Source organism: Sardina pilchardus, chromosome 2, assembly GCF_963854185.1.
Source record: "Sardina pilchardus chromosome 2, fSarPil1.1, whole genome shotgun sequence".
Classification (NCBI taxonomy): Eukaryota; Metazoa; Chordata; class Actinopteri; order Clupeiformes; family Clupeidae; genus Sardina; species Sardina pilchardus.
Window position 1 is genome coordinate 22260224 of NC_084995.1, and position 71405 is coordinate 22331628.

Sequence of the window (71405 nt, forward strand, 5' to 3'; positions counted from 1 at the left end):
CAATGGCTGCCCCAGTGACCCAAGTCCTGCAGTGGAACTCAGAACTGGTAAGACTCCATGATATCCATGATGTGTTCATTGCTATAAAGTAAAATGTGAACAAAAGATGAACCCTCAGATAGACGTAAGTAGATGTTTACACTATTTTACAGCAATAATGATTTATTTTTCCAAAACGGGACCAAGTTATCTCTCTGTCTACCCCCTCAGCACTGTGTCCACCCACGAACCTGACGGGCACCACTTCCTGTGAGACCAACGTCCTGTCCCTCATGTGGGACCCCAGTCCCGTCAGCGGTGCCAGCTACTTCCTGTTCGCCCAGGAAGTGAACGGCACAAACGCCATCTACTTGGCCTCGGGCACCTCCGCGTCCATCCCGGGCTGGAGCTGCGGTCAGCTCTACATGCTCCGCATCGCGGCATCTCACGGCCAGTGCAACAGCAGCCTCAGTGCACCGCACCACATGTACACGGGTGAGTGGACATGTCTGACCAGTGCTGACACTAGACCTGGCCTGGGCCCCGATCTCGCCTTTACACAGGAGTCTCACAGTGAACCGAATCATCCATTTTACTTCATAACCTCAACATATGAAACACTAGAGGTGCATGCTGTATATGATGCTTATAGTAATTTCCTGTGTATTAGCCGCATTGTGTATAAGCCGCAGGACAGTGTTTTCTTCAAGTTAAAAGAAACAAAACCATATAAATACTATATTAACTGCCCTCATGTATAGCCTCATAGCTGAAGACATTTTGCAAAATCAATGTATAAGCCGCGGCTAATAGTTGGGAAATGACGGTATGTTTCTGTTTATGTTTGTTATGGTTCTTAGCAGACACTTTTGTCCAAAGCCAATATTATTTCGGTCAGGGTCTAAGGGATTAAGTGTACATACTTTTAAGATGGCCAAAGTCTCTTAAAATGGCAAAAGTGAGATGAAAGTATATAAAGCTTTTGGTGCAACAGTGTGAATTTTTCTCTCTCAACGCACGTGAATAGATATCTCTGTCATACAGTGTTATGATGACACGCTTGCTTTGCATCAGGCAGAAGCTTGGATGTGCTAAACACTAACTCGCTGTCTCTCCAGCTCCATGCCAACCCACGGACCTGGCTGCCCGGGTGGACTGCGGTTCCAACAAAGCCCACCTGTCGTGGGAGCACGTGGGCAGCGCCGCATCGTACGCCGCCGAGGTGACCGGCGAACACGGCCACGTGGCCTCCTGCAGCTCCGGCAACTCGTCCTGCGCCGTCAAGCTGCACTGCGGCCGCAGCTACAGCGCCACGGTGACCGCCGTGACGGACAGCTGCAACAGCACGCAGAGCGACCCCATTCAGTTTGACTCGGGTACGTCCGCACACAGAGCAGGGAAACAAACTAGGAAATGGTCAAGCAAGATCAAACATGCACACAATCATGTCAGAGCTGCCCGTCACTGGGCAGTGGGCACTGTTTTGATGTTTGTATTGGAAAGTGATGTTCAAAGTCAACACACGGTGGGGTTTACTCTTCTGCTGAAGAAGAGGGTTGAACCACGTCAACAGAGCTGTGCTTGTTTGTACTTGTTTGCTTTTCCTATTGAGGATGGTGGATGGAAAGGTAGTGAAGACAAAGACAAAGAGTTCATATCTGTCTCCTCTCTTCTCTTTCTTCTCCTTTTCCACCTCTCCATCCTCCTGCCTCCTGCCTCCCCCTCTTCCTCTCCTCCAGCCCCGTGTCTCCCTCAGAACGTCACGGCGGAGCTGGACTGCGCGGCTAACCAGCTGGCCGTCCAGTGGCTGGAGATGCCCGGCTCGGACCTCTACACGGCGCAGGCCATCGGCTCTGACGGCTACCGGGCCTCCTGCAACACCAGCTCCACCTCCTGCACCATCCACAACCTGCAGTGCGGTCAGACCTACGGCATCGCCGTCACCACCTCCGCCGTCCACTGCAACATCAGCCACGAGACCGACTACCAGATTCAGTCAGGTAGGCATCCGACTACCACATTCAAGTCAAGTAGGCAGAGAGTGAGACTGGCATATCCGGTTGCACATCAGACCAGCTGCTGGTTGCTGGCCCCAGCTGTGGTGCAACTGGCTGGGGCACCTGCACCACACGCCTGATTCCCGCCCTGTGGTCCTTTCCGGATCCCATCCCCACTCTCTCTCCCATTCACTTCCTGTCACTCTCCACTGTCACTATCAATAAATGCATAAAACGGCATAAAACTAGCAAATGCATAAAACTAGCTGCTTAAAATCATCGGCCTAAAGTCACTTTTTTTCTAATGCCCATTTGTGTTGGAAGGAGACGTGAATGAAAAGATGCAATAGACAATATTTGTTTTTTCTTGCATCTTGTTTTTGAAAATGCATGCTACTTGAACAAGACAAGGATAGTATTAGAAGGCAGCTAAACCTATATAGCGTAATGTATATCTATGGTATGTAGTTTCTGATTATACAACTCGGTTGTTTCATGTTCTATGTGTATCCTGGATTTTTTTTGTTGTGTTCTTATGAATCCCCCCCCCCCCCCCCCCCCCCTCTGCCTCCCTACAGCCCCCTGTAAGCCCCTGGGGAGTTCGGTGGAGCTGGACTGCGGCTCGAACGTGGCCACGGTGAGCTGGCAGAACAGCAGCGCGGTGGAGACCTATAACGTCACGGCGGAGGACGGCCAGGGAGGCCGCTGGGTCTGCAGCTCCGAGCTGACCAGCTGCTCCTTTGACCAGCTCAGCTGTGGCACCCGCTACAACTTCAGCGTGGTGGGGCTCTCGGGCGAGTGTGTGAGCGAGGCCAGCGACGTCATGTCACTGCTGACAGGTACAGAACAACGGGACACATATGGCCACGTTAAGTTCCATGAGAGCTTTTCATGTTCTTATTGACTTTTCATCAACTGATGATCTCTTACCTGTTGTAATGTAATAGATTTTACAATAAGTAAACAGAAAAACCTGTAACAACACGCATAATGCACAAATAGCTTTAGATATTTTTTCATCTCACCTCAAAGTCAGAAGCTATTGTCATGACTATTGTCAAGACTTTCTTTCAACTACACAGAATAAGCATCCTGAGTAAAAATCATTGAAATGACCTGTAAGTGTTCTCGTCTGTGCTTTGTGTCCTCTCCTCTCCTCTCCTGTCCAGCGCCCTGTGTGCCCATGCCCATGACCCCCGTCGTGGACTGCAACACCAGCGTGGTGTCCGTGTCGTGGGTCGGTGCCCGGGGCGCCAGCGGCTACGTGGCACTGGTGGAGAGCGTCAGCAGCGGGCACAGACGCTTCTGCAACGGCACGGCCACCCAGTGCTCCTTCAGCGACCTGCCCTGCGGAGAGCAGTACAACGTCACCGTCCAGGCCGTGCACGAGGAGTGCGCCAGCGCCGTTAGTGCACCTGTGGACTTCAGCACAGGTGAGGTGTGGGTGGTAGGCGCAGTAGATGGATGAGATGGGGAGATCTTGGGGACAGGCAGGGATGTCTCCGAAGAGTATAATTCATCATTATACCTATTTCTATAGCTCATTCATCATGGCATACTACTTCATTTGTATAAGATGATAAGCTTTAATAATAATTTAGTGCACTGTTTTTATTGAACTTACAGCATCAGGCCCAGTAGTGCATACAGTATAAAGTCCTATATACAGTACATGTATATATCATGCAACAGGGAAGGAAAGTGGGTAACACTTTACTTGACGGGTTCGTTCATAACACATTCCTAACAGCTGTTATGAACTGTACATGAAGCATTCATGACTGTTTCATGAAGCATGACTCAACATTCATACCAACCCTTTCATGAATGTCGAAGACAAAACGTCAAAAACTTGTCAAAATAAAAGTCCAACAATCGCAAAGGAGCATTGCTGTCTTCTATGTTTTAGCCAACCTGATCATGTCACATCTCAGTCAACGGGGAAGTCCAGTGTCCAGGAGAATTTAGTTTGTCTGTTTGTTTATTTTATGATAGTAACCTCTGAAGAATGCAAAATTGTCTATAAATATATATAAAGATATATAAAACAGGAATGTCCAACCATTCAGAGGTCCACAAATGGTCAGTAGCCTAGTTCACTTCCCAGTATGATGAATACTTCACAACTTGTATAGTAAAGTGACATTTGAAGTAGACTTCATAAAATATTCATGAGATGTTTACAAACGCTGGAGAGGATTCATAATACCCTGTATATGGATTACTAGATTGTTGGACTTTTATTTTGACAAGTTTTCGTCGTTTTGTCTTCCACATTCATGAAAGTGTTGGTATGAATGTTGATTCACGTTTCATGAATCAGTCATGAATGCTTCATGTGCAGTTCATGACAGCTGTTATGAATGTGTTATGAATGAACCCGTCAAGTAAAGTGTTACCAAAGTGAAACAGTCGTGTTTTTGGCCGTGTTCATAGATTAGTGTCACTAGTATCTAGAGAAGCTCTCTGTGTTCTTCTACCTCTCACGGCTCCTGTCCCCCTCCCTGAACCCTGCAGTGCCCTGTCCTCACTCCAACCTGAACGCCTCCCTGGACTGCGCCAGCAACTCGGCCCTGGTCTCCTGGACGCCGGGCAGCGGCTCGGTCTCCTACAACGCCACGGCCGAGTGCCCCCACGCCTCCCCCCAGAGCGTGGCCTGCTCCAGCGCCGGCGGCTCCTCCTGCAACATCACCGGCCTGCAGTGCGGCCATCGCTACGCCGTCAGTCTCCGAGGAGAGGGGGGCAGCTGCCCGACCCCTGCTGGAGAGTCCATCTATGTCTACTCAGGTATGGTCAGGTAGACCTCAGGTAGGGAGGGAGGTGGAGGTTTGGTTTGACATGGTCATGCATGCTTGAACTAGTACAGAGATGTTGAACAATATTAGGGGTTTGAGTGTGCAGTGTGTAGAGGTTTTTTACTAAAGTTGTATTAAAGATAGAAGTTTGACAAGAGGCTTTTTTTTCGATTGCTGTTGAGAACTGGTGCAAAACATGTCTGTCTGTCTTGTCATGTTTGTTTTGATCTTTGACCTTTGACCTTTGTCATCCAACTTCCTTCCAGCTCCCTGTGCCCCCACCGATGTGACCGTGACATCAGCCTGTGAGTCAGACTCTGCGTCCGTGTCGTGGGCAGCCGCGGACGGAGCGGTCCGGTACCTGGTGTACGCGGACACGGCTGACGGACAACGGCTCACCTGTGGCACCAACAGCACGTCCTGCGACATCACTGGCCTGCGGTGCGGGCAGGAGTACGAAGTGTCCGTCACGGCCATGGATGACTACTGCAGTGGCACCAAGAGCTCCAGCCAGATGCTGAAGACAGGTGAGTGGACCATAGGGAATGGACAGAGACTGGCATCAGAGGGTGCAGGAAGGGGACAGGAATCTATATGGTAGCTGCTAATGCAAACAGGAGCCGATATATAAACAAGATTTGAGAAATAGAATTGAATTATTTAATAGATAAGGGATATACATACACTAGAAAATAGAAAAATAAACAAACAAGCTTTAAAGAACATAACAATATTAAAGATAAAATCGCACGTTTACGGCCCCAGCCGTGGCGCGACTGGCTGGGGCACCTGCACCGCACACCGGCGACCCGGGTTCGATTCCCGCCCCGTGGTCCTTTCCGGATCCCACCCCAGTTCTCTCTCCCTCTCGCTTCCTGTCATACTCTCTACTGTCCTGTCCAATTAAAGGCATAAAAAAGGCCCATAAAAATAATCTTTAAAAAAAAAAAAAAAAATCGCACGTTACTGTATATTTGTCACAATACCATACATAGCATAAAAGCTGTGTCCTCTAGTAGCCCGTGGAACACGGTAGACGTACTGTATGGCTTTGTTATCAGCAAGGGTGACTTTAACTCTTTGTGTGCCGGTGTCCCCGTAGCCCCCTGCGTCCCTCAGGTCGTGACCTCTCAGCTGGACTGCCAGGCCAGAGGGCTGAGCGTGAGCTGGAACGTGAGCGCCGGGGCGACGGGGTACTGTGCCTGGGCACAGGAGGGCACAGGAGTGCCCCTGATGTGCGAGGGCAGCGATGCCAACAGCAGCTCCTGCTTCATCCCCCACCTGCCTTGCGGAAACATGTACAATCTCAGTGTGGTCGCCCTAGGAGACACCTGCAACAGCTCCAGCAGTGCAGCCCAGGAGGTGGCAGCAGGTAGGGGGGCAAAGCAGCAGGGAGACGGCCTTCTAGTCATGTACTAGTTTGCTTTGCAATGGTATTATACCTAGAAAGTATAGCGTTCATTTTTATAGTGATAACTATTATACTATTATATGTTACACATATTATACTATTATACTGTTCACTTTGGTTGATTTTTATTGTGAACGTTTCAAAAAGTAAGAAAAACACGTTTATATAGGCGGTCTAATCTGCAGAAGACAAGAAGCGTCTTCTAATCTAAACCATAGTGCAAATGTTGACCTCACTTCCTGTTTCCCTGTGCTCCTCAGCCCCGTGTCCTCCATCGTCCATCTCAGCCTCGCTGGACTGTGACGCCCAAGCGGCGCTAGTCTCCTGGGATCCACAGGGGGTGCTGGGCGTCTCCTACAGTGTGAACGCGACGGGCAGCGGGGGCGTGGTGTCCACCTGCAGCAGCACCGGCTCCAACTGCTCCCTGAGTGGCCTGCCGTGTGGACCGGAGTACAACGTCACCGTCACCGCCTCCGCTCACGGCTGCACCAGCGCCCCCAGCGCTCCTTACCCCCTAACGCAAGGTCAGAGGCCACACACACACACACACACACACACACACACACACATTAATAGCCCACTACAGTTTATGCATCACCATTTCATAACATCTATAATCCAACTATTTTATAGTGAGTAATTGATTGCCGGTAATGCACCGGATATAATTCATTCATTCATACGTTCATTCAGTGCCCTGAGTGGACAGTTAAGGTGATGAAGCCCAATAACTGTTGCACTTTAATAAACTTGTCTGTAGCCCCTCTGACCTCCTCTGAGAGGATTTGTCCTGTGGGTTTAAGCACAGCTGCACCAGCTGTGGGTCTGCCCTGCATCTCTGAGGCCCATGGCCATCTTCTGTTTCTCCACAGCCTCTTGCACTGCCACTCTGATGCAGGTGGACATTCTGTGCCAGTCGGACTCGGCGCTGGTGTCGTGGGCCGGGTCGGTGGCGGGCGAGTACACGGCCACAGCGGAGGACGGCCAGGGCCGCAGGCTGAACTGCACCTCCACTAACACCTCCTGTGAGGTCAGCGGCCTGCGCTGCGGTCAGCTCTACACGTTCAGTGTGGCAGCGACAGGGTCGCAGTGCCAGAGCCCGCCCAGCAACACAATGCAGAAACACTCAGGTGAGGCACAGGACGGATCGAGGCACCGGCACTGCTGGAGAGATGTTCCAGAATGTTCTAAAATGTTCCGTAGACTGAATAATCTGAGCGAACGGTCGGGAAACATTGCACATACTCATGTATTCAGCTTAAATGTATCAGTAATATAATAGTTTTCTGGGGTTTTTTGGGGGGTTCTTGAGTTTAATCACGGTCAGTAGCATTTTTATAGAACTCAAAAATAGTCTGATTTTAGTAAAATAGTTTGACTTTAGTATTGTCCCATGTCTATTGATAAATGGCTCTTTAAGTTGAATAGACTGGTGGCTTTTGTTTCCTTGTTCTTGAGCTCTAAAATAATAGGAAACGTTGTTCCTACTGTGCTTCTCTCCTGATTCCTGGCCTTTTGTCCACAGCTCCATGTCTGCCTGAGAGTGTGCAGTCCTCCCTCCACTGTGGGAACGGCTCGGCCTCCGTGTCCTGGAGCCCGAGCGCTGGAGCCGTGTTCTACATGGCCACCCTGGAGCGGCTGGACGGGCAGCAGTCCCTCTGCAACACCTCCGGCTCCAGCTGCGACTTCAGCAGCCTGCCCTGCGGACAGACGTACACGGTGACGGTGGCTGCCGAGGGACAATCCTGCAACAGCTCTCAGAGCACAGGTCTACCTATCAGGACAGGTGTGTGAAATGGATGGAAAAGAGTTTTATTTTTGATGAGCAGGTGATTGGTAGAGATGGACCAGGTGTTGGTATTGTTATTGGTTGAGTTGTGGTGTTGGGAATGCCATAAAAACAATTCTGAGAGTTGTATTCTGTTCTGTTTTGGCAGCACCATGTGTACCTCAGAATGTCACAGCCAATGTCAGTTGCAGCAGTAACATAGCAACAATAACATGGGACAGTAGCTATGGCGCAGTGGCTTATACTGTGGTTGCAAATGGTAACGGTCACTCTGCTACCTGTAACTCAACTTCAACAACCTGTGACCTTTCAACTCTGAACTGTGGGCAGAATTACAACATCACAGTGTCTGCTGAGCATAGCAACTGCAGCAGTGGCAACAGCCCACCTGTGGAAATCCACACAGGTAAGACAACATCTAAAAGACCACATGAGCAACTGATAACAGGTATCAGACTGTTAGCTGCACAGGTGCTTTAGCAAGTTCCCAATGTCTGCATCATGGAGTGCAGAATTATATGACAAAAGAATATTAAACATCAGTACATGGTTACACATAACTATACAGTAACTAAATATTAATCGTTTCAAAGAAATAAGTAATTTAATTTCCGAAAGGTTTTGGTTTAGGTAATTTGTTATTTGTTTTTTGGTTATTCATGCTAATTTCTTCTTTTCCCCAGTGCCATGTGTACCCACTGATGTTTTAGCATCAGTCCACTGCATGTCCAACTCTACTATGACGGTGCAATGGACTGAGAGTGCTGGAGGGGACAGCTACACGGCCTTGCTCGAGGACAGTAACGGCCAGTCCACCAGCTGCCAGTCCCTGGGCTCTCAGTGCAACGTGTCCGGCCTCCACTGTGGGCAGATCTACCACGTGTCTGTGACTGCGTCAGATGACCAGTGCAGCAGTGCTGCCAGCACAGACACGCCTGTTCACTCAGGTTAGCACGCAATAGATAGCGTGCTGATTAGCACTCACTAAACGCAGTCATGTTCACTGCATTCTCTAGTTAAAATTCGTCAGCAAAATCACACCAGGTTCAAAACAGAGATACGATACTCTGGGTTAAGTTTAGCTTAGTCTCATTTTGTCTAAATGAGTTTAGGTCTGTGAGGCAATGCCCATTGTCTATGGTCCTATATAAATTGATTGATTTATGTTGACTTTAGTTGAGTTGAGATGAATGGAATGAAATTAAATGAGATACTGTAGATACCACAGGAAATATTTGGTTCTTGTTTGTAAAAGTCTTGCAGGTGCTTGAAACTCCCTTTCACCCTCTATCTCTCTCAGAGCCCTGCGCTCCCACGGGCATCGAGGCCATCCTGGACTGCCAGCTGGGCAATGCCACTCTATCCTGGCAGAACAGCGCTGGAGCCGTGTCCTACACTGCCGTGGCAGAGACGGCGTCGCTCGGACACAACGTCACGTGTGACACAAACGGCACCAACTGTGAGCTGGACGAGCTGGTCTGTGGGGCGGAGTACAGCGTGTCAGTGGTCGCCCACGGAGGCACCTGCCACACTTCCGCACAGATGTCTGGATACCTCATCACAGGTCAGTTACTGACTGGACAAAAAGATAGTAAACACAAATATCAACTCTAGTGGAGATTATGTTAGACAAAATGACACATTATTTTTTTCAGAACTGTAGAATAGATTTCATTCACAACATACAATGTGATATTATAGTCTTTGTGGTTAATCACTGGTGCCCTTGGAGCTCCAAGCATAGAGGATCAGTGCTGCTACATGTGGTGTTATTTTTAGTCCTGGGTGTTATCAGTCATTGCTGGGATTTTGTTATTTTGTTCGGGTTTTTATTTTTTTTGTGTTCTTTTATGCATCGTTTGTGAATAGTTCATCTTGAGTGAACTGTTATGCAGTGTACCAAAGATGGTTGCATATGGATGTCCTGCACCACTACTGAGTGCTATCTGTGATGAACTTCTCCATGTGTGTTCTCTTGCTAACCCAGAGCCCTGCACTCCTCTGAACCTGAGAGTGGACTACAGCCAGTCGGTCACCCAGCTCCGCTGGAACTCCACCCGGGGAGCCGTCGACTTCACCGCCGAGGCCGTCACTCGCCAGGGCCTGAACGCCAGCTGCAGCACCAACGGCACCAGCTGTGCCCTCTCCGGCATGGCCTGTGGCCAGGTCTACAACGTCACCGTCACGGCGCACAACCAGGTGTGCCAGGACACGTCGGCGGTGTACCAGCTGATGACAGGTGAGTGATAGGTGGGAGGTGTTGCTGTCGTCAGGTTCGATCTGTTCACTGGTGCAGGTGTGGTGTTGCCTGGGAGCCCACACAGAGGTGCCACTGAGAACATGAACAGTACAAACATGTTCTAACAGAGCGTGTGATTGTGTGTTTTACTGTGAGCAATCTACACATCTACAGAGACTCAGTGGTGCAGTCTAGTTAGCTGCAGTGGATATACACTGTGATAGTAGTTTGCTGTAGTGGGTATACTGTGATTAGTTTCAAATGTTAATACGTATCCTTGCCTGTTTTTAGTGGGTACACTAAGATGGTGATGCTTCTTAAGTGGGTATCCTGCGTAGTCCTGCGTAGCACGTAGACTACACCACTACAGAGACTGTATACTGTAGATTATGGGTGAAAGTATTGGGCTAAAAATAGGTCTTGTGGTGTTAATGTGTGAGTGAATATTGTTGTAATTTCTTTGTTGTTGTTGTTCGGAATAGAGCCCTGTGGCCCACAGAACGTCCAGTCCAGCATTGACTGCGACACGAACACCGGCACAGTGTCCTGGGAGCAGAGCCTGGGAGCAACGGGATACGCTGTCCTCCTGCAAGGGCCGAACGGCCACTCGGACTCCTGTGAGACCGCCACTACATCCTGTAGCATGGCGGGCCTGGCGTGTGGCACGGTGTATTCTGTGGGCGTCATGGCCACTGGACCAGAATTCAACAGCTCAATGAGCAGTGGACCCAGCATCATGACAGGTACATATGGACAGACATCAGGGGCACATGCTTCTAATTAAGTAAGTTAGCGACTTTGTTGGTTGCAATGCAATTTCTCTTTGCCAACCAACTAAGTTGCTAACAGGTGAGCAGCTATGGTTTTGGGACGCACCCCAGTTGGGGAGAGTGACTAAGAGCTGTTGTAGCGTGCTGTCATCGCATATCATATACTGTATGTCTATCTGTAAGCTGTACACAGATAGAAATGGATGTACTGTACCATAGCATAGGCAAATGGCGCAAGACAGCAGGAGACAGTGGGCACGCCACCAACAACATTACAGTCCAGTTTTTCCTCCTCCTCCTCAGCTCCCTGTCTGCCGGTTAACGTGACGGTCAGTGTGGACTGCGATCAGGACTCGGCCGCGGTGCGCTGGAGTGGGAGCGCGGGCTCGGACAACTACACGGTCAGCGCGCTGAGCGCCGACGGACAGCAGGCCTCCTGCTTCAGCGAGCAGGAGCAGTGTAACGTCACCGGGCTGCAGTGTGGTCAGACCTACAGCCTTTCCATCACCGTCGCCAACGAGGCCTGTGCCCTCACCGACGACACGGGAGTCACCCTCCAGACCCGTGAGTGGGCGGCAGCAATGCCACAGATTTAAGGATTCATGGTTTTTGGTCATATGCGCCAAATAAATGAATTTATAATACAGTAATTTAGGCTTATTTTGCATGAGTGATTCACCAAATCTACCCTTGGGTACAATAAAAAAAAAAAGTTACCTTATTTCCTAATTTCTGTAACTTGCTTTTGATGTAGAATTACTATGGAGCCTCATTACAGTGATCATCCATGGTTCTCCACATATACATAAGCCATGCATGCAGAGGCTCAGTGTTCATCTATCACCCTTGGTAACCGTTGACCTCTGACCCCTGTGCAGGCCCCTGCCCTCCGACGTCCGTGTCCGTGGACCAGTCGTGCGGCTCCCTCAGCGCCACTCTGTCCTGGGCGGAGCAGGACGGCGTGCAGCGCTACACGGGCGCCGCCACCCAGGGCACCGACGGGCACGTGGAGACGTGCAGCTCCAATAGCTCCAGCTGTGTGTTCCCCAGCCTGGCCTGCGGGGGGCGCTACACCTTCACCGCCACTGCCCACGGCCAGCAGTGCCCCAGTAACGCCAGCAGTGCGGTGGACATCCAGACTGGTGAGACTGGCACTCTGTTTGGATGTTATAAACATTGGGCTGCTTATCTGGTCTTTATTGTTCTTCATCATATTTTTCTATTGATAGCATGTTCATTTCTTACATCTTGATGCACTTCAAAAGGAAGTATTCCTATGTATGAGAAATCAAGATTGTATACATATATTTCTACCTACAGTATATATACGTATGATATTTCGTATGTCCTCCATGTCAGTTTTGTAGGTACTGGAACGGGTTAATTATAACCTGCCTGTAATCCAAAACCATCCACAAATCAGATTGACTGATTGATCATCTGTTACTGATTTAGTGGTTTTCATCTTTCAGAGCCATGCCAGCCTGTGAATGTAATGGCCCATGTGGCCTGCAACAACGACACCGTGACACTGGACTGGGACGATGCCCCGGGGGCCGTGTCTTACGTCATCGCTATCTCTGGGCACCTGGGATATGTGGTGGACTTCAACAGCACCGAGTCCCAACTGGAGGCCGTCCTCCCCTGCGGGCAGTCCTACAACGTCAGGGTCACCCCTCGGGACGACCGCTGTGACGGGCCACAGAGTGCCACCCTGCAGTTCAAGACCGGTACAGCTCATATGTGCAGCTAATGAAATCGCAATTTTGAAATAATGCAATGAACTCATTGTAAAGGCTGCAATTAATCATCATTAATCATTAATTATCAGTACACTTCTTCAGTTCCCATTGTGTTAATTAAAAGAACATTGTGTGTTATGTGCAGAATTAATGAATTCATACTCTAAACAAATGAAGTCCATTTTGAATTTGGATGATTTTAGACAGTTAGAACGTTTTTAAACCACCAAGCTAAATGTACATCCACCATACGTATACGGCTTTAATAGTGCTGAAAATGTGCTTCAGTGCTATAGACTTGTAAACAGTGTGTTTAGAGATGCTCAAACACTCTCGCACTGACCACTGGTCTCCTCTTCAGGACACTTGTGAACAGTGTGTTTAAAGGTGCCCAGATACTCTCGCTCTAACCCTTGGTCTCCTCTACAGGCCCTTGTGTCCCAGCTCACGTTGACGCTTACGTCCAGTGCGAGGATCACACCGGCTCTGTCAGCTGGTCTCCCAGCGACGGGGCGCAGATGTACTCCGCCTTGGCAACGAGTATCAGCGGTGACACCCACCCGTGTGAGACGAATGACACGTCGTGCACCTGGAACGACCTTCAGTGTGGCGAGCGCTACATCGTCACGGTGACGGCTAGTGATGCCAACTGCTCCAGTCTACCCAGCAACAGCTCTACCATACACATGGGTAAGGGCGAAATGAAGTCCTCTTCATTTTTACTGCCATTTTTTTCTGAAGATATTTCCCTGCTGAACTGTTTTTGTATTGTGTACTGTGATCACAACTGCACAAATATGGTTGTGCATCCATGGTGTACCGGTATTCTGTTTTGGTAATCCAGCTGCATCGTATGTTTTTTACTCTCTCAGCACCATGCATCCCTCAGTCTCTCAGTTCCGTGTTTGCCTGTGGCTCTAAACTGGCGTCTCTGTACTGGGACGCCAGCGCTGGGGCCCAGTCGTACTCGGTGAAGGCTGAGGCGGAGGACGTCGGCCACGCGGTCGAGCTGAGCACCAACGGCACCAGTGCCCAGTTCTCCGAGCTGACCTGCGGGCAGAACTACACCCTCACAGTGACCGCACAGTGCCCAGAGTGCAGCAGCGCTCAGAGCTCCCCTGCAAGCCTTGTGACAGGTCTGCCCTTTCAGATCTCACATTCGGAACATAAACTAACCAACCATCACCTATTTATGATTTTATTCATAAATTATTATTTTAACTGTTGACATTCAAGCAAATGCTGGGAAGACTGACTGGCGATTCTTTGTCTCTTGTCTGGATGTTTAGAGCCGTGTGCGCCCACTCAAATCACTAGTTCTGTGAGCTGCCTGTCCAACATCGCCATGGTGACCTGGGTCAATGGCAACGGGACCGATTACTACACGGCCACGTTCCTGGACTCTAATGGCCAATCAGAGACCTGCTTGTCCGACTCCCACCACTGCAGCGTGGCCACACTGGCCTGCGGTCACAACTATTCCGTGTCCGTCACGGCCTCTAACACGGAGTGCAACACCACAACTATTGCCTCCAGTTTGGAATCCGGTACGTAAGCACGCAGGAGGTCTGTGTTACAGTCATTTCCTGTGTATCAGCCGCAGGACAGTGTTTTATGCAAGTTGAAAGAAACAAAACCTTATTAATACTATATTAACTGCCTTCGTGTATTAACCTTATAGCTGAAGAAATGTAGCAAAATCAATATATAAGCCGTGGCTAATAGTTGGGAAATGACAGTAGATTTGGTAGTAGGCCAAAAAACAAATTCAGTACACTTTTCTCAAATTTAGAAAATAACTGTTCCTCATCCTCACCCTCCTCTACCTGACCACTCTACAGTATACTCTAATAAATCTCCCATACCATAATTCTGTGTCTCCACAGTCCCGTGTGTCCCCACGGGCGTGTCTGTGAACGTGGACTGCTCCCAGAACAGTGCTCTGGTGTCCTGGAACAGCAGCGAGGGCGCGCTCTCCTACCAGGTGACGGCTCAGGGCATCTATGGCAACGCGTCCTGCGACAGCAGCGGCCTCAGCTGCACTCTCGCCAACATCACCTGCGGCGCTAACTACAGCGTTCAGGTGGTTGCCGTGGACGACAGCTGCTCCAGCACCCCTAGTTATCCTCTGGTGTTCCAGACAGGTAAGGCGAAATGCTGAAGCTTTGCTAACAGGTAAAGGTGGGGACAACAGTATTGCAACCAGGCATCCATTTGAGAGCAGTGATCGAAGGAATGAAATGGTTCAGTTGTGTAAAGGTCTTTAAGGAATATGCATGATTAGAGGCCAAAATAAATAAGCCTTTACTCCTCTGATAATAATGCTGTGAAAGTATCTTGATGAATGAACCAGCGTGCTTAAACCGGAAAAGAAGTGGAATGAGGGAATTGCTGTGTGAAAAGCTGTTATATTGCATATTTGTTTAAAAACGTGCATCCAGTGAACCGTTGGAATGAGGCCTTGGCCACTTATGAGACTCCCGTCTCCTCTCCTCATCTGTCCCATCAGCTCCCTGCGCTCCCGTAAACGTGATTCCCAGGGTGGACTGCTCCGCGGGCGTTGTGGTGGTCGCCTGGGACCACAGCCTCGGCGCCGTCTCGTACGTGGTGAGCGCGCAGGGCAGCGCCGGCTACGCGTCCACCTGCGACACGAGCGACACCAGCTGCCAGCTCAGCGACTTGCTGTGCGGCATGAGCTACGACATCACTGTCAGCGCCCAATCAGCAGACCAGACCTGCTCCAGCCAGCTCAGCAGCCCCATCAGCATTGATACCGGTAGGGGCGCCGGAGAGACCGTGGGCCTTGCTGGGTGAATGGGGCTCTGCATGGAAGAGAGATAGATGGAGAGATATTGAGAGCTGTGCGTGGAAGAGAGATAGATGGAGAGATAGAGAGAGCTGTGCGTGGAGGAGAGATACAGTAGATGGAGAGATAGAGAGCTGTGTAGATTGAGGGAGTCAGTCAGACACACAGAGAAAGAACAAGTACTATCAACAAGTAGTGATGAACAGTATTGACAATAGCATATGCATAGTCATAGAATCATAATAAATGTTGCTATTATTGTTAACAAATCAGACAGACAAGATCAACCCTGTTTTTCTCCTGTCTATCCGTGTAAACAAACCTGACCTATCGTATGTGTGTCCACTGTGTTCCTGGTGTTTAGTCCCCTGTGAGCCTCAGAATGCCAGCGCCCAGCTGGACTGCACTACCCAGGGTGCACTAGTGTCCTGGGAGGCTGGCGACGGCTCCTATGTCCATCTCGTGCAAGCTGTGGGTGACGACGGACACCAAGTGGAGTGCAACAGCTCATCCAGCAGCTGCTCTCTTCCCAGCATGCACTGCGGCCAGAGCTACAACGTCACCATCACAGCGCTGGACGGGGTGTGTGACAGCGTCCACACCGAGTTCACTCTGCAGTCAGGTGGGTTTCTTACAGACCTGCAGGTACTGTTTCTACAAGACAGTGAGAGCTTTGTTGGGTCTCAGCTTATTACATACATTTTGCAGTGCTTTGTTGTAATTCTAACATCTATTAAAGGATATTCAGACATTACTGTCTATCTTAGTCAGTGGTGTAGATAATTCTACATCTTTGCTTTAGATTATTTTCCCGTGATTCCTTGTTTCCACTCATTTGCGCCACATGCTGGCTATACTTTTTAACATACTCATTTTGTTTTATCAAATGTTCCAGTTCTTTTTGACAATTCTATCATCTATTGAAGGACATTCAGACATCATTGTCTATCTTTGTTAGTTTCCACTGAGTCGTGAGAAGTCTGACCTGTGCTGACCCCTGCTTCTGTGTCTTTCAGCCGTCTGTGCCCCAGGCAACATTCAGGCCAACCTACAGTGTGACCAGGGCACAGCCACGGTGAGCTGGCAGCAGAGCAGCGGTGCCGACCTGTACCTGGTTGTGGGCGAGGCAGCCGGCGGGCACAGGGCCTCCTGCAACAGCAGCGCCACCTCCTGTGAGCTGCAGGAACTGCAGTGCGGACAAACCTACAATGTGTCCGTCTACTCGATGGACAGTGCCTGCAGGAGCATGGAGAGTAGCGTCATACAAGTTCATACGGGTGGGTAAATGTGTGTGTGTGTGTGTGTGTGTGTGTGTGTGTGTGTGTGTGGTGCTTCTGTTGAAAAGCATAAGCAAACCCTCTTACAGTAAGATAGATAGAGGTACACAAGTACTGATGACCAGTAATGGAAATAGCATATGTAATTGTCATATTATCATAATATATATATATATATATATATACTGTATATATATGCAGTATATTAGTATCATAATATATATATTTATATATATTTTCTCCTGTCTATCAGTGTAAACAAACCTGACCTATCGTATGTGTGTCCACTGTGTTCCTGGTGTTTAGCCCCCTGTGAGCCTCAGAATGCCAGCGCCCAGCTGGACTGCGCTACCCAGGGTGCACTAGTGTCCTGGGAGGCTGGCGACGGCTCCTATGTCCATCTCGTGCAAGCTGTGGGTGACGACGGACACCAAGTGGAGTGCAACAGCTCATCCAGCAGCTGCTCTCTTCCCAGCATGCACTGCGGCCAGAGCTACAACGTCACCATCACGGTGCTGGACGGGGTGTGTGACAGCGTCCACACCGAGTTCACTCTGCAGTCAGGTGGGTTTCTTACAGACCTGCAGGTGCTGTTTCTACATGACAGTGAGAGCTCTGTTGGGTCTCAGCTTATTACATACATTTTGCAGTGCTTTGTTGTAATTCTAACATCTATTAAAGGATGTTCAGACATTACTGTCTATCTTAGTCAGTGGTGTAGATAATTCTACATCCTCGCTTTCGATTCGATTCTTTTCCCGTGATTCCTTGTTTCCACTCATTTGCGACACATGCTGGCTATACTTTTTAACATACTCATTTTATTTTAGTACATTTTCCAGTGTTTTTTTGGCAATTCTATCATTTATTAACATTCAGACATTATTGTCAATCTTTGATAGTTTCCACTGAATCGTGAGAAGTCTGACCTGTGCTGACCTGTGCTGACCCCTGCTTCTGTGTCTTTCAGCCGTCTGTGCCCCAGGCAACATTCAGGCCAACCTACAGTGTGACCAGGGCACAGCCACGGTGAGCTGGCAGCAGAGCAGCGGTGCCGACCTGTACCTGGTTGTGGGCGAGGCAGCCGGTGGGCACAGGGCCTCCTGCAACAGCAGCGCCACCTCCTGTGAGCTGCAGGAACTGCAGTGCGGACAAACCTACAATGTGTCCGTCTACTCGATGGACAGTGCCTGCAGGAGCATGGAGAGTAGCGTCATACAAGTTCATACGGGTGGGTGAATGTGTGTGTGTGTGTGTGTGTGTGTGTGTGTGTGTGTGTGTGTGTGTGTGTGTGTGTGTGTGGTGTGTGTAGCGCTCCTGTTGAAAATCACAATCAAACTGCAGGAAACGGTCAAATGTTACATCGGAAGTACAATTTCAAAGCTGAGCATACAGTACATTTCAAAAAATCATTGATGATTCGTTGATCTTTCAGCACCATGTCCACCTCTCAACGTGGACTACGAGCTGAACTGCAGCTCCTCCGCCATTGCGGTGACGTGGGACGCCTACCTGGACGCCGACTCGTACGTGGTGGAGGCGACGCCGGCCAACGGCAGCATGTTCACCTGCAACAGCACCACCACCCAGTGCTCCATCAGCGCCCTGTCCTGCGGCCAGGACTTCAGCGTCCAGGTCATCTCCGTCAGGGGGCAGTGCCACAGCCCACCCAGCCAGGCCATCAACGTCACCTCAGGTAGGCCACCGCCAGGCGTCAACATGCAGAAAAGGGAAAACGTTGTCTCTGTAAGAGGAAATCGAAGGCTGCAGTGGTAGTAGTAGTAGTACTGCATTTGGTTGTCTTTGTACTTGTACTCTGCACAATGACAATACAGTTGAATGTAATCTAATCTAGTAGTTGCAGTAGTTGTAGGATTTGTGATTTTAGATAGAAAAATGCCTCATTGGGTCATACTGTATATACTGTAAATGGCTCGCAGAGTATTAGACAATATATTGATAGACACATTTCAGGAGATATTCTTAGCCCAAGTATTCTTTACATGGACTACAGTACATATCATTAATTGTATTGTATGTATCTATATTGATCATAGTTTAATTTTGGGGGATTTTTTTTCACTTGTTGTTTTGTTTCCTAAATACCATAATCATTATTTGTTTAATTTCTGCGTTTCAGCTCCATGTTCTCCAACAAACGTGTCCGGACGCCTGGACTGTGTGACCAACGCTGGATGGGTGTCGTGGCAGGAGGCGCGCGGTGCCCACGGGTACACGGTGATCGCCGTGGGCGAGGACGGGCACAACTCCTCCTGCTCCACCGCCGACAGCACCACCTGCGCCGTGCCCGACCTGGGCTGCAGCGGCCGCTACACCTTCCACGTGATCGCCACGCACCACCACTGCACCAGCCCCCCCAGCGCGGCCATTCAGATGGAGACAGGTACAGTAGGGTGCTTTATGGGCAGGGTGTCTGCACCCAAAGTACTGTATGTGATGAGGATCTTATGACCATGGGATACAATACTGGTAATTGTTTGCTGATAATAGAAAAAAAAACAGGTTGGTTATTTGTTACATACTGTGCCTATGGGTCACTCACAACAGTCAGAGACAGAGTTACTCATTAAATTAGCTATAAAACATCATATTCATTTGCATGCAATTATTTTGAAGATAAATTGACATGAAATCGTTTTGCAGATGGCAACTTATAATACAGATGTAATTTATACAAGTAGTGTTATCTCTGGGAATAAAACCCAGTTATTAGCAGCTTGTTCTCCAAATCAAGGACAGGAAATGCGGGAAGTCTATCATCTTTATCTGCTTGACATTCACAATACTGAGACCTCTGCTAAAAGAACTACACCTCCTGTTACATGATAACAATACAATACTCCTGTTGGGTCTTTCAGCCCCGTGCAACCTCTCCTCCATCGTGGCTTTCCACGAGTGCCATACCGACCGCATCGAGGTGGTGTGGGAGTCCTCAGACATCGACCACCTGTATGTGGCCACGGCGGAGGCCAGTGACTCCACACTGCTGTCCTGCAACAGCACCAGCTCCAGCTGCAACCTCACGCAGGTGCTCTGCGGCATGCACTACACCATCGTGCTGGCGGCGTCCTCCGACACGTGCACGAGCCTCAGGAGCCCCCCCTACAGGATCAGCACAGGTAAGACAAGGACGTGAGGAGGAGAAGACTAAAGCATACATTTATGATTAGTTTGCGCTGATATAGTGATAGCTCTACATCAGGGCTATTCAACTTCAGTACCAAGAGGGCCGAATGGAAAAATCACTGGGTTTTCAGGGGCCGCATAAAATAAGACGCCGCAAAATAATTGTATCCAACAATATTTGATAAAATCAGAGTAAAATTCAGTTCAATTCAATTGAATTTTATACACTGGCATAGAAACTAAGAACATAGCCTATTATCCATATCCATAAAAAAATCTTCTCAGACAGGTGATAGGCTGCCACACAAACTACAAGTATTTGAAAACACCCAGGCTAACCATAGTATTTCATACCTGATGTCTGATAGCTGCCATATCATGCATCAGTGGGAAAAAATGCAGTGTTGATTTAACTAGCCTACTTCAAGATAATTAGGCTCATAAGTGTTTCAAACACACACAGTAGCCTACAGCGCCAATCTCTCAAATATACTTAGCATTGAATTTAAAGAAAAAGTAATGCCAGCTCTGCCTCTGTTTATCTATTTCACGATTTCTTACCGCCAAAGATTCTAAACTTCGAGCCTGCGCAAATCACAAACAATAACATTCCCACGAGTGGAGTGAAGATGGCTCTGTCTAAAGAAACGTCTAATTGACAACGAGAATCGTTCATTTTACCCTCTGCAACAAGTACGAGACTTTCATGTTTATTGTGCAACGAATCCATCGCTGTAAAGAAGGAATATAAAGTCAAGAGGCAATTCTCTACAAACCACAGCTCCTGCACTAACTTTCCCGAGGGCTCGGAGGAACAGAGACCGGGTATGATTGTAACATTTTTGATTTGCGCACGCTCGAGGTTTAGAATCTTTGGCGGTAAGAAATCGTAATTTAATCAACATTTAATGATAACATTTAAAACGAGTTACACATTTGGAAATGTCAGTTTGTGTAGTGATGTGCTGTGTTCTCTGAGTGAAGATAACTGGAAGAATTAGTCTGGCCAATAGGGGCGGGCCGACAGTGCGCTACTCGCCAATCATATGAAGATCTGTGCACACCCGTCAAAGCGAGTTCATTCTCATGACGAGACAAGCGGGCCACAGGAAATTTGAAGCGGGCCACATCTGGCCCGCGGGCCGCTAGTTGAATAGGCCTGCTCTACATTGTTTATTAGGGCCCGAGCACCGAGGTGCGGCCACTGAAAGTGGCTGCACCGTAGGTGCAAGGCCCTATTGTTTTTGCTCAGATTATTATTATTATTATTAGGGCCCGAGCACCGAGGTGCGGCCACTGAAAGTGGCTGCACCGTAGGTGCAAGGCCCTATTGTTTTTGCTCAGATTATTAGGGCCCGAGCACCGAGGTGCGGCCACTGAAAGTGGCTGCACCGTAGGTGCAAGGCCCTATTGTTTTTGCTCAGATTATTATTATTAGGGCCCGAGCACCGAGGTGCGGCCACTGAAAGTGGCTGCACCGTAGGTGCAAGGCCCTATTGTTTTTGCTCAGATTATTATTATTATTATTCTTATTATAGTATTTTCCTCTTACCGGACATGTTTTGCCCTTTTTCACCAACTTGGCATGCTCTAAAACTCTTGAAATTTTGCAGCCACCTGTGGAATTGATGCCTCTACTGAGAGACAGACCTCTGGCCTAGGGTGTGGCTCAGGGACTCTATAGCGCCACCTAGCGCGCTGTCTGTTGTGGTTGACACATACATTCACGGAAATGAACCAAATTTGGTGGACATGTGTGTTGTATGAATCTGAACAAGTTTTACATTTAAACTATATAGTGAATCTTAAAAGAATTTGAGTTATGATTATGATTATGATTTTTGCACATCACGTATTTTGAAACACTTCTCCTAGACGGTTTATCCAAATCATGTCATATAAGCACTAAAATGATCTTGAGGGGTTGCCCGAGAGAAATTGCGACCAGATTTTTGAATTTCAAAAGTATATCAAAATGGCGAAGGTTTGAATTATGGCGTTTTATTAAGAAACAGGAAGTTGGTGTTATAGGCAAAAAAAAGGTTATGAATTGGATGTAATTTGGCAGCTACATGTGGAATTGCTTCTGCTAGTCAGAGACAGAGCTCTGGCCTAAGGTGTGGCTTTGGGACTCTATAGCGCCACCTAGCAGCACGTTATCTGTTGTGGTTGACACAAACATTCACGAAAATGAACCAAATTTGGTGGACTTGTGTGTTATTGCTATGGCTAGTCAGAGACAGAGCTTTGGCATAGGGTATGGCATAGGGACTCTAAAGCGCCACCTAGTGCGTTGTCTGTTGTGGTTGACACAAACATTCACGAAAATTAACCAAATTTGGTGGGCTTGTGTGTTATTGCTATTGGTAGTCAGAGAGAGAGCTCTGGCCTACAGTGTGGCTTAGGGACTCTAGAGCGCCACCTAATGCATTGTCTGTTGTGTTTGACACGTACATTCACCAAAATGAACCAAATTTGGTGGGCATGTGTGTTATTGCTATAGCTATTCAGAGACAGCGCACTGGCCAAGGGTGTCTTAGGGACTCTATAGCGCCACCTAGCACATTGTCTGTTGTGGGTGACACATACATTGATGAAAATGAACCAAATTTGGTGGGCTTCTGTGTTATTGCTATCGCTAGTCAGAGACAGAGCTCTGGTCTAGGGTGTAGCTTAGGGAATGTATAGCGCCATCTAGTGCATAGTTTGTTGAGGTTGACACATACATTCACGAAAATGAACCAAATTTGGTGGGCTTGTGCGTCATTGCTATCGTTAGTCAGAGACAGAGCTCTGGCATACGGTGTGGCTTAGGGACTCTATAGCGCCACGTAGCGTGTTGTCTGATGTGATTGAAATATACATTCACAAAAAATAACCAAATTTAATGGCCATGTGTGTTGCTCATGCACATGCCCACCAACCCACACATGTTACTTTGTTAGATTCTGAAATGTCACAGGTCCGCACCGCAGGTGCTCGGGCCCGCCATCGCCGCTTGCGGCTATATTTATTATTCTTTTTTCCTCTTTGCCCGTGCGGCCTTTTTCACCAACTTCGCATGCTCCAAAACTCTTGTAATTTCGCAGCTACATGTGGAATCACAGTCGCTACTCAGACACAGAGCTCTGGCCTTGGGTGTGGCTCAGGGACTCTATAGCGCCACCTACCGCGCTGTCTGTTGTGGTTGACACATACATGCACGAAAATGAACCAAATTTGGTAGGCATGTGTGTTCTATTAATCTGAACAACTTTTACATTGAGACTACATAGTGAATCTTAGGCAAATTTGAGTTATGATTATCATTATGAATTTTGCACATCATGTATTTTGAAACACTTCTCCTAGATGGTTTATCGAAATCATGTAATATGGGCAGTAAAATGATCTGGAGGGGTTGCTCAAGAGAAATTGCGAACAGATTTTTGAATTTTCGAAGCATATTGAAATGGCGAAGGTTTGAATTATGGCGACCTATTAAAGAAACAGGAAGTTGGTGTTATAGGCAGAAAACAGTGACTAATTTGGATGTAATTTGGCAGCTACATGTGGAATTGCTACTGCTACTCAGAGACAGAGATCTGGCCTAAGGTGTGGCTTCGGGACTCTATAGCGCCACCTAGCAGCATGTTATCTGTTGTGGTTGACACAAACATTCACGAAAATGAACCAAATTTGGTGGGCTTGTGCGTTATTGATATCGATAGTCAGAGATAGAGCTCTGGCCTGGGGTGTGGCTTAGGGACTCTATAGCGCCACCTAGCGTGTTGTCTGTTGTGGTTGACACATACATTCAGGAAAATTGACCAAATTTAATGGGCATGTGTGTTGCTCATGCACATGCCCACCAACACGCACATGTTGATTTGTTAGATTCCGAAATGTCACAGGTCTCCGCACCGCAGGTGCTCGGGCCCGCCATCGCCGCTTGCGGCTATATTGATGATAGAAATTGTTAAACTCTTATAGAACTCAATGAATAGTTGATCACAAAAAAGAAATTGTTCAGCTATCAGTCATTCAGTCATTGTTCTGGCAATATTAAATCAGATATTTTTTGGATTATCTCAAATTCTCAATGTCTTGCGTTCAGTGTTCATAATCCATCCAATCCATAAAAATGTTGGCATGTGGAAGAAAAACATTCAGAACATCAGAAAACAAAACAACGAACACAAGAATCATCTTCTTCTCTCTCTTATTTGCAGCTCCTTGTGCCCCTGTGAACATCAGCGCCGAGAGGCTGTGTGAGTCCGACGGGCTGCTCGTGTCCTGGAGCCCGTCGCCGGTGGCCCAGTCCTACCAGCTGACCGCCACGGCAGGAGACGGAGACGTGCGCAGCTGCAACACCTCCCAGAGCAACTGCACCCTGACTGACCTCCACTGTGGCCAGGCCTACAGCCTCGCGCTCCGCGCCAGCCATGAGAACTGCTCCAGCCAGCCCAGCGCTACCACCACCGTCAGCACAGGTCAGAGGCTCATTTGGCTTTAAGACATTGACAGGACCGTATTCATGGGGTTCATCAGGTCCCTTTCCACAGGTGTATTAATCAAGCACCATGCAGTCTGCATTGATAATCAAGGTGCTTGATTTCATACACCTGTGGAAAGGGACCTGATGAAACCCATGAATAGATGGCTCAATGACTTTTGAATGGATGGGGCCCACATCCCTGAAATCCTCACCATTTCCAGTTCAAATCTAGGGTCAGATACATGTTTATTTTGGGCTCACAACTTGACAGGGTGACAGGGTACACAGCTTTTTCACTATTTTCAAGCTGATTCAAGTACGTAAGCAAGGTGAAAGTTGCTCTTTGGGCATTCATTTTACTGGAAGTTTCCGGGTATTCCCGTCCAGTACCTTTTCAGCTGTGTGGGTGTGTAAGTGACGTGTTCTAAAGGTAACCCTTGGTCTTCCTGGTGTCTTGCGTGCAGTGCCCTGTCCGCCTGAGAGCTTGTCTGTGGCGGTGGAGTGCGGTAACAGCTCGGCGGTGCTGTCGTGGGGCGCGAGCGCGGGCGCGGTGAGCTACGTCGGCTGTGCCCAGGCGGAGAACAGCAGCATGCTGTACTGCCACAGCTCCGGGGAGTCGTGCCTGATGGAGGGCCTGGAGTGTGGCGCCACCTACAACTTCACCGTCCAGGCCTCGGACGGCCAGTGCAACTCATCGTTCAGTGAGCCGCTGACGGACGGACTAGGTAGGCTGCACAGCACACCCTCACAACCTTTCAAAATCCTCAACTCAATCCACAGTTGATGAGTATACTTTGACTGATTAATATGATTTAAATATGATTTAAATATGCGAGTTGATTTGTGACATGCTTTACATGTTAATTGATTTGGTTTACAGCCTCATCTTTTAATTGTCTCAGGACAGATCTCTAAATATGTTTAGGTTTATTGGAGGAGAAAAACAGCAAAAATAGCTAAGACATGCTCATTCAAAGTGCAGTGTTCAGAATGTTCAGAATGCTCAGGGTAATCTGAGTCATTGGTTTGACAGCTCGGCTTGGGCATAATATGTTTGCCGATACCTGACCCCTGCTCCTTCTACGTCCCCTCCCCCACAGTGCCATGTGCTCCTGCGGGCCTGCAGGTCCATCTGCGGTCCATGAGGAATGACCGGCAGGTGCTTCGGGCCTTGTGGAGCGCCGTGGACTGCCCTGACGCCCAGTACCTGCTGGAAATCTCCGGTAGCCTGCTGGGAGACCCGCAGATGCTGTTCGAGTTCTCCTCCTACTGGGCGGTCAACACCTTCTTCGAGGTGCCCGTCCCCTGCAGCTCCACGTACAGCGTGACGGTGAAGGCCAGGAGCTCTGCAGGCACGAGCCCCGCATCGGCTGCTGTCACTGGAGCCACAGGTTCGACTCAGTTCCTCAGTGTCCTCTTAAAGCATAGCATTGCCTAGTTGATTACATTTACATTACTTTTACATTCCCTGATGTATCCCATGAAATGACTGACAGAGTTTCCAGCCATTGGCTGCTGCATGCTTTTCTTCATCTCTGATATCCTATCAGTTGACTCTTAAGTAAGTCAGGCCCTCTGATTCAGGATCAGCTGGGCAACTGCACTAGTTCTCTGCTTTGTTGTGGTGAGTAGCTTAACTGAACTGACTAGCGTGAGTGTAATGCTTCATCTGATCTTGTCTCCCAGCACCCTGCCCTCCTCTGGGCGTGATGTACACGGGCTCAAACGTGTCCGCCGTCGTCTCTTGGAACGCATCCGTGTTTGCCACCGAGTACAGCGTGTACGACGTGTCTGGCTCAGTCCCGGTTGAGATCTGCGACACCGCAGATCTCTCCTGCCATGTGACCGGCATCAACAGCGAGGACATCACAGTGACAGCCAGCAGCAGCATTGGGGAGAGCAACCCAGTCTCTGTCACACATGGTGAGAATGTGGCTTAGCATTAAATATGCATGTACTGTAACATGTACGGTGTACGCTCTACCTGATACACTACTTACAGGCAAACAGATAGGGCCTCTTTGGGGTCAGTGTCTTGACTGGATGCTTGAAGTGTCACTAATGGCCTTGTGCCTTGTTTGTTGATCCTTTCTGCAGAGATCCAACAGCGTAGAAGAAGAAGATCCCTCCACTGTAAGTTATATTTTCCTACTACACATCTGGCTTCATACATTTCATGATATTCTCGAGATTCATTGGGATTTATCTTGATCTACAGGTGATTTACCTGCCCCTGAGCTGGCAATAGCCGGAGTGGGGACAGACTCCATCCGGGTGAAGTGGACTCCAGTGGCCGGGGCATCCCACTACACGCTGCGGGTCAGAGAGCAACTCGCTGTCCGTCAACTCAGGCTCGGAGTGACGTCAGTCTACGGCGAGTCATCAGGCGTGACCAACCTGAAGCCGGCCACGGCCTACTGCTTCAGCGTGTCGGCCGTCATGGACTCGCTTGCCAGCACCATCTACTCAGAGCCAGTCTGCGCCACGACTGGTGCCAGCATCTAAAGCAGTGACCTTGTTATATAAAAATATGGCCCGTTAGCATACAAAGTTAATGAGGGATTGGAGACTAGTACTCTCAAATGCTTTTTGGATGGGCTTTATCAGGGCAAGTTACTTATAGGGTTGTGGGTGCCAAAGACTGGGGAAGTCGCATTTTGTTAATGTGCAGATGTATTCTCGAATAACTTTCTAATGAACTATCAAGAAACATTATTGACTTTAAATATATTATGAAATGAAACTTTTACTTACAGTATCTTATTCAAACCTACCAAATGCATCTGTTCTATTTACACCTTTGTCAAGCTGTCTGTAACTTGGGTTATGCGGGTCATTTTCAGGTTTCTTATCTTTTTGTATATTAAATTGCTTATCACCTAAATATATATATACATCACAGCACTGTAGACTCATGGGTGTATATGTAAATATTTTCTTTTGTGAACAAATGAATCAGTGTCTTTGAAATGAATGCCAAATGTACTATATTTTCTATCCCAGTGTGAAGACCCATCTTATTTTGTATATTAACCAATTAAATTAAATGTAAAACTATATGAAATTAACTTTCTACCACTTCGGATGCCTGCATACAAAGAACACCAAAAATCTGATATAAATCCAAGTTTCAAGTTCTTTCAAGTTGTCGACTTGGCTCTTCCTAAAAAGAGGCAAATAATATGTGAGTTTAAGAGATCAATTTCTCCTTTCATACAAATATTAATATAATGTGAGTTTAAGAGACTAATGTCCCCTTTCATAAAAGTTTTTTTTATTAGAAAAAGAAATGCCACAGAGCAATGAACCAAACACAACACAATTTCAGCACAGCTCAGTGCATGGTACAAATTTGTGGTCGCTCCGTACAATTTAAAACATTCTCAGAACTTTATGTACAAAGCATTTCAGAGGATTGTTGAAAACAATAAGAAATAAAATCATAACAATTACAAAGGAAAAAAAAAAAAGAAGCTTTTTTTGCCCCCTCTCCATTCAGAGCTCTTGTGCTGGGGAGGAGACTACAGGGAGGTACCTACAGAGGCACAACAGTGAGGGGGCCAGGAAAAGAACAAGGTCCCCCGCTGCACAATACCTTTTGTTTGTCCTTCTCTTTAGCTTTTACCGTCTTTAGTCATGGGTGAGGACATTTGACACAGAAAGATAAAACAAGGGGGGGGGGGGGAGAAAGAAAAGGAGGGAAAAAAAAGAAAGAAAAAAAAAGAGATGTTGAGAAGAGCTGGCCAACTGAGGTGAAGTGGGTCAAGGGTTTGGGTAGGACTGAGGGGGGGCGGAAGGGAGGGCAGGGCAGGGCAGGGTCTTCATCAAGGTGAGCCGTCGTCACGGCGATCTGGGCTTTGGCTGCGCCTGCTGCGTATGTCGCGCTCTTGGCTGCGGCTGCGTTTGTGCGAGCGCTCCTTCTCGCGGCTCGGGCTGGCCTCCCTCTTCTTCCCGCGCTCCCGCTCCTCCGGCGGCTCGTGCCGGCTGCGGCTCCGCGAGCGCTTCTTGCTGGAGCGCTCGGCCTTGTGCCGGCGGTCCTTGCTGCGGCTGCGGCTCTTCTTGCTCTTCTTCTCCTCCTTGTGGCGCGGCTTCTCCTCACGCTCGTCCCGGTGCCGCCGCTCCTCCGCCGCCTCCCCTTTGCTCCTCTTGTCCTTGGAGCGCTCCCGGTCGCGCTCCCTGTCCTTGTCCTTGTCCTTGTCCTTCTCCCGGTCCCGGTCCCGCTCGCGGTCGCGCTCGTGGTGGTGCTCGCGCTCCTTCCGCCGGCTGCGCTCGTTGTCCCCGTCGCGCTCTCGCTCCTTCTCCTTGCGGTGTTCCCGGCTGGAGCTCCGGCGGCTGCGTCTCTCGGCGCTCCGGGAGCGCCTCCGCTCGTGGTCGCCCCGGTCTCCCCGCTCCCTGTCGCGGTCCCGGTCGCCGCGCTCTCGCTCGCCCCGGTCCCCCCGGTCTCGGTCCTTGCCCTCGCGCTCCTTGCGCTGACGGTCGCGCTCGCGCTCCAGCTCGCGGTCGAAGCTGACGCCGCGGCGCTCTCTCTGGTGGCTGCGGGAGCGGCTGCGTTTGGGGGAGCCCCTGGGACTCGGGGTCCTGCAAGGAAACGCACAGGACAGGGGACAAAAGGTCAAGAGAACAGTGATTGAAAAACTGGGATGGATCCCGTCCTCTTTCGTTAGGCCCCCACTTGTACAACATAACTAAGTGCTATACGCATAACTATGCAATACACCTCTGTTCAAACAATGATTTAATGTCTACTAAGATAGAAAGGGAGCAGTCTCACTCTGTCAAACAGCTAGGTTGGAATTATACCAGCTGATTTAAAGGAAGGAAGGGTGCTTTTGAACACTACTTTGAACAGTATCATTGTATTTTTTTCCCCCCAAGAAATAATTTGAACTCGTTTGTTCAAACACAAAATTAAAACGTTTCAAGTAATTTCAAGTTACTTGAAGTTACAAGAACTCGGTTCATCTAAATGTGGGGTTTCCCGATTGGACGAGTCACCCACTTTGAGGACCCCTGACGGGCGGACTCTGCCGCGGGTTCCTCGACCTTCTCCTCCTTCTCCGGCTGCTTCCTGGGCCGCGCTTTGAGCTGCTGGTCGATCATCTTCTGCACGGGCACGGGGATGCGTGGGAACAGTGTGGAGAACCACTCCAGCTTGGTCAGGAAGGAACGCAGCATCTCGCCGACGGTCATGACGCAGCCGCCGCCGGCCTTCACGTCCAGCTCCTGTCGAGGCAAGCGTGACAAATAAAGAGAATAAAGAGATACTTTTTAATGATGGAGCTTGACACGACATAACTTCAAGTTCACATCTTAGAAACAAAAACTTGAATTACACTGATTCACTAAGCCCTCATTGCTTTTTCTTGGAGAGAGAAAAAAAAAAAACTCGGAACAAACAAAAAAGTATTTGTGATGACCAAATACTGACACTTCACCTCTGTTTTCATCTAGCTTAATACTGACACATATGCAACAATTATGCCTGAATAAGTTGGACTCAGGACATAGGTTGAATGAGAATTGATCTTCCCCCCCTTTTTGCATTTGTTTTTAAACTAATCACTAAGCCCAATCCTCTTCCGGGAGTGTTTACACTGCAGGCTCCCCAAAAATCGTCCCCCTGGAAAGAAACATGTACGTAACAATAAAAGTAGCCGTCATTACACAATCATGCATGGGCTTCACATCGCTCTCAATCTCCGTTAGGCCAAAGGTCCCGGGGAGGTGTGGGCTTGGGTGGGAAGGGGGGGAGGAGTCTGGGGGGACCCGCAGTGCAAGCACTCCAGGGAGAGGAAGTGAGGCGTACACCACCAGCAACATGGAGACCAAGTCTGAATGGGTAGAACAGTCGCTTGGCACTCACACACGCAAACCAACTGTGTTGAGATACAATATCCAATTCACCTGCTGCGCAACGGCCATCTAAAGGAGAAAACATTGGAAATTAGCCGGGTGGGGTGTGGATTTTCATGAGATGTGCTTAATATGCAAAGAAAATTAAACAAATAAAACAAATGAAAACCAATGAGAGTAGGCCTGGTTGCACAGTGAACCAAAGGGTCAATGCATGAGAGGGCTAGAACTCCTATTGCTTTGATCAACTGTTTGAAACGGATATAGAGAGCAAACATAGGTGCTTTTTTAGACTTCAGGTGTCCCTGCCCTGTGTGAAATTAGGCGGCAGATTGTGCAGCTATCCAGGCAGGACAGTCTCACTAGACAGTGGTAAAGAACCGAATGCCTGAATGTTCTTTAGCTAGAATCATATTTTTAGCCATCTTAAAATAGTTCTAGAATTCATCCAATTAAAGCGTTTTGTTTAAAACATGGTCCGAGTACTGGTGATGGGGCGGAAAAAAATGAAAAAAAAAATAAAAATAAAAAAAAAAGCGATTTCAATGGGACAGTGCATTCATTTTGGTAATAAATAGAAATCAAGCGAGTGCAACAAGTCCTGAATACATCTCAGAATAAAGGACTAAAGAAACGAAAAAAAGAGGAGGAAAAAAAAAAAAAAAAATCATGGCATGCCTTTCAAACGTTCACTACTTCCAAGTCCTATAAATACTTACCCTGACAACCAGCATCAGAGCAGCTTTTTTGCCTATTCCACTCGCAACAAACTCATTAGGCCAAATGAATGCAAAGGTGAATATCAGCTATGTGCATCACAATACAAAGAAGACTAGAATAAATCATCATCTCCATGCACTACTTCAGCATCAACAGAATGTAAATCTGTAAAAGCATTACCCGTGTCCACATACCTCCTCATCATCTAGAAAACCGTCGTACCAGTCCACGAGGTCAGGAGGTGGCTGGGTGTACCTGTGACGGGAGGACAGAGACGGGCATACAGTGAGACTGGACATCCAACACCAGTACTTCCATGATGAATGACGACAAGCATGTTTTAAGTTGTGGTAGACGAGTTAAGCAGATGCACACCTTATGTACATGAAGCCAAGAGCCCTGATGTAGGGAGAGTCAGTGTGTGTGATCAGGCCCATCACCTGCTTGCGGGTCAGCTTCAAAGTGAACAGCTTGTACAGCAGGCAGAAGGCCGTAGACACTATACCTCCGGTTCCAACGCCACGGACCTGCAGAACAGGAGAGTGTTTGGTGACTTGACATTTATCCTTTTCTACTTCAGTTCTCTGCTTTTTGAAAATGAAGCAGATTTAAAAGCATACACTCTGTGGTGAGCAGTTCATGTTCTCAGCTCGACACCTAGTCACACTGAAGTGATGATTTAGGGTTCTGAGGCACGTACTTCTACTTACCCCGCCGCACATGCCAGTCTGGCCTGCGGTCTTTCTGCTGCCTTTTTCCCAAGGCTCCACATGTGTGACCTGCAGAAGACATGGTGATGGTTTACAATTAGGGGTCATTAGCCTACCTCTATAGCCTTCTAGGTTCTGTAATAGGTGCTGCAAATGGCATCAGTATTTCTGGGAAGTTTGAGCCATGGCCAGCCATTCCATATGGGTCTACATCTACCCTGTCACAAAGCAAACCTGAAGTCCAACTCTCGGAGCTTTTTCTTTTATAGGTCATTATGCTGAAATTGAACTGAAATTCTAACGTTACATCTATCAATGGCCAATAAAGATATGGAAATGGTAAAGCATCAAGATTAACTGATAACATTAAGACAAAGAAACTAACACTATTGAAGATAATCGCTAGGCCCAGCGTCTTAAGCGCTCAAGTAAACCAATACTGATCTGGCGATCAAGCTGCTCAATAGAGAAGCAAATGTAAACTTAAAGCGCTGTAACGTTACTTCCGCCGCAGTTTACATCATGTCCACAAATAACATGGCTTGACATAAACGTAGCGCGAACGTTGTCTTTTTGTATGGCTATACACCTAGCTTCCGTCAATGTTACTTTGAAATCCCACATTTTAGTCAAATTCAAAATGATACCGTCCTATGTATGTATCGTTACTGAGAGGTTACAGACAACATCCTTAGAGAAACATTAATGTAGCCAAAGGCGGAGTTATCCAACATTTGACGTTAGCGCTTAAAAGCGTTTGCTAGCCAGGCTGATGAATATTAGCATGTAGATAGCCAAAGATGAAATTGCTTGTTGGCGTTGTTTGCCCCGAAGTGTCAACCAAATAAATAACGATCAGGTCCCCACTAGGAATGCTTAAAAGACACTAATATATATCCGTCTACATTAAACACACTAAACATTCTAATATTCACAAACATTATATACATGAAGTACAGTAAGGAAGCATGCTAGCTAGTCGGATGACTCCTAATTGCAGACAGTAGTTGCTAGTCGGCTAATGGCCATTTTCGATTCGTTACCTTGAAGTAGATTTCGTCCACAACCTCGTGGTATGTCTTAAGTTCATACAACTGAACCTTGAAATACGGAGATGAAAGCACATTCGTGAGGATCATGGGGTTCAAGTTCATTGTTTTTTCGTTGCCCCAGAGCGGCAACACATTCCCATGCTTCCCTGAGGCGGGTTTATTCACGGCCTGCTGTTGCTGCTGATTCCCGACAATTGCGTTGTTTGCCATAGCTGTGGCTATAGCTACCTCACTCGAGCGGCAATATGTGGGAAATTAGCAGAGTAGCTAGCAAAGCTAACTGCAGCTAACACAATCGAAATATTACAACTTAAACGCCATCAAATTACATTCGAGATCCATATATTACATCCAAAAAGTAACACGAGTAGACAAAAAAACAAAAAAACGTCCTCTCGGAACAAGACAACACCCGACAAATGATTTAAAACTCAGTGCGGGTTGAAACGATGTCTTCAATGAGCTGTCGAACAAGATGGCCAACGCGCCGCGCGCACTAATGTAGGAGAAACGGAAGGGGATATTGCGTTTGCATCAGCGGTCCAATAGCATTTGGTTTACTGGTACGTCTATCAATATGCATCAAATTCAATATTATGCTCATAATGAATTTCCAGCAGTACACGCACCACATAGAAGTGTGTGAGTAGCAAATGTCTGCTTATTTGTAGTCGATGTTCAATAACAAAACATTATTCAAAACATTTGGGGTTTTGTTGTTGATAATTTTCATTTATTAACCACTTCTGAATTACATTGTACGTGGTGTGCATTTAACAACAAAAAAAACTGACAAGAGAAACAATGGTGCTGTACTTGAAAAATTGAACAGTAAAACAAAGCAAAGGTAGGAAATGAATACAAAACAAGTGCACAATGCAATCAGATGGCACCATCATATTACATTCAGAGCAAAGCTCAAACAGGGTGGGTAATTAAGTAATCATTAACCATTTGGCAAAAAAGAACAATGAAACAAACATTTTCTTCCTTCATTAAGAAGTATATGTTGCTTCTGGTACAATGTAGTGAACACATGCAGCCTTATGATCACAGAGCATGCACATTTATGCTTCATATGGCAGAATTGTTCACTTTTCCACAATGAACACTGGGTGGAACTTCCTCCCATTAAACGTTTAAATAAATAATTCACCAACAGATACTGTATTCTGATTAAAACAGTAGTTGTTTAAGTTTCAGCAAGAAAAAAAATGCTAATCACAACAAAACAGAAAATTGCATTTAAATGCACATAATTAACCACAATATGGGCTGCAAAATTCATTCAACAAACGCCTTTAGCACAAACTTGCAAAGAGTCCTCTTCCTTTTGAAATGTATTAAACTGTATCATCAGTTGAAAAAAGAAGTCTCTATACTCATTTCTATTACTTATATTTATGACCAGCATAAACGGTTGAGTCAAGTGTGTTTTCTAGGGTATGAAAATACACTTAAAAATAAATAATCTGGTTCACGGTCCACTCGTTAAAATATTCTTAGACAGTGAAATCATTTGCTTCCCCAGAGCTATGTTTCGATTACTCTCTTCTGGTACACAGACTGACTAAATTCACTTACTGCATTTGGTAACCATTATATAATCTATATTACTACATTGCTTATTTATTATAAGTATTCAAGTTATTTTGTGTAATGTATCCAGCAAAAATATTTAATGGAGTTCAGAGGTATGTGGATGTCCTCTTTACATTGTACAATGGTAAATCTGGGCCAGTAAAAGACAGCTTCACCACAGTGAGTTGGGTTTTTGTTTTTTCCCCTCAGTCCACCACTCCATTCTGTTTACTCCACAGGGTCTACATGGCGCCAAATCTCCTGACAATCTCTTGCACTCTTTGTAGCTTATTATGACTGGCCCCCTCACCCTAACCTGAATGGCAGTTAATCATATGATACTCTAACCATAACTGAATCTAACCAGATGTCTATGTGAGGCCACATTAATGTCATTACACAGTAAGAGGAACTACTATGTCACTCTCACTGTTCAAACAGACAAAGTGTTTATATTTTGTATTAAGGCAAATTTAGCAACTGATTTACTAATTTAGCAGCAAACCTGGCTATAAGACCCAACTACACGTTTGTTTGTTTTGTCCTCAAGACAGATAGTTTCTTTACATATACAGACACATGACAGTAACAAAGATGCACCTGTTTATTTTATCCTAGAATATTTCACCCATCTTTGGATGTGCTCCCTGCTAGAGTAGCTAATCAAGATGAGGAGAAAGCAATGTTATCTTAACACCAGCTGTTCTGCATCCGTAAGGTGGGCTTCTGTGATCCCCTCTTACCATGGATGCTGTCTAAACCAGCAACTGAATGAACAAGACGGGCCCAGCAGCTTTACAGTAGGTCCCTGCAGTGGTGGAGAGCAGACCTTTGTGAATGTTCTCAGCCAGGTGTCCACAGCGCCCTCTTCTGGAGACGGCGTGATAAAGTGCACCTCCGTGAGCCTCGAGGCGGTCATGTCTCTGTGTCCGTTTGTCGGTCCGTCCGTCTCCCAGCACTAAATTCGGTTACTGCCCCCAACTGCTGTCTCTGCCTAGCGCTTGATGACCACCTGTTCATAAGCACCCACACCGACCCTACAGGAAGGACAACATTTTTTTTCATCAGACAAACACCACTACCACCTCAACACACATGACCTAAAACAGAACAAAACTATTCATCATAAAAACCCGATAAACATTATTTTCCGCAAATTCCGTGCCACAAAATTATTTACCCTAATCCCACACAGAACATCAAGTCATCTGACATGTCAGTTCACTACATCCTGTTTGAAATTCAGACAGCCACACACAGCGGATTCAAATTACATCAGTTTAACAGCGGCGGAAAAGGCCAGCTGCCATGCTGACCCCTGCTGAGGGACGAGGTTACGCAACAGTGCCCACCTGGTGTGTTGGCTGCCAAGGGCTGTGCTGCCACCGGGGCCCACAAACAGTCGGAGACCTTCCTCTGCGAAGAAGAGACAGACGCACGCACGCACGCACACACACACACAGACACACACACACACACACACACACACACACACACACACGTCAGTCAATAAGAAGGGGTCACACAAAAGAACAACTCATGATAATTCTGTTGGCTGGGCCCCAGGAAGTCTAAAAATAAAGAGGTGTCAACAGGAGGGTTTTTCTTCAGCGCACCCCCACAGAGTCTCCGCACTAATGAGTGCTAGGGTTGCGGTCATTACATCCGTTACAGAACTAATATGCACTTACATAACATATGACAGGGGTGGGCAATTAATTTCCCCAGAGGACCATACTGACTTTCATAAAGTAAGCAGAGGGACACCATTGGACAATTTAATGAAACACAAAACGCATTGTGCTGAATGTTAATTGATATAAAAGTGGGCAGTAGATGACATGATGTAAGTAATACCAGGACCTGCTTTCTTTGCAGGTTGACAATAATTGAAACTCCTGAAAAGGTCTCCCAATGTAATGCCAGCTTGAATTTTGTTCAACAATTGTTAGTCACTCTGAATAAAAGACTCTACCAATAAATGTCAATAAAACCTTTAGCTCCTAATAACCACCACACCACTTGGTTTGTTCCCACCCTCGTCAGTTCCTTATCACTGATTAACATGAGCAAAGCCATGCCTCTGAACAGAGTGACTGATTCACAGTCAGTTTGACAAACAGAGATTTAATCCAGCCTGTGGCCAGCTTGTGGCTTGTCACAGGGCTTGTTTGCAGGTTGCATCATTTTGGAGCGTTTGGGAGCATGCCTCACTGCACTCCTCCTCCACATATACAGTATAACTCTATTCAGAGAATGCAGGCTGCTGCTTTTGTTTGTTTGCCATGGTAACCAAGTGCACTGTGGGATTTCTTTGTGGCGAGCCTTGACTAAGCTAAGGCAACAGCAGACGTCTTTGGTGTTTTCATGGTTGTCACTTGTTTTTCTTGTGACTCATAGTTGCTAGGGTATAGGTTAACGTTACAGATATTTTCCCCCGGACATTGGTAATCTCAAACTGGAAGTAGTTCATTTCACATGACAGGCACATGTTTTCTTTTTTTTCTTCTTCTATTTAAAAAAGTTTTTGTTCTTGGATTCAGTCTCACACGTGTATGAGGAAATGATATGGTTAAAAAAAACCTGATAATTATTAACCAGCGTTTCCTGAGGACAATAGTTGACCTCAGAGTGAGACTCTCTTGAGCATCATTCTCTGTAGTTAAAAAGTGGAATATAAGCCAACCAACCTTCAGCACTGGAGTCCAGCAGGCCATGGCTAAAGTCCTGACTCTGGAGGATCTTCTCCACAATGTCATCAGCGTCCACCCTGGTGGCATCGAACCTCTTCAGCTGACACTCTACAGAGTCCTGCTTCATTGGATGCCTGTCAGAGGAAAATAATAAAGCAAATCTCTTCAAAAACTAAGCACTGAAAAACAGCATTCAGCATTATTCTCCAATGCTTCTGAAATTCACTAAATGATGGAAAACTTTCCACAAATAGGTAACCTTTCCCCTGACCAGCACATTCATCAATTCTCTCCTTTCGGTGACATCTGAATATCATAATGACTTGATATTTCATAACATTCATAATTGATGAGCATACTAGTGCACCCCTTCCTCGGCCCGCTCACCTGTAGAGCCTCTCAGCTGAGGCGCTCTTATGTGGGGCCCCCAGACACTCTGGCACGAGGGCACAGGCTGCTGAAGTGGGGCGCACCAATTTGGATTCCCGCTCCTCATTGGCCTCGGGCATGCTGCCCACCCCCGTGGATGCACTGCCCACCGACGTGTTCCTCTTATGGGTGAGCTCTGTCAGGCTGGAGGAGCGCGAGTGACCTGTGCTGTAGCCTACGGGGGGACAAACGAAAGGAAATTACTCCGAGTGACTCCATCTTCTCAGGTAAGGTTGGTGGAAATCATGCTAGTCATAATAGTCCAAAAATATTAAACCAAAGAAATCCATAAGAATGGACAATGGCATCACACACCCAAGCAGTCTTGTACCGAGCTGCAGAGAAACAAAACGCTACTGAATGTTTAGAACAAAGAGAAGTAAGCCTTAGTGACTTTCAGAGTGTGTTTGTGTAGGACATGGGCAAACAGATGGATAACAGGAAATCAATTCCCCCCAAGGAGAAGTAAAAATAAAGGGACGCAACACAATAGCTTAGATGTACTGAGATATAAATCAATATCAAGGCTGAGGTTTGGCCACTAGTTTCAAAATCATCTCCCAAGGCTTTGCTTTAGCATGAACTTTTAACAGGGAACAGTCTGTCCTTCAGATCATCTATAACATGCTGAAGGAGTTATGCATTGTGGGTGATATGAGGCTCACCTGAGACTTTGGACTGCTGGCTGGCGTAACTTGAGGTTCTGGAGTGGCCCCCGCTCCCCAGTTCTTCAGGAACGGAGCCACACTTCCTGGGGTGCTCTACTGCAACGTGAACCAGGTAGACATGAGAGTCAGTTATTTATCAAGCACTTCCATAATTAGTTATAATGCCACAAATATGCTATAGGTTTACACCTTTATGACATGTTTTCAAAAGAGCTTCAAGTTAATGGTCATGTAAATGTGTTAGATTCTAATGTATTCATTATTTCCCCAAAATCCATGCAGGGATTTAGGTGATCAAGTGTACATACATACAGTAAGTGATCAATGATACGGCCACACAGGGAAGTCCCCAATCAATAGAACGAGGAATTTAAACATCTTTTCATCTGTGTCCAACTGAAAAGACCTGTCGTTCACTTGGTGAATTTCCTTGGACTAGGACAACATTGAGATATTTAGAGGTGAAGTGAATAAGACTGCTTGATGTTGTTGGGGATACCTGCTAAAGCCGGACAGGACTTTGTTGTCTCCCCCTTGCGTGACTCCAGCAAGCTCTCCGCCTCTCCTTGGATCCCAATCGTCATGGCAGTGGATGGAGCGCTGAGACACAAGAGCAGAGAGCATTGCCCATTAGCACACACTGAGATACAGCCAGAGCTTGTCAATCAAATCAATCACATTCTTCCTTCCATACACATAACCACTGTAAATGTTTCCAATGTTAACAAAGTGATTATAGATAACTTTGCATCTGGCTGGATGAATCTTACATGACATCACCACTTGGCTGAACACACACAGAAAGCAGATAAACAGAACCAGCTGCCCTATGTGTAGTAGGAAGAGAATTGTTGAAAAATGTTTTATGTCAGTGTTATCACCACTATTGTTCACTATTCAATTTTGTTTTATTGTGATTGTAATCTCTACATCACTGAATTTCTGAGAACTAACAATTTGAATGAATGCATGAATGTCTGATGCTTTCTCCAATCAGCGAATGTTCATCTCTGAATGTTCATTTCAAGATAACTAAGGTGCAAAATTAGGGATATCAGATGTATTGATTGAGTGGGTATCAATAACAAACCAGCTCTGAAGTCTGACCATCAGCACATTTAACTGCTACCCTTTGTTTCTACTGGTAAATGACAAGTATAGGTCTCAGGGTAGTCTGATGACCATAAGAGGAAGTCAGATACAGACGGCCCAGAGCCCACCTGACCTTTATGAAGAGGCTCTCTGTTCTAGGCAAGGTCTCAGTGCACACCTGCCACAGTGTCAACGAGTCACACAAACAGACACGGCGGCTTTGACACACACACACACACACACACAAACACACACACACACACACACACACACACACACACACACACACACACACTAACACCACACCAACAATCCACCTGGTAAACACATGAAAGCGCACGTCAATGCACCTGTTTACAAACACATGTGTTTACGTACGTCACAGGTTTGTCCTTGGCATAAACACACTTTCACCCACACAACCCCTATTATAAACCGTCCGTTATATATCTTTAAGCACAAGCTCAAAAGACCTGTCAAATGTCATGTGGATCTACGCCGTCCTTGCGCTATCTCTCTTGCGCACCAAAAATGTTCTGTTCACATTACAACCACAAAGGCAGGAAGACCGTCCTACCATTGGTGACCACAAAATACTGAGAGTCTGTGTCTGCAAAAGTAGCACGCTTGCATTTCAACCACAGGAGAAAACATTGGGGGTTGTTGTACATTCACATACTTGCTTTGTGAAAGCAGGGATCCAGATACTTAAGTGGGACATGAAAATGCCATGAATGAGGGACTGTGATGTAGCCAATGAGGTGAATTGACAGCATATTATTATATTATGAATGAAAGCAACAATAACACAATAAAGCAGCAACACTTTTCCTCTGTCGCACGTACGCTATTTGTTTATCCAGCAAGTAACGATGTCCACAAACAAGGTAGAGTATGTTGCATGATATTATGAAAGTATAATGTATTGCGACATCGAAGTGAGTCAAATATGTAGTTTCTTATGTCTCATTTCATCGCTACCCGATCTGGTGCCCGAAAGTTACATACTGCGGTTATAGTCGATAGAGTGCCGCAAAGTAAAAGCAGAAGTGCCGTTCACCCTGTTATGAGTTGATGAACTCACTCACATGATTTTGGAAACTTTTTAAAATTTTAAGGTACGAAAAACTCTTTAGTGTTGCTTTAAAACAAGAAGAGTATATAGTTCCATCAACACAGAACGTGTATTAAACAATACACACCTACTGAGAAACTCTTTGCCAATAGTTCTTTTGATGGAAAAGTAAAGATTTACTCCAGACACTCATCAGATGCCTGGTAAGGTGTTAAATACTGTAGGTTGAAACAATGCATGAAACCGTCTGAGGCACTGCAGAGCTCAGGTCTGATGTGATCACAACCACTGCAGTCCTCAGAGCTCCTCCGCAAGGGCAGACCGACACACTCTCCACAGACTCTGGCTGCTCATTCACCAGGATCCATTACCCTCAGGGTCGCTGAGGCAGGCAGGCAGGCAGCTGCTGCCAATGGCATCCTAGGCCAGGGGATCTCTCCTCGGGGGCTGCAGAGGCTCGGTGCCCAGGGGGAGAGTGAGAGTGTGAGATTAGGAATCAGGGATTATGGGGGGGCTGGCTGAGAGGAAGAGAGAGCTGGCTGGCAGCCTTCACGAGCATCTGCGCTGGGTTTTGATGAGCAAGAGCTGTGTATGCCCAGTCGTCTTTCCTTAGAGCTCTGACGGCATAGATCCAGGGCCACAATGAACCGTGACTAACTCGCAGGGGTGGGTGGACTGACTCCTCTAATGCATGTGTGCGCGCGCACACACACACACACACACACACACACACTAACAATGCTACTCCTACTCTCGGAGCTGCACCGCAGGAGGGGGAAGCTGCCAAACTGGGAGACGGGCAGCACGTGGGCGCCTGATGCTTTCTAGAGCCCTGCCAGCCGTCACACACTGACTGAGCGCCACAATAAGAAGCTGCTGACATCACACACTCCCACTCACTGGGAACTGGTAAACTGTGATGCATGGCAAATGGTGGAAAAGAAGCGCAGGCGGGCTGTGTGTGTGTGTGTGTGTGTGTGTGTGGCCTTTACAGTAAGCACCATTGCTGCTACCTCTTATAGACCTTTACCTTTCACGTCAGAGCTTTGGGGAAGTACGGGTCAAAAATAAACTTGTGAGAAGGAAGGAAATGATGAATGTCAACACAAACACAATTGAGTGCAGTTTGGCTTATTGTTCTGTCTGCCATGCCTGCATGCTTATGGAGGTTCCCAGTATCTATTCCCTGCACATTATGTGATGACTCAGCTCTTTATTGCCATAACAGAGAATATTAGTCTAGTGGCCTCAGTGCCCTTCAGTGAGTCAGCCTTTCCTCACACACTTCAACACAACGCCCAGCGGAGGAGAGGCCAGTGGCCTGCAAATGGCTCACTTAATGCCCAGAGAGTGTGTTTATGTCTATGCATGTGTGTGTGTGTGTGTGTGTGAGTGAGAGAGAGTGGGAGAGAGAGGGCAAAAGATGGAAAGAAATGAGCACAAGTGGCAGAGAAAGAAAATAAGGAGAGATGAAGAATGGCAGATGGCGAGGGAGAGAGAGAAAAAGGAAGAGAGAGAGAGAAATGTCTAGAAAGAGGGAGAAACCAAGGGAGTGTTTCAGAGTGAGATGTAGAGATTGTGTGCCAGCTCCGCGCCTGAATGATCAACATAAAAAACACACGATAAGGCGGTGCCCACGTAGAGATAAGCTATCAGGCTTTATGACAGGGCCTGTTCGGTTTCCTGATTTATAGCCAATCAGGCCTGATACTTGAACAGGACATCAACGGTAATGGAATTGCGGGCTCAAACACAGGAAATAAGGGCCAATAAAACAATATGATAAGTCACGGTACTTTGTTTGGCTTTTGATAAGACCACAAAACCTGTGAAATGCCAGTACCAAAACAAACCACGCTGTTGTATTTCGATGCCTCAACCAACTTAAAAGTCAGCTTCTGGTTAAAAATGAGACTCACACAATCTGACTGAAACTCAACAATCTGACACCTATTCACCCTCTCCGTGTGAGACAGGATGCAAGTCAGCCAGACGGCTTCCTCTGAGAGACACACTGCGACTGTGTTTGTGGCTACGCTAACTTCAAAGAGCACATCAAAGACTCAGGTCCGGGCCCAACGAAGTCAGAGTACTAATCTGCTGATTTTATGACAGTTGAAATGAAACCTAATGATTGAACATGATTGAGCTCAACAAACGATTAAAAGGAATTCTCTAAATTGTCATATTACACTTTGCTCTCTGCTTTTTAGAACTTATTACACACTCCTGAATCCTCTTTGATTTGCTTTGTATTTTCCTGTTTACATTGTAGTGTACAGTATGTTGTATGTGATGTCTTAAGCTGCTGGGACCTTGAATTTCCCCTTGGGGATTGATAAAGTATTTATCTATCGATCATCTATCTATCTTTGCCTGTTTCACATTTACAGAGCATTGGCAGTGTACAAACGACAGTGTTTTTTAGAGCATGCTCACTGAAAATTAGACGGCTAGAGGAATGTGAGCATTTCACAAAAAGTGTACTTGATTAGAGCTATAACCCCCAACTTGGGCAACACCTCATGATTTATGAAAGGAAAATGTGTCAGTAACTTAGTGACGCAACAGCAGCCACTCAGGTGAGACATTTCATTACCCAACACTTGACAGACTGATTCTGCTTGCCAATTCAAAAGATTATTCATTCATTACACAATTCTGCTCTGTCAGGAGACAGGGTTTGTGTGTGAGTGTGTGTGTGTGTGTGTGAGTGTAGCGAGCTGATGTATGCTTTTGGGCTCACGTTTTGAAGCAGGGGTCTCCTGACATCAACTGCATATTGATAACCACCTGGGAAAAAAAGAGAAACCACAAAGAAAAAAGTGAAAACACGCATTTACCTTATATAAAACCTGAATTAATGCACATTCACTTTCAGCCACAAACAGACACATCTCAGACCAGGTATAGAATAGGCACCCTTACTCCCGACACCGCACCCTGCTTTCGATCTCGAAACAGCGCCACAACAAGTTAGCACATAACACTGTACACATACAGCACAGAGCCAACAGCTGACATGGATGTGGCAACCATAATGGATTGCATTTTGGGTTGGGGCAATTCCAGAGTCTGCCTGATGCCAACTTGACACTATATAGCTATGTTAGGAATGTCCCCTCAAATACTCTCTCAATACTTAGAAAATCCAGAGAATTAGGCAAAATAAGTGGCAGATTTCAGACACTTCATTCCATCCAAACCACAATCTTCTCCAGCTGTAGTGCTCATCATTTACATATTATAATTTGTGACACGTGTTGGAATTTAACAGTGTATTCTACACTGTACAGTCTGTAGCTAATCATCCAAGCAGCAGTACAAAAATGCTGATTCATTATATATAGTGGACTAGAGTGTGTCTGAGTGGACGTTCAGAACATAGCTTTAGCTTAACTCTGGTATGATGGAAAGCTAAAACCACCCCGTGGACATCTGTGAGAGGCACGAGGCCGATACCTTGAGGATGGAGTTGTCCTGCCGGGTGTTCTTGGTGTCGTAGCCCTCCAGCAAACAGCGGCGGGTGGTGTTCCCTGAGCCAGCAAACTCGGCCAGGTTCAGGTCAGTGAACCCAAGCTGCTCCGCAAGAAAGAAGACAAAAAGAGCTCCGCAATCTGTTCTTCTAAACAACTCATGTGAGTTAAATTGATTTGGATTGTAGTGGGCCTTTGTGCTAAGTACGTTGCATGGATTACATAACTATGTGAAGAGGACATTTATTTGACGAGTACCTTAGCAAATGTCTTCCCGCCTTTCATCTCCTGTGAAACCCAAGACAGACAGCATAAGCCACCAGAAAGGGTGAATATATCAAAGTGGTTAACAGAGCTCACTCCTTAATGACAGAGCAGGGCTTAGAACACAAGGGGGTACCTTACCTTGCGCACCGAGACTCTACACACACATGGGTCCAGAACACCAGTCCCTGCATTGGCACTCATTTTGCACAGAAAGGAGAACCTTTTCCTCCAACGAACACAGTTGGCCTGAACCGCCTCCCTGGAAAGACACACAGATGGATAGACAGTAAACACCAACGTCACTCCCACAGTTGTGTACAGTCAACCTTTGGCGCTAGGACATACGATAGGCCCCATAGGCTTTCCTTCATTCTCTCAAAGGATTTGCGCTTTTAAACATACAGTACACCTATGTAAGCGGAATCTCTCCAACTGCCTGTACAATCATTTCTCGAGGGCAGGAAAGATTTACCAAGACAAGTTGCTGGTCACTTAGTCACAAGTCTATGGAACACAGAAGAGTTATGTAGAATGCAGTGAGAATACTTGACTCCCACGAAATAAGGGCAGAGCAGTTCTTTTCAGAGACTGATTCACAAAATGTGTCATTTAGTCATTTATTCTGTGGAAGAGCCGGACGTAGAGGAACTGCAGTAGAGTGCATTGCAGCTGTTAAACCTGGTCCTGGGCTAACAAGTGTTTGAATGAAGTCAACAGACAGACCACAGAGTTCACAGAAATGGCACTTTCCCTGATGCCAGTTTAAACCACACAGAAACCATAACACACCCACCCAAATCTCAGATAGGGCCTAAAACGAAAAGTGCTTTTGAAAGTTGAAACGTGACCAAACACAGATAACAGAACCACTTTTGTCAAGTTTTTTCGACTGACAAATGCTGTGGAAAGGAAAGAATAAGAGGATATGGGGATTGTTTACACATTTGGAAAAATGCGAGTGGTTGCCATAGCAGGCATCCCCAAAGGAATGTGAACCGTTAGAGTGACCCAACCCACTCATTTACGGTCCATGCTGCCCTCTGAAGCTGCCAACACTGACTCACACACGCACAGGCATGAACGCACACCTAAACATGGCTCCAAGCTGTAAGAAGTCAACGTCAAGAGGGAGGGACTACCTATGACTTCAAAACCTTAGAGGGCTTCTCCTATGTTAAAGTCATAAAATACATGGGTATCCACAGCCAAAGAGAGATGCTCAAACAATTGTTAGTGGGGAAACCCTACAATGATCCAATCACTTGGCTGCTGTGCAGTTAGTACAGTATAGCTGCAGTTCTTCAGAGCAACATAGCCTATAGTCTACTTAACATTTCACTGAAAATCCTTGAATTGTTACATTGTGCCAAACAGCTTTGTAAACAATGCATTGAAGGAGCCTTGGCCATTGCACATCATTAATGATAAGCAACAGGTAAATTCAGACTACTGATCATGGAATGTATCATGGAATTTGAGGAACTATGATACATACTTGATGAAGTTTTATTATACAGGCCCATACAGGGCTATTCTTACATGCATCAATGACACAGCTTCTTCCATATAATCAGGCAACATCATGTGAGGACATGCCTATCGCTGTGGTCTCAGCTCATGAACACTCTGTATAGAAAAAAATGTATAGAATGAACACCTCTGTTATAGCCTATGATAAAGTGAGCCATGATTATCAGCAAGAGTCGGTGTGTGCCTTGGATTTTAGTTTGACCAAAAACATTGAGAACCTTTAAGACAGGACATCATTGCCTATGTAGGCTATCTGATTCGGATGACATCTCGAATTTTTGCATCTGGTCTGTGCTGGTCACGATCTGATATGGATCTGAGGATCCAATTGTCCTACCTGAATACAACCTGATACAACTGACCAGAAGAGATGTCCGAAGAGCTCCCGTCGGTCCTAGTCAACACTAACCAAATGTTGAGATTGCGTTACGGCTGTCACTGAAACAGCCTACAGCCTGCCTCGTAAGATCCGCAAAATGTAATGCAGATTATAAAAACTTACAGACCAAAACGTCCTCTAGCTAAAATCATTGAAGTAATGTTAAGATAATAATGACTTTTAATCTCCATTTGATTTTTCTACTTTTTAACAGCACTCTGTAACTTGTTTTTGAAAATATTTTAAAAATAAAATGTAACTGTCGTTTACTGAACACGTAGTTTTGTGTACCTACATTTAACATCTGCATTGTGTACACATAACACGTGAACGAAAAGAGTTGACGTGTAGAACTAACTGTCATTGATCGCTTTTAGATTAATTTCACTACCTTTAGACCCCACACAGACACAGAGCAGCAACATTACGTTTAGCTGTCGGACTAGCTGCATTAGCTCAGCTAGCTAATCAGTGTCACAACCTTTTCTTTACAACGTTACACTCGTAGTTTAAAACACAGACTAACGTTAACAAAAAATTGACTCTGAAATATAGATTTTCTAACAAACTAAGTTTACAGTGTCATTACCTTGACGACTCTTCAGTAAAGCCCCCGTCGGTAAGTCTGACTTTGCAAAACAGGACGCCGTTGACAAAGGGAACAGAAGACAGTTCGTCTAACTCAAAATCCACTTTGAATTTGAATTTCTTTTTCTTCATCATTATGAATGACATTGCTTACAGACGTTAAGTGGGCAGAGAATACAATTCGTTTAAAGCACCGCGTTCATCAAGTGCGACTAAGCACTACAAAAAGCTACCCTCGGGACAAATACTCATAGCTGCTGCTGGACGGTAGCCTACTAAATATTTCGTTCAAAATACGCCCCCTTTTGATATCCTACACAGTTCCTCTCGCCTACTGGCTAGAGAGAAGCCGGAAGCCCTTCTTTAGTCATCTCCATTTAACCAAGGTGGAAAGTAATTTTGACAGTTATCAAATCTGTATGAAATTTTTCTTTCTATTCTTTAAAACACATGAAATAACTCCAATACTCCAAACAAATTCTTGCTACCGATTCCTTGCCTGAATCGACCATCATGTAGGCTAGCCAGCTCAGGCAGGCATTAGGCCTACTGAGACATAATTTTATGTGGTTCTCAGATCTTTAACCTGTGTTCTTGTCATTTTTTTCAAAATAAATAAATTGAAGGGAAAAAAGCATCCCCTTATACTGACAGGTCTAGAAAGTATGTATTTTAAACCCATTCCTCAAGGCAGGACTGGATAGGGCTAGCAGCACGGTGAGGATTCTTTGATTTCTCTGATGCTTTTAACACCATACAGCCTAGGCCTGTGTGAGAAGCTGCAACGGATCCAGGTAGACATCTCCACAACTTCATGGATTATTGATTACCTGACTGACCGCCCACAGGTTGTGAAACTGAAAGGGTCTGAGCAGGAGTCAGTAACATAGGAGCACGACAAAGGGACTGTGCTGTCTCTTTTTCTCTTCACACTGTACACCTCAGACTTCCAGTGCAACTATGAGTCATTGGGCTGGGTAAACCCTGCATGATCTGCCAGCAATTTGTATTTTGCCCTGCAGCTCAGGCTGTAAACCTGCACATCTATAGATCTGCTTCCTGTACACATCTTCTGGGTCCAATCACAAACTAGATTATCCAAAAGATCGTTGGTCTGATTGGTTGAAGGACCATCCAAAAGCGTACAGAGTCATTTGAACTATGCTCATTGATCACACCTCGTGCAGTAGAAATAAAACGCAGACTCCCCAGACTAATGTCCAATCTTAAAAGATTGAGCTAAGTATGGTGATAGCCAGACTACTGAGTCATGTCACCTGCAGAAGTTCTCAGATGGTTCTGAATCTGCAGTTGTGTGTCAACGATGGAGGAGACGGAGAGCAGGCAATTGGTGGACCGCTTTGTGACAGAAAACAACTGCAGAAACAACCACCTTGTCTTCAATGTGCTAAGACAGGGCAAATGGTGGTGGACTTTAGGGGGGCCAGGCCAGAGCTAAACACCATGTCAATACTGGGTGAGGAAGTAGATGTTGTGGAAAAGTACAACACTGAGGATGTTACAAGAAGGGCCAGAGCAGACTCTATTTCTTGAGAAAGCTTGTTTAATATGTGCAGCAAAATGTTGCAGATGTTTTATTAGTGTTGTTGTAAGTGCTATGTTCTTTTCTGCCACCTGCTGGGGCGTAGCATTACAGCCAAGGTAAATAAAACTGAATAAGATCACATAAGGAAGACTGGCTTTGTGTTGGGGACAGCTCTTGAGCCCCTGGAGTTGGTGGAGAGGATGCTGCACAATCAGTTAAATATTGGACAAAACCTTCACATTCACGACAGTTTACTGGTCAACCAAAAAAGTGCTTTGCAGGCCACACCAATTAACCTGTAAGAAAGCCAGATACAGAGAGACTTTTTTTCAATAACATGTTATATTGACTCACCCCCGCTTGAGAGCAGAATAATATTTTATAATTACTTGTATGTAGGCTGTGTATTTGATTCTGTTTGTATGACTGCTGGAGCACTGTCAATTTACTCAGGAGATTAATAAAGAATATCAATCTAGTTATTATGGCTAACCGGGTCAACCATTGGGGCAAAATCATATTTCACAACTAAACAAAGGACAAAGCTGGTCATATGAGTGGATTAACAGCGATCATTAGTTGATTGAGTAGGTAAATTGTGCCATCTAGTGGAGATTGCTAACCACGATGTTGTCTGTTAGTGAATTGAGAAATCGGTCGTCTTTTCTCCTGATTAAGATTAGTGTTTAGAGAAAGCTTTCAGCGACAGTCGCTTTTTTTCTGCGACAGTTGCATTACAATTCACGGAATTCCCTTATTCCAAAAATCGTCCGTTTAAAGTCATCTCTGGCTAGAATGGAAACGTGTAATAACATGCATCCTGGAAGTGAGACGGGCTGTAAACTCTCCCTGCATTGAAGTGCTAAGGCCCGCCCTTCTGTGTGGTTTGGAATAGTCGAGTCGGGAAGTCTACGATGGTGCGCTGATGCTGGCAACGCTTGCTCGACTGATATCCTAACCAAAATATCCTTACGTACACCTGTGATAACGCATCGATGACACTGGATTTGGTTCTCTCAGTTAGCACTGTCTATTAAGCTTCCTGGAAGTGGATCGTGGTGCAGTAAACTGATATTACGCAGAGTTGCGCGACTAGCCTAGGCTATTATTGCCTTGTTTCAACATTTTCAAAATGCACCGCGCACTGAGACTGTTCTTGACAGAAGGGCACTGTTGGGATGACTCCAGTCGAAAGACCTATGCTGAACTATTCGAAAAGCTAGACACTAACAAGGATGGAAGAGTGGACGTCGCAGAGCTCAGAGCTGGACTCATTGCAATGGGCGTCTCGTTTCGAAAAGGGGCAGCTCAGGTAAGGGCTCATTCGTAAGAGAGGGTGTGATTATGGGACTTATGATTATGAAGCAACAAATGTGTTTATTTGTGTTCAGACATAAAACCGTGTGGCCTGTTGGTGCTGATGTTATATAATATGACATATTTGCAATATTGCAAACGTTACAGTTCCCCAGTGTAGAGTCATAAGTGCAAAACAATTATGGCTAGGACTTCCTCAGAGGGAAATTGGCGAGTAGCCCACGTTTCTTGCGAAAGCCACAAAATCGTGCCAAAATCACTCACTCCTGCGCAGTGCGCATCTGTTTAATTAACTGGAGTAATTTCCTAAAAAATAAATAAATAACCGCTGCTACTGACCGGTGGTCCAGAATGCAACGGTGGTGGTCCTAGCTGGGACATGCAGGTTTCTTCCTGTGGTCAGTTTTTAAGTATTGACACGTAGTAAGTAGAGTGTGAGTGCCTGCCATTATGCTCATTTCGTTCATGCTATCTTCTTGGTACCTACCACATATTTTACTAAGCTGTGGTTTATCCGTCAGTCACATGGAAATTACTTGCAAAATAGACTAGGTGTCATCTGGCTTATACCACATGCTTCTCATACTGGCTTGTCTAGCATTAGATGGCAATTTTAGTTATCTTGTATTTAACACAGTATAGTGTACAATTGTTCATTGTAAAAATGTGGCCTTTATACAATTCTCTGTTTAACAGAAAATAGTTGATTCTGGTGATAAAAACAAGGATGGAGGACTGGACATCAACGAATTCTCCAGATATCTCAAAGAGCATGAGAAGAAATTACGCTTGACATTCAAAAGCCTCGACAAAAACAATGATGGTAGGCCACATTTTAAAGTGATGACAAACAAGATGTTTTGCCACTGATATTGGGCAACACATCATCCAATCATAACACATGGAACTATATGCTATTGTCTGGTAACGTTGGACAAGTTGCTTCATGTCTCATCACTTTCACATTATCTGAAAATGTTGCTGTTGACTGACATTATATGGTAAAATGAATACAGAACAAATGCATAATAGGCTGCTTTGCTTTTAGTTTTTCCCTACTCTGCATCAGACACTCATGGCATAATCATCTATTCTAAATCAATTTAAGTGTTTTGCAATGGATTTGGGTGAAGACATGAAAACCATAGAGGGTGAAGTGGAATCTTGTAATTAAGGGTCTTTGTCTAAACCTGTTTCAGGTCGCCTTGATGCCTCGGAGATCCAGCAGTCTCTAGGAGAGTTGGGGATGGATATATCAAAAGAGGAAGCCCGAAAGATACTCCAGAGGTTTTTTCCCCCTCTCAGTACACAGCCTTCTAGTGGCATTTCCTGCAATCCCTTAATGAGCCAGTGGACTTGAACAAAGTTAATTTCTTCTCAACCATGAACCTGAAGACTCACATTGCCTACATGCAGTATGATTAAGCAGGAATATTGGAGCCAGCTGTAGTATGTAGTAGTGCATAACTATGTAATAATGGATATGGAAAACGCCTGTGTTGCCTCCTGCAGTATTGACATAGACGGCACCATGACGGTAGACTGGAATGAGTGGAGGGAGCACTTCCTGTTCAACCCTGCCACTAACCTAGAAGACATCGTACGCTACTGGAAGCATTCTTCTGTGAGTGTCCCAGGACAGTAACCTATGGTTCTAATAACTGCTCTCTTCTGCTATCTCTTCACTTCACACACACACAGTGGCTTGATCACAGATGCTGATAGCGCAGTTATTCTAACTGCGACTGCGTTTCCTTCCTCTTTCAGAGTATAACTTCACAGCTTTGTGATCATGGTCACATGGTGTAAACTAACTCAGCCATGCAATGCAGAACAGTGTAAAATGAACCATTACAGTAGGCTAGAGTATTGTGCAGAATGTGTTGTTTAAGTGTGATACATTGATCCATCGGTCTTCCGATCTGTACTTATGACAGACTTATAGATTGTCAATTACAATGTCATATACGCCAAACTAATAAATCCTGAGGGACAGTTGAGGTTTCTCAAAGGACCCCATGAAAACATTTACATCAAAATAGATGCTGTGTTATGAGCAAGTTAGACTATATCCCCCCAGCCCCCCCCCCCCCCCACACACACAAACACATAGTTCTAGTCAACCTGTTGTAATGTATAGCTTTCTGTTCTTGAGGGGCAATTTGGCTTGTACATGAATATATTGACCTAAACTTTATGTACTTAAACTTCATAACAGTAATCTTTCTACCCAATCGTTTCTAGTCATTTTTCAAGTTAAAAAAAATCGGTTGTGAACTGGTATGATCGTTATTACCATTAAGCTCATTCAGACAGCAGGAATGCATCTGTAACAGATTTGGCCAGTTCAGTACATTGGGTAGAAGATTGAGTACATTTTTATGCCACTGATATTCGGTCTATTTTATCTAGTCTGGGGTGGTGGTAGTGTAGTGGTTGGGTAGTAGCTGGGCTTACATGCAGTAGCTTGGAAGTTGTAGGTTCAATTCCTGGCTTCCACGTTGTGCCCTTGAGCAAGGCACTTCACCCCAAGTTTTTCGGGGACAATGTAATCCCTTATAATATAGTTTGACATACAGTATGTAAGTCACTTTGGACAAAAAAAGTGTCTGCTAAATGTAATGTATAATGTAATAATGTCACACCATTACCTCCTATTGGCCACCAGGTGCTGGATATAGGGGACAGCCTTGCCATCCCAGATGAGTTCACAGAAGAGGAGAAGACCACCGGCATCTGGTGGAGACAGCTGGTTGCCGGGGCAACGGCTGGGGCTATCTCACGCACAGGCACTGCGCCGCTGGACAGGATGAAGGTGTTCATGCAGGTGTGCCGAACATTTTGTTGCAGTGTGTTGATATTTTAACGTAATATGCAACCCGAATTCACCCATCTCTTCTGTGCTCAAGAAGCACTTGTTGGTTTAGTGTTGACACTTTGTTTGAATAAGGGCGCAAGTGGATAGCCTGGATGCCAGACCGAAGTTTAGCCCCGCCTACATTCTTTTTCTGCAGGGAACTTCGGTCTGGCACTGCTCCGTTCAGCTGCTACTATTCGAGATACAGATCTGTTCGGACCAATCACATTGTCAGGGCGGCCTTTACGTGATGATTGACAGATGAACAGCAGTGCCGTTCACGGCTGCATGCGTCCTCTTTCGACGAGTTGGGTGTGAGACCGTGTTGGCTTAGGTTGATTTTGATTGCAACAGAAACGCTATGGCTATGAATGCATAATTTGTTCATGCAGTTTGGCCTTTCGTTTATCTTAGCTATTGAAACGGAGGTTTTATCACGGATTCACACAACTATTTCTGAACCCTTAGACCAACGTGGATATGTGGGAAAACTTCAGTTTCACTTCCACCAAGTTAAAACAGCATGTTTGGGTGATGTTGTTCCCGTTTGTTTAAAAATGTCTGTTTGCTCGTTGGGTTAACGACACACTTCCCCAGCTGTTCATTACATACAGTTTGAAGGAATTATTTTTAAAACGAGGTAGGATGTTTTCCATATAGCCTACCCTGCTACATATTTCGTTGTCTTAGATTTCGCAGATACTGACAGCCAATAACTTGTTCTGTTTGGTTTGGGCTATCCAATGAGTGCAGAGCTATCCCCCCGCCCTGTATCAGTTGAATCACGCCCCATAATCGCAGCTGAATGGAGCAGTTTCAGACTCATATTCTGACAAGAATTAGCCCTTTTCATGGTGATGTCAGACGAAGCGTTGCTGGGTATCCTCCGGCATGTCCAGCCGCCAAATACTACAGAAGAAGAAGAAGTATTCATGGGTTTCATCAGGTCCCTTTCCACAGGTGTATACAATCAAGCACCATGCAGTCTGCATTGATAATCAAGGTGCTTGATTGTATAAACCTGTGGAAAGGGACCTGATGAAACCCATGAATACTTCTTCTTCTTCTGTAGTATTTGGCGGCTGGACATGCCGGAGGATACCCAGCAACGCTTCGTCTGACATCATGTGAAAAGGGCTATGACGTCGTCAGGCTAACAAGTGGCTGCAAATAGTCCTATCTACGTAAAGGTTTTTTACCAGTAGTATGCTTTATGCTTTCCATGTGTTTACCAGGGCGTGCAGTTTGACACCTCTGAATGTGTTCCAGGTGCACTCTTCAAAGTCAAACAGCATCAGCCTGGTTGGTGGCTTTAAACAAATGATTAAGGAAGGAGGAGTGGCTTCCCTTTGGAGGGGTAATGGAGTCAACGTCTTAAAAATAGCCCCCGAGACGTCCATCAAGTTCATGGCATATGAACAGGTGAGATTAGGTCAAATATGCACAAAGCTGCCATGTGTGCAAAGAGGTTTTACATCAAGGGTTTGATAGTGTGCACAAATTACTTTTGTTTTGACTATATTTTTCACTTAGTTTGAAGTCGTTCTAAATAGACCTTAGCTGTGAAAGGGCGTTGCAGTCAAGTATCCAAGCTCCCTTACAATCCTTAGTAGTCTAAAGCATATTCTTTATGTCAGTTGTTCTGTTAAGCTTGCAAAGTTGCCCTATCGTTAGACTGTGGCATGCCATTGACAGAGGACGATTTGTAGGATGCTGAAAGGCATTACTCACTGCAAAGCCACATTGCCACATCTCATTTCACGATTCGACTTCTCATCTCCAAATCTATTAGCTAACAACACTAACAGTGCATCCTGTGAACATTGGGTGTGAAATAAAGAAAAAGAAAAGGGAAGAAAGAGTCAAGAGACAATTCTCTGCCGATAAAGATAAAGTGTGTACTACTGCTTGGCCCTAGCGAAAAGAAAGCCAAGAACAGTTTCAGGTCACCAGCTTCTGACCAACAGTTGAAACTGAGAAACAGTGCCCCCAGGAGGACACTGAAGTAAACTACAAGTTGGGGCTTTTTTTAACAAATCCTACTTTCTTACTTTCTACTGCACGCAAAAAATCTAATTTCATTCACGTGTGATAATGGCATAGTGAAGTTATTGGTGAAAATTATTTTGCAGGCACGTTTAACATGAAGGCCACCAAAATGGACTTTAAAATAAAGTCGTACCTAGGGTTGAGCAATTATGTTTTTCTTACTAGCATTTATCAATATGTAGTATAATACTAGCATATATCAATATGTAGTATAATCATAAAATGCAAAACTTCGGCCTGTTTTGCATTAACCATGGGCATAGATCAAGGGGAGTATTCAACTCTGAATGTTTTCAAACAATTACGAGATATGATAGTACTGGTGTGATAAATATGGGCATTCATAGGTTTCATCAGGTCCCTTTGCACAGGTGTACTAATCAAGCACCATGGAGTCTGCATTGATAATCAAGGTGCTTGATTGTATACACCTGTGCAAAGGGACCTGATGAAACCCATGAATACCCATATTTATCACACCAGTACTATCATATCTCGTAATTGTTTGAAAACATTCAGAGTTGAATACTCCCCTTGATCTATGCCCATGGTTAATGCAAAACAGGCCGAAGTTTTGCATTTTATGATTATACTACATATTGATATATGTCCAGAGAAAGTGACAACATTACCATTAGTCATTAGTCATTTCAGTCAACTCGGATGACATCTCATGAAACCCCAATGCAATACGCAGAGAGTATTACGCAGATAGTGTATAGTGAGATGTCTTGCTCATCTCTGTATCTTGATGTTTTACTTGTGGGTAGAAGTGTAAGGCTCTGACCATGTTAAACACTGTTACAGCACACTAATCTAAGTTTTTTCCTACAGTATAAAAAGCTGTTGTCGTCTGAAGGTGGGAAAGTTGAGACTCATCAGAGGTTCATGGCTGGTTCCCTGGCTGGAGCTACAGCCCAGTCTGCTATCTATCCCATGGAGGTGAGCTGATGGGGGTACTGACCACAGAGGAACTCTAGTTATCTCTCTCTGTGTTTCTTTCAGGTTCCCATCTGCAAATACTGCTGAAGTTGTTATGTGTTGTGTAGCATGCAGAAAGCCTCAGTTGTAAAGGTTTAGCTACAGTATATTACAGAGATTGCAGGACCAAACCTGAAAACGTACGCATGCCTTATCCAGGCATAGGCCTACTCTTACTTTCTACTGCACGCAAAAAAATCTAATTTCATTCACGTGTGATAATGGCATAGTGAAGTTATTGGTGAAAATTATTTTGCAGGCACGTTTAACATGAAGGCCACCAAAATGGACTTTAAAATAAAGTCGTACCTAGGGTTGAGCAATTATGTTTTTCTTACTAGTATTTTAGTGGTGAATTGCAGAGCCATGCAGACACATGAAAGCTCAAAAGAGTGTAGACTATGGCATCAGCACAGGCTAGAGGAAAGGATTAACCAAAGTACTAATCGCCATGAGCATGAGTCTCCAAATGCCCCATTTCTACCTATTTTCACCAACTGAGCTGTATAACATGTTATAAATGTAATTTAAATATGTGATGAATATTATAGATGCCTATGACATTTGCTGTGGTGTTTATATTGAAAGGTGACTTATTTTGAATGGATGATTGGAGGAATTTCCTTTTTCTGCATGACAAGGTAATGAAGACCAGGCTGACGCTGCGAAAGACGGGTCAATACTCAGGAATGTTCGACTGTGCCAAGAAGATCTTGCAGAAGGAAGGCATTAAGGCTTTTTACAAAGGCTACACTCCAAACATCATCGGAATCATTCCCTACGCTGGGATTGACCTTGCCGTTTATGAGGTACTGTATGAGGATGTTATGGGGCACTTATTTATCATGTTTTCATTAGTGGCATTTGGCTGCAGCAAAGATATACTGCAGTGTTATCTAGTCTAGAAATGAAATAAGTAGGTTGTCCATATCAAACTTCAGTACGCTCATTCCAATGTGATGTTCAATTACATTATAATCAAATATCTTGAAACCTAGCCAATCCAGTATTTTGCCTAATAGACCTTTTGTATGCATACAAAAAGTTTTAGATCTTTTACTTCGACTCATGAAAAATAATGGGTAGACCCAGCTCGATCTGCCGACGATTTGGAAACCTGCACATTTATCTATCCTGCTTCCTGTCCACGTCCACGTTTGCTGGAACCAATCACAAACTCTTATCCACTAGGAGCACCCGGATTGTTGGTCTGATTGGTTGAAGGACTATCCAGATGCTTACAGTCATTTGAACTATGCCCATTGATCATGCCTCTTGTGCAGTAGAAATACAGCGCAGACTCCCCAGGCCCAGACTAATGTTCCGTCTTAAAAAATTGAGCTTAGTCTGTTGATAGCCAAGCTAACGAAAAATCTGAGAAAAATGGAATGTATTGTGAGTATAAATAAAGATGTGAAATGTTGTTGAGTACAGACATGGGATAGACAGTATTCTGTTTTATCTGTTTTAGAGCTTGAAGAATATGTGGTTGTCACGATATGCCAAAGACACAGCCAACCCCGGCATCTTGGTACTGCTAGGTTGTGGGACTATATCAAGCACATGCGGGCAGCTTGCCAGCTATCCGCTTGCCTTGGTGCGGACACGGATGCAGGCTCAAGGTTTGTCGAGTGATAATCATGCAACACCCCTAAAATCATTCTGTGGATAATTCTGTATAATTAAAAGTAATTAATGTGAAGCAGTTAATGCATATAGCAGAAACAGAGAGTTAAAGGTTGACATTTTGGAGTAATTTTAATGTTCGACTATTCACTTTATAATCCTCTGTCTTCCCTGTTTCCCCACAGCAACTCTGGATGCAGGTGAACAGACATCGATGCGCACCCTTGTGAAGAACATTGTGGCCAAAGATGGGTTTTTTGGTCTCTACCGTGGCATCCTGCCCAATTTCATGAAAGTCATTCCTGCCGTCAGTATTAGTTATGTGGTATACGAGTACACTAAAACAGGACTAGGGATATCAAAATGACAAGGGGAGGGCTGTCCTGACTGAAACACAGTTATAAATGCTGTAAATGTGATGAGAAAAACTAACAGGAATGAGTGGAAAAAACGTAAACGCTCTTTCGATGACCAAAGTTGGGTTTACCATGGCAATACGATGGGTAAACAGTTGCATGTATCTCAGTGTCAAGCCTGTTCAAGGCAGATGCGTGTTTGGAAGATGTTTTATGAAATATTGTCATTATTTTATGCCCTGTAGGACTGCTTGAAATGTTTGTCTTGTATGCTCATTGTTTACATGAGGTCAGAGCACTGATGTTTTAGCATGTTGTGTGTGTGAGACTTTCAGACAGTGGCCTTATCCTCCGTGTTAAGGAAAATGAAGCATTACTTATAGAGACACGTATGACCTAAGCAATAATGTGAACATTAAAATATTATTTTATATCATATACATGAAGTGAATTTTATTCATTAGGATTATTTTAGTAGTAAATCATGTCATTTTCAACAATACCATAATCTGAATGCTGGGCAATGAGCAAAGAATGTTATGCATTAACTAAAGCTGCATTGTGTTGTGTAGTAACATTGAGCTGATCTATCCATATTTCAGCTTAGGATCTTGCTGATCGTATTGAATTAACTAAATAGATTTGGCGTCATCCCATATTCATGATAAATAACTTATCACTCATTCACGTACACTTAGGATCACAGGGTCAAGGTTTGGTTTGTGTTAAGAATGATTTCCTGAGCTGGTAATCCTTATGTTTGGCACAGAAACATCATCACAGTTTCACCTCAATTTAACTCTACGCCATCCTTTCCCCATGTCAATTTGTATTTAGAGAGGTTAGTATTTGTCTATCATTTACACTATTGGCATGTTATTGTGAGAGGATATCAGTAGCACCTGCTCCTTCCAATATAACAGAGAGAAAATCATTTATTTGCAACTGGACTTACGGATAAACAAATCATTAATACTTACCAAATTAAATATGTTTATTTGTTCAAGGTATGCATTGTGCCAGGTAGGCTTCCAATCATTTGTTAAAAAAAGCCCCAACTTGCAGTTTACTTCAGTGTCCTCCTGGGGGCACTGTTTCTCAGTTTCAACTGTTGGTCAGAAGCTGGTGACCTGAAACTGTTCTTGGCTTTCTTTTCGCTAGGGCCAAGCTGTAGTACACACTTTATCTTTATCGGCAGAGAATTGTCTCTTGACTCTTTCTACCCTTTTCTTTTTCTTTATTTCACACCCAATGTTCACAGGATGCACTGTTAGTGTTGTTAGCTAGATGATTTTGGAGATGAGAAGTCGAATCGTGAAATGAGATGTGGCAACGTGGCTTTGCAGTGAGTAATGCCTTTCAGCATCCTACAAACCGTCCTCTGTCAATGGCATGCCACAGTCTAACGATAGGGCAACTTTGCAAGCTGTTTCTTAACAGAACAACTGACATTATAAAGAATATGCTTTAGACTACTAAGGATTGTAAGGGAGCTTGGATACTTGACTACAACGCCCTTTCACAGCTAAGGTCTATTTAGAACGACTTCAAACTAAGTGAAAAATATAGTCAAAACAAAAGTAATTTGTGCACACTATCAAACCCTTGATGTAAAACCTATTTGCATACATGGCAGCTTTATGCATTATGCGACGGGCAACAGGATGATGTGGCACACTTCAAAATCCCGATCAGCTGTGAACTTCTTGCTTGTTTGCGAGATACAAATAAGTACATCAGACCACTTCACTTGTTCGCGCATTGAGTGACGATCAAGATGTAGCTGTCATGATACATTTTAAACGTTCTGCAATGTAACATTGTTATACATTTTATTTGTAATTGTATTTTCTTACCGGAAACTGTACACTCAGCACGCAAGGCATTATGGGAATCGAGTAGAATGAGGTATATCAGTCAGGATGGCCGAGCGGTCTAAGGCGCTGCGTTCAGGTCGCAGTCTCCCCTGGAGGCGTGGGTTCGAATCCCACTTCTGACAGATAATCCTTTTCGATTTACTTATTCTATAATGTAAAGGCAGCTCTACTTATGTGTATGATTCAAGTAGTCTTGAGCGCAGCCGTACGCGCCACACTGATTGTACTCTGTACAGCGCCACACGTGGAACACAGTGGTATAACCGCAACACTGATAAATTGCTCCCGGTTTAATGAAAAAAAAAAAAGAGCAACGTTTCGACGTTGCATTCTTTTCATTAAACCGGGAGCAATTTATCAGTGTTGCGGACATTAGCCTATATTCCTTCCTAAGTTACTCTCCATTTGTCCTGCACCTGCAAGGTGGGATGTGCATTGTGCACACAGCTACTTTTCTTACACATGTTAGCTACTTTTCTTACAACATGTTAGCGCGTTAGTGGGTAGGCCTATCTAGACATTTTTGATATGATAAATATTCTGCTTCACTATGACATCGTATACCAAAGGTCGTTACAAGGCATAGGCATTGTCCGACTGCTTTTTAAACACATCTTTCAGTAATACTAAACAGAAGGTACACGGACCCTAAACGTTACTCTCCCCAAGTTGGTTAGCAAGAAAGTAGCAAAACCGTGCTTCACTCACTGGAATTCCAATTTACTGCAAACTCGACAGAACTGCTTTTCTTTTGCACTCCAAGCTGATTTCCTAGTAGATAGTAAACACAGGAGTATAGCTACATGTAAATAACCAACCTTCTACTCGTGAGTTTTTCTTTTTCTTCTGTTTTTGAAAACCGGCATCCACAGGACACGGTCTCGTTGGTAGAGAACGAAGTGTTTGCTAGGATGCTCTAGTCTCGAGATCCGTGTTCATATAATGCCCTCAGGAAGTTAAGTGCAACTACATCTATCTAAATCCAATGTAATGACAGTTACATCTGGAGAGGCTTTGGAGACATCGCGCGTAAAAATCGAAAAGACAATGTTTTGTGAACTTTTCAATTTTTTGGTTTAATTTAATTAAAAAAAATAAATAAATTATATACAGGCCTTGGGAATTGCAGCCATAGATTGTAGCCTATCCTCACAGTAAACCGTAAACAACACAGCTTCAATTCAGACCCAATATGGAAATCGCCACCTTTCACTGATAGTCAAGGTTGTCTCCGGCTTCGGCTGAACATGGGCTTTCAGGAATTCCCAGAAATACTTTTAACTAGCCTACCTCTCTAGACAGATGTTTTTCCAACTAGTGGATGCTGTGACAGACCAGAGATGGTTGAAAAAGCGCCTTTGATTTGTCTTCCAGCACATCAGTCAGTTCATACTTTGCCCGGTGGTGATCTGTTGATGAATTATTTTTTGGAGCTATTAGGCTACAGAATACCATCCCATTTTCTCCTTGGCACGTTTTGTCTGGCACCTGTCACCTCGGAAATGTCTTCTTTTTGAGACCTAAGCATCAAGCTGTGACAAATGGTTGGCGAAAAAATAACACTGCCTACTTACATGAAATTGAATCTGCACCTGGCACAGCTCTACACACCCATTCCTCTCGGCGAATCTCACGAATTCTTCACTGAACCGAAGATGTGGATAATGCTGTACAAAAAGTGGTTTAAGTAATCCGGTTCTAAAATTGCAACACATCTGCATGAACTCCATCTCCAACTTTGGGCCAAAATTATGAAGGCTAGGTTAATGAAAACAATTTCAGTAGCCAGCTAGCTGAGCATGTGGGCCCCTATGCCTCAAGGGCTGGCATGAAAGTCTGAGCTAGTTCCATTGCTTACCAGCTCTACTGCCAGTTCGACTCGAGGCACTGGTGTTTGCAGGTTCGAGTCCGGGCGTGCGCAGGGCTGAACCGCACTGTTGAATGAACACAATGCAGGTAACAGTAGGCTTAGTGTCCTGGGTAAAAATGAACAAAAGAGGTCGGGCACCGAGGTCACAGACAGTTGACCTATTTCTTTTCTCTGTGACTTCCTTTGGGGGAATGATTTACCTAATGTTTTTTTTTTATTCTGGTGATACATTTGGATTTTCAATAGCCTAAGTGTCTACTTATCTGTTTACTGTTTCTAACTTAATCTCGAGTTGCAGTAGGCTGTGTAGTTTTTATTCTTTTGTTAACTCTATTTATAATATAGATAATTAAAGCAGGTTTCTCTTATTGGTGTGGTGCCACACTTCTGTCTATGACTATTAACTGTTCATTTAATGTTATTTGATGTTTATTATCATTGTAGTTTTGGACACAGGCGTCTGAAGAAGAGCAGTACGCTCAAAGCAGCATTACATTTTTAATCTACAACTTCTTGTGTGTGAGTCATATTTCTATCTGTTTTCTAAAAACCATTAACATAACATACACATAAATCTGCAACCCACCTTTGACCTAGGCCAACACCATTATAAGGTATTGGTTTGAAATAATAGGCCTAAGTATAATTATCAATTTAATGGCTAGTACACCATTACAAGGTACTGTATGCTTATACGTGATACATAGGCTACTCCACCGGTGTGACCTCTTGACTAGTTTCTTGCGGACAGTAATGGAGTGCTTGAGGAGTCTGGGGTGCACTGATCTGTGGTCTGTGTAGATGCCACTGATGAGAACATTGCATTGCGTTGGGGGGCAGCCCACTAGATATTTCATATCTCTGGCACAGAAAGAAATAGGCCTACCTTGGGACACCTTGCTGTTCTAGCTAAACAAATGACTAACCGGCACATTGAGTTGAAGCTCACTTCATTGCTGTCCCCATTAGAACCACCTGGTGGGGTCCCCTGTATACACATTTTCACCTTCAGATATTATGGCAAAAATGTCTGGTACTGGATAGATTTAAGTGTCTAGAGGGTTAAAGGGTTATTAAATATGAAACCATGTATGACATTCAATGTACAAAGAAATCAGGTTCTTTTAAAATGCATTCAGATCTGTCACTTTATTCAAATAAATTGTTGATGCACAAACTGTAGTAGTGACAATAATTTCAGTTCCTATGTGATACATAAAAGGCTCCTCAAGGTCAAACCACAGCCAAATTAGCAATTAGATGACATGTTCTGCATGTCTTTGCACTGCATTTAAAATGTATTAAATCTATATAGGTTTCCCATATGAAACAGAAATAGCACAAAGTCCATTTGTCAAACTAGCCAGCTTTTGAGGTAAATTATGCAGACATATTACAAACACCTTGATTAAGAACTGAAGTGTTTTAAAATATGAACAGTTTGTATCATACAGAAACCATTGAAATGCTGGTCTATTAAAACTGACCAAGGTAATATTTGCAAATGTATGAAACATTTACTAAGTGAAGTAAACAAATCTCTTCTACACCTCACAAGGTATGTACTTAAATGCTTTAAAATAAGGCCCACAACATGTTTACATACAGCATATGTTCTGTAAGGTAAGACAAACTTGTAAGGATATTTTACACATAAAATGTTGCACAACTCTCCCTTTCAACAGTAACAAAACAACAATATTTCATTCATGCTCTCTTCACAAGAGACTTTGGGCTACTTGTGTAATCTTCAAACATTCACCTCTTCACAGATCTAGCCTTCCTCTGTGCTGCCAGTTGGATGGTCAGGTATTCATTGGTGAAGAAAGCACTGTTATTCAAAAGGCAGGACAATTACAATTTTTCCTATTCATAACCCATATTAGTCAGTCATAGCTGCAAATTAATGATGGCCACCACATAATGTGACAAAGTCATGTAAGAAGCTCACACTGCAAGACAGACAAGCTTATAACTAACACTCCCTCATAATAAGAGGCCAAAACTTATATCTTATATGAACTGGAATATGGTGCCTTAAATCAGTGCAATTTCCTAGCATGAAATACTCTTACTGGCTAATTCCTACAGGTGCATATATTTTAAACAGTCAGAATGCACATAGTTCTCTTAACATTTCCTAAATTTTCACTACGATGCCTCTAGTTAGCATTGAACATTTCTCATTCCAGACAGCAGGTCTTTGGTATGTTCATTCAGACTTATGAGACTGCTGTGACACTAGACTAATGTGATTTATTTTGTGTGCTCAGTATTACTGTGTGCAACAGAACCCTACTAAATGGAAACTTAGTGTTCATTTGACCACCTCTACAACTGGTTATTGTATAGTTTGTTTCTTTACCTAACCTGAATGTCATGCATTTTTTCTCATTTCATTCATCTACAAGTGCTGCTGCCAAGTTAACTCTTGTACCAGATGTGCTCCAAAATACTGCTGCAAATACATTAGTTTGCCATTCTCTGTGCTTCAGTATAGTATATACATTTGTCCATGTACATACTACATGCGTACAGTTTATCTCAGTTTGATGTAACCAAAAGTGATCACATTATCAGTTCATACTATATTAGCCACATTACCACATACCATGTTGTCTTTAATCAATGTGCTTTTACCATTCACTCATCACTACAATGTATCAAAAATATAAAATTCTTCTTCAAAATATGAATAAGAGTAGTCAGGTACCAAACAGCTGTTGTGTAGTAGCTACAGCAATGCATTTGGCGAATGTGAACCAAAGGTGCCCATAGTTACCCCACCATTACTGCATTTAACCTATTGTTTTTTTCTTTCATGATTAAGATAAATGTATTGCCAGGGGTTGTTTAGGGCAAAATTAAACCAGCGCTTATAAAGACAGCGTAGAAATACTGTTAAGTAATCTAGTAATATGTCAGGCCCATCATGTGCTGAAAAGTTCACTCACAGTCACAGGCTGTTATTTTTCAGGAGCCCTTTTGTCCATAGTGTGGCTCAGGTACTTTGTCTTCTAATCTTTCTGTGGCCTTCATTTGGAACTTCTCATTATTCTCCCTGTTTTGTCACGTTAGTCCCAAGCTAGACCACGAACCACTCCTTTCTGACACTACTTGTCAATAAGTTTGACCAGACTCTGTCTCAGGTCGTTCAGATCAAATATCTTGACGTCCAGGATTTCGACCACCCTCTGTACCTCACTCTCGATGCGGTCCCTCTCCTCCAAGGAGTTGGCCAAGGACTGCTCAGCACTCTGCACTCGGCGCTCTAGCTCCACATTGCGTATTTCGAGTTCCTGGGGGGGGGGTGCAGAGAGAGAGAGAGAGAGAGAGGGGATGACTTGCGGTCGAGACTTCTCTTCACTTGCAATATGCACATATGTTAACATGTTGACACTTTTCTAACTATTTCAAACTGGTCATAGATACATTCTTTTCAATGGTCATGAGTTGCCTATGCAAGGCACGATTTGAAGGAGAAGTCTACCGGGAACCAAATCGATGTACAATTTCATTGCAGAACTTTCCTCCTTTTGCATCCATGGACAGCAGTTTCCAGTACAGAAATCAGTGATGGACTAGTACAGATTTTAACTTCACAAAATGTCAGTAAATAAAATAATTGTTTAATGCACTGACTGCACAGACATTCCTTATTATACCTGTTCTTTACAATTAAGGTAAAAATACTACTAGTTTTGCCTGCAGGGTCCCCCTCCATACTAGCATAGAAGTGTAATGTTTTTTTGAGTCAGTGGCTTCAAGACACAAAACACTTTCACGTAGTGAGACTGCCCTCAAGGCTGCACTATATGCCAGTTTGTTATTCACTATTTCATTGCATATCCCGGTCTTACTTCTAAAAATAATGTTGATTTGGCCCCCATCGAAAATGTACACTCATTACCATACAAAAACCCCTTTAACATTTCTTAGCCTATATCCCCTAGTCTATTTTCCATTTCCTTGAAGCTGCAATATTTTGTCACTAGACAATAACAAAGAAATATATAACAAAAGCCTCTTGACTCCAGAGCATGTGGGTTCTGAAATGGTGAAACTCCCCAGTGGATGTGAAATGTCAAAGATGAAATCTCATGATTTCTCATGATGCACTCTCTTCTAGTGTGTGGGCTGTCAAGCCAGTGATGCATTTTTTATATTTGGCTTTCAAGCAGTGTACACTGGGAGCACAAAGGTATTTTCCAGAGATTCCCTGCCACTTAGATGATCTCCCTCTCTCAAAGCACTGTAATGATACGTTTTTGACTGCTTCTGACACCAGGGCTCGTTTTGGCCAGTGCACTCCAATACACAAACCCCACGCACAGGGCGCCCCCGCCAGCTTGCTTCTGGACCTGAATGCCGGTGGTCCCAGAAAAAAAAAATTTAGTCTTCATGCTGTCGCCTGGACCCCTTTGTGTGAATTTCTACTATTTCCTATTAGAGGGCTTAGAGCAAGGATATGGAGTGGGATAGCTGTCAGAATAGTCGTGTCCATAGATTTGATCCACATGCGTATTTGTCTGTAGTCGTGCATAAAATACATATTTGTGAGTTCTCAAATGAGTCCAGTCGTGCATAAAATATATTGTGTGTATTTTATCCATCAGAATACGGATGGGAAAAAAATACGAATTAAAAAATTACAAGTACGAAACCAAACTTTACAGGTAGGCTTTCATTTATGAGTAGGCCTACGACTTCGCACAAGTGACTGAACTGTCAAAATACGTCATCGCCGCATTCAGAGACATTACTTGTTGAGAAAAGAAACATAGATCGAGATCAAGACTGCGCATGCGCTGAAGATAACGCCATCTGGGGGCAGCGGTGCCGCAGCCATGATCGCACTGTCAGTGCTAACGTTTGTGATAGCTACCTGTGGAGTTGAACAAATCGTCTTTTTTTTGGCTTACGATGTCGGGAAGAACCTGTTGTGTGTTCGGCTGTTACAACAGCAGTGGGGAGATAGAGATATGGAACAAAAATGTATAAGTTCACCGTTATTACCGTGTTGACACCATAAGCACTAGCTAATAGCACTGCAGCTTCCCAGCGAGCTGAAGAACAAGCTGTTCGTCAGAAGTGGAGTGGATTGTGAACATCAACTTTCAGAACAAACATGTCACGGTAAGTTTTGTTCAACAGTATTAATCTTAAATCTTGCCAGTTGCCACAATGACTAGCACGCTGTTGTATAGTCTTCTATGGCGAAACATCAGCTAACTTTAACGCTATCTGTGTTGGTGTGTCAAGACATGGCACCAAATATTTGACGTAGAAGCAAAACTTAGTATATGCTAGGAATTTAGGAGTCGCCAGAATACTTATCTCCATCAACTAAATGGCACTATCGAAAAATTATTCGCTTGAACTATCTACCGCTCTGCGGTAGGGCAGCCATGGTGGCCATCTAATCAACATGGTTACATTACAAACAGAAAACGTATGATGGAGGTCGGGGGCAGGCGACACTATGCTAGTTGCTAGCAAGATTGCTTTCCCTCTTTGGTAACGTTAACCATGAAATAATCAACTGTTTGGAAAGATCTTGGTGTGTTTTACTCCGATTCAGTATTATAATAAACAGTTTTTGGGTAGCACTCACATTTAAAACTCTCACTTGGATATTTGATGTAGATGTTGTGCAAAATGTTCATGATTGTTTTTGGGTTAAATTTGTTGTTGTGCTGAGTTATAGTCTACATGTAAGTAATTTCCTTTTCTCTTTTGTTGTATTTTATCAGGGGTCATTGTCATCTGGAAGAGCACCTCCCAAAAGAAGATGTCCTCAGCCTTTACAAGAGGACACATCATGTGCTTGGAATTTGTGCACAATGGAATAAAGAACAGTTGTTGATGTATTAATTACAGTTTATTTGAACTTGATAAAGTCACTTCATTTAATTTCTACAATACGTATCACATACAAATTGTTGTTATATTACTATTACAAAATGACAATGCAAATGATAAGACCATATTACATTACATTTGGCTGAGGCTTTTTAGCCAACGCGACTTACAACATGTTAGAAACATTTAAAGCTTTTAAGAGCAATTCTAACGACAATTTAAGTGCATCAATGAGTGTAGTAGGTAGTACAGTAAGTGCATCGATGAGTGCAAATGTCTGTGGTAGTGCTATCAAAGGAGATGTTCTCTGAAGACCTGGGTTTTCAGACATTTTTGAAGATGGCGAGGGATGTCCCTGCTCTAGTAGGAACAGGTAGTGGGTTCCACCAACGAGGGACGACAGATGAGAAAGGTTTGGATTGGCCATATGTACAAAAAGGTTCAAACATGCCCAGCCCAGCTACTAATATTTAGACAGGATATCAACCGTAATGACTCAAATTTAAAGTAATGATTCAAATATAAATATAATTCTCTGTGCGGATATAAGGGCCAAAAAGGTACACTAAAAAGTAGCCTTTCAAAAGGTAGGCACAGATTAATCAATAAATCCCTGTGTGGAAGTATGTGTAAAAAAGACACTAAACAGTAGTTAATCAAAAGGTAAGAATAGATTAATTGAATAAATCCCTGTGTGGAATATGGGTAAAAAGATACACTAAACAGTAGTGATTCAAAAGGTAAGTATAGATTTATCAACGGATCCCAGTGTGGAAGTATGGACGAAGCCTCATTAGAAAAAGCAAGGGACAGCTAACTTGATGGTCCTTAGTTGTGAGTGAAAAACCATAATTGTAATGTTATACTGTACTAAGTAACAAGGCTTTGTAAAGAAACTTATTTCATTTAATAAACTCGGTCAGCATACAAGTGTAGCATGACTTTTCATTTTCTCCTTTACTGATGTTCGTATCACACACATTGTAGTTACCAGGTAGCTACTGTATACCAGAACAGCAGCCCTCTGGTTGGGGGTAAATCTCATTACACATTCACTTATCATTACAATAATGGCGTACAAAAGTTGCCAAAAGCTGTCCATGCCCAAGCCTGTGTACATTTTGAGTCTTTGCCATCCAAAGCATAGGCCTACACTGATCAGTTTGTCACAGTATTTCGTTGCCTTAAAACTGTAGTTGTGGTCTGCAGTATTCTGCAGACATTCACCTCTACATCATAGATTTTGAGGGCCACCCAAAAAAAATGGGTGCAAAAGGTATCAGTACAATCTTTAAGTGCAGGCCCCTTGCCAGACACACGGGCCCATAGCCTAGACCACAACATATGCTATTATGGTTGTTACACATGTGAATATAATATACCAGTATGGGTTTCTCAATGTAATTTACTGGTGTTGTAGACAGATACAACTCACATCCAATACAATATAGCTATTTACAGAATCATAGATGTTCTGTAGGCTATCTATCGATCCATATATTTAGGTCTATCTATCTCATGCATCAGTTAGGAGCCATAGCCAGTGAAAAATACATTATAAGAATTTTAATGTGTCACAATTGTTTTGATATTGACAATCAGTCAAGAATATTTCTTGATTTGATTTGGGATCCTTGTTTTCTAACCAAAAAACTAAACAAGTGGAAGAGCAATAGCCTAGTTAATTATTTTGGGGCACTAGCCTGCAGTGGTTCTCAAACTTTTTCTTTCATTCCCCACTTTGATCAGGGGGCTTTCTCGAGCCCCACTGTCCATCATCAATCATCATTCTAAGACAGTATTTCCCCACTGCTGTTGTAACAGCCGAACCGGTTCTTCCAGACACCGTAAGCAATTGGGTTGCCAACTCTGAGAAAATAAAATACGGAACAAAGATACCGCGGGGGGCGAGGGTCATTGGGGGCCACCTACACGTACCTCCACCCCACATCAAATTATCATTATGGTTATCATTATCACAATTATTATTATTATGCTATATTGTTAGACATGCACTTCACTTCGAAGCAGTCAATATTTGAAGTGCTAAAAGTGCTTAAAGTGCTATGCATGTGTGGACATGTCCTATGCACATCAGAGGCCTGCTTTAATAATGTAAGATATATTTACAATAATTCATTGCTTTTGCATGGTTGCATGAGAAATACTTCTGAAAACAACAGAGCAATTATATGGGTGCTATTGTTTTGGGATGTTTCCCTCATACAAGCATCATAGGCCTACTCTGGTAGGCAAATGGAGGAAAAAAATGATATGCTTTATAATGAAATTTCATTTGAATGCCTGAATGTAAAGATCCAGGAAATACCAACTTTTGTCTATGGTAAACGGCCGAGCAATCACTTATCTGGAGATCTTTAAATGAAAGACTAAAGCTACAATCTTTTGACCATTATATACAAATTTGACTAAACAATAGTCAATGCTAAACAATGTATTGTACAGTCTCTGCTCTGTTTCCATGGAAGTTGCAAGAATCCACGTTGTTAAATGTCGTTACATAGCCTAATTAAATAGTCTTCCAGGTTGAAACTGAGCCTTGCCAACAACGTTATTGTGTAGTTTCAGTTTCTGTCGCGCAAACGCACAACCGCATGCATTCAATGAACGCTCATACCACCACTTATTTGTATGACTCTGTTTAATCACATCAAACTAGCCAGCATTTCCTCTAATTGCAGAAACTTTGTTTTCCTTTCTGTCGGGCCGCGGTTGCTTGATCCACATCTTATTGCGCAGCTAATTATCAGGTACCGCTGCCCCCAGATGGCGTTGTATTCAGCGCATGCGCAGTCATGATCTCGATCTATGTTTCTTTTCTCAACAAGTAATGCCTCTGAATGCGGCGATGACGTATTTTGACAGTTCAGTCACTTGTGCGAAGTCGTACTCATAAATGAAAGCCTACCTGTAAAATTTGATTTCGTACTTGTAATTTTTGAATTCATATTTTTTTCCCATCCGTATTCTGATGGATAAAATACACACAATATATTTTATGCACGACTGGACTCACTCGAGAATTCACAAATATTTATTTTATGCACAACTACAGGCAAATACGCACGAGTATCAAATCTATGGACACGAATATTCTGACAGCTATCCCACTCCATACAAGGACATTTCCTGTCCCTGATGTTAGGCTATCAGACATTTTTGAAGATCTAATATTATATAGGCTAGGCAAATTGCCATTTTCAAATCTTGCCATACGCCTGAATTCAGGCACAGTGTGTTTAACACTTAACCTTGATATCTAATGTGCTTTAATTTAAACTTTAAAAGGTACTCTTAAGCGATGTTGGGTAACGTCACTTCTGTTGACGTTCAAACAAAACAGAGAGATCGCTCCCCCCTCCGCTCCCCCCCCTCCCTCCCTCCCATGACACTCGCCCGAACTCGCATCTCACCACAGATTGGCTGGAATAGTTTGATATGTTTCAGCTAAGAAACCTTGTAATATCACTTAGAGCATCTTTGAGGCTGTTGGACAGAAAAAGCCTGTAGTATTGTGCCACCGGCCATGAATCAATTTGTAAAGGCAATGTCGTTTTTAAAGGAACATTATTAACTGTTCTTCTATAATGTTCTAACCAGTCTCCATTTAGAGGAGAGACCTTGGAACAGAAATAAAAATATATTGTTTTTGCTTAGAATGAGCTGAAATAAAAAAAAAAAACATTCAGTTTTCGGTCCTTGATTTAAACACACCAAAAGGCCATCGTTTGTGACATATGGATCGGTGCGTGTCAGATATCACATCTCCGATGAGTGAATTACGTCAGTGTTTATTTAAGTGCAGCTGAGAGCTTACCTGTATTCTGTGAATGGCCTCTTCTCGCTCCTGTTCCATGTCATGGAAATTAGATTTCTTGGCTTGCAGTATGCGTATTTCCTAAACAAACAAAACATGTATGAGTATGCCCTCTAAGCCCTCGGCATGGCTCACACCTACAAGTTTCCAAACTCTTTACAGTGAATGTCTTTTGACAGCTTATAGCCTACAGTGGGTATAGTAAGTATTCACACCCATGCTAAAGTTGACTAAAAAGAGGAATATAAAATCATCTTTTGAGAATTGATTGTAATGCCTTAATTAAAAAAAATGAGTAAAAATCAAACCGCTAAGGACACTAATTTTCTTTGTGATTGAAGAATGTATCGTAAATAGATGCTCATTGAGCTCAATGCAAATCAAACAGGCTAATAGGCTAACTGGAAAAAGCACCATGCCAATCTCTAGCTATGGTGAAGGGTATGTGATGATGTGGGGCGATTTTAATTCCAAAGGCCAAGGGAACTTTATCAGGATGCATAATATCCTGGATCCATGAAATAGCTGGCCTTTAAAAATAAAAACATATAAAAAATCCTCCTGCTCCTATGGGAATTTAACATAGGGGTCAATTACTTATGCTCCCTGTATTTAAGGAAGAACATTTATCTATTTATGATACATTCTTCAATCACAAAGAAAATTAGTGTCCTTAGCGGTTTG

The 71405-nt window shown here is 44.4% G+C and overlaps 4 protein-coding genes, 1 long non-coding RNA gene and 1 other non-coding gene across 7 annotated transcripts in view; 3 read left to right on the forward strand and 3 right to left on the reverse strand.

Annotated features, from left to right (window-relative positions):
- Window positions 1–27681: 27681 nt before the first annotated feature.
- Window positions 27682–33253, reverse strand: prpf38b (pre-mRNA processing factor 38B). The gene is made up of 6 exons (XM_062522029.1): window positions 32756–33253; window positions 31713–31781; window positions 31378–31529; window positions 31197–31257; window positions 29429–29652; window positions 27682–29007 (listed from the first exon to the last, which is right to left on the reverse strand). Exons 1-6 carry the CDS (start codon window positions 32972–32974, stop codon window positions 28254–28256), a joined length of 1479 nt encoding a protein of 492 aa, XP_062378013.1. The 5' UTR covers window positions 32975–33253; the 3' UTR covers window positions 27682–28253.
- A 229-nt stretch (window positions 33254–33482) lies between these two features.
- Window positions 33483–46797, reverse strand: LOC134066823 (EEIG family member 2-like). Of its 2 annotated transcripts, none has more exons than XM_062522030.1 (11): window positions 46544–46797; window positions 44184–44304; window positions 44037–44066; window positions 43765–43881; window positions 43049–43095; window positions 38635–38735; window positions 38133–38231; window positions 37426–37642; window positions 37036–37172; window positions 35698–35761; window positions 33483–35382 (listed from the first exon to the last, which is right to left on the reverse strand). In XM_062522030.1, the coding sequence occupies exons 1-11, from the start codon at window positions 46687–46689 to the stop codon at window positions 35340–35342; spliced, it is 1122 nt and encodes a 373-aa protein (XP_062378014.1). In that variant the 5' UTR covers window positions 46690–46797; the 3' UTR covers window positions 33483–35339. The 2 variants fall into 2 exon arrangements, with proteins under 2 accessions (XP_062378014.1, XP_062378015.1); XM_062522031.1 differs by lacking the exon at window positions 46544–46797 and adding an exon at window positions 45585–45673.
- A 2106-nt stretch (window positions 46798–48903) lies between these two features.
- LOC134101519 (mitochondrial adenyl nucleotide antiporter SLC25A24-like) lies at window positions 48904–57712 on the forward strand. Its single transcript, XM_062555249.1, has 10 exons — window positions 48904–49400; window positions 50102–50228; window positions 50605–50692; window positions 50918–51029; window positions 52074–52232; window positions 53532–53684; window positions 55146–55253; window positions 55934–56101; window positions 56764–56914; window positions 57104–57712. The coding sequence occupies exons 1-10, from the start codon at window positions 49221–49223 to the stop codon at window positions 57283–57285; spliced, it is 1428 nt and encodes a 475-aa protein (XP_062411233.1). The 5' UTR covers window positions 48904–49220; the 3' UTR covers window positions 57286–57712.
- Window positions 57713–59190: 1478 nt separating this feature from the next.
- On the forward strand, window positions 59191–59273 carry trnal-cag (transfer RNA leucine (anticodon CAG)). The gene has a single exon. It is a non-coding gene; the product is annotated as a tRNA-Leu (tRNA).
- Window positions 59274–62156: 2883 nt separating this feature from the next.
- The window catches only part of LOC134066849 (homer protein homolog 3-like), a 27717-nt gene continuing 18468 nt past the window's right edge, over window positions 62157–71405 (reverse strand). Inside the window, exons 9-10 of the mRNA XM_062522032.1 lie at window positions 70722–70802; window positions 62157–64320 (exon numbers count right to left, since the gene is read on the reverse strand). Coding sequence (XP_062378016.1) covers window positions 64135–64320; window positions 70722–70802 — 267 coding nt within the window. The 3' untranslated portion in view covers window positions 62157–64134. The remainder of the gene's footprint in view (window positions 64321–70721; window positions 70803–71405) is intronic.
- On the forward strand, window positions 65757–66911 carry LOC134066865 (uncharacterized). The gene is made up of 2 exons (XR_009936472.1): window positions 65757–66157; window positions 66775–66911. It is a non-coding gene; the product is annotated as an uncharacterized LOC134066865 (long non-coding RNA).

Coding starts and splice junctions, on each gene's coding strand:
- prpf38b (XM_062522029.1), bottom strand. CDS start 32,974: ATGGCAAACAACGCAATTGTCGGGAATCAGCAGCAACAGCAGGCCGTG. Junction 29,653..31,196: donor GTTTTCTAGATGATGAGGAG/GTATGTGGACAC, acceptor TTGCCTCGACAG/GAGCTGGACGTGAAGGCCGG. Junction 29,008..29,428: donor GCCCGTCAGGGGTCCTCAAA/GTGGGTGACTCG, acceptor GTTTCCTTGCAG/GACCCCGAGTCCCAGGGGCT.
- LOC134066823 (XM_062522030.1), bottom strand. CDS start 46,689: ATGTCATTCATAATGATGAAGAAAAAGAAATTCAAATTCAAAGTGGAT. Junction 37,643..38,132: donor CCAGCAGTCCAAAGTCTCAG/GTGAGCCTCATA, acceptor GTCCCCCCGTAG/GCTACAGCACAGGTCACTCG. Junction 35,762..37,035: donor GCTGGACTCCAGTGCTGAAG/GTTGGTTGGCTT, acceptor TCTTCTTCGCAG/AGGAAGGTCTCCGACTGTTT.
- LOC134101519 (XM_062555249.1), top strand. CDS start 49,221: ATGCACCGCGCACTGAGACTGTTCTTGACAGAAGGGCACTGTTGGGAT. Junction 50,693..50,917: donor GCCCGAAAGATACTCCAGAG/GTTTTTTCCCCC, acceptor TGCCTCCTGCAG/TATTGACATAGACGGCACCA. Junction 52,233..53,531: donor GGATGAAGGTGTTCATGCAG/GTGTGCCGAACA, acceptor AATGTGTTCCAG/GTGCACTCTTCAAAGTCAAA.